Source organism: Phoenix dactylifera, chromosome 1, assembly GCF_009389715.1.
Source record: "Phoenix dactylifera cultivar Barhee BC4 chromosome 1, palm_55x_up_171113_PBpolish2nd_filt_p, whole genome shotgun sequence".
Lineage (NCBI taxonomy): Eukaryota > Viridiplantae > Streptophyta > Magnoliopsida > Arecales > Arecaceae > Phoenix > Phoenix dactylifera.
The window spans coordinates 28,275,546-28,328,802 of NC_052392.1; the positions used below are offsets into that span (position 1 = coordinate 28,275,546).

A 53,257-nucleotide genomic window follows, 5' to 3' on the forward strand; every position below is an offset into this window, starting at 1 on the left:
TAAAAATCAAACATCTTGAGAGATTTACTTCATGCCTCTTTTATTTTTTTTTCTCTAAAGAAACAAGGTTCAATCTCAAACCTCTAACTAGAAAAGAGCAAAAAAAAGAAAATTACTTTATTAACCATTTCCATCTTTTATCAACTCACAATATCTAAAATTTCAAAATCCTTCTATATGATATTTCCAATCCGGAGAGACTCGACAGGAAGTATACTGTACATTGAGGTACCCAAGTGATGCTATGGGCCAACTTGATTAAAGCTCCCAAATATTCTGGGATCCAACCACATGGGTAGGGCTGCCAATAGTGCAACTTAGATTGCAATGGTAGATCGAAACGCTGTTTGATAAGATGATTTTTAGGCTGATTGGGTGTGATCGGTGATTTATATGATGAAGAAATTGTTCATCGGATGCTATGTTTGGTGCACTAAAAAATTGAGGACTATGGAAATATAAGGATCCATGTGGACATGTATTTAATTTCACTGGGCAGATCTTGGGTACTTATATATGACCAAAAAATCTAAATAACATCTTTTGGTTAGTCCTCTTGAGTAAAGTCCTAAGTTGACCGAAATGGTATCAGAGTGAACCAGCTCATGGTCATGTGAATTAGAGACACTACAGCATGGATCCGTTTGGGTTGACATAGATTGATCATGACATTTGTGATTGGATTTGTGGCACTTGTGATTAGATTTAAATGAATTTGGATCCTTAGCCTCATGAGGATGATTGGACTTAAATAAGGAGGAGTATATACGGATCCATGCAAGTATATATTTAGTCTTATACTGGTCATCCTTTTACCTATTAAAGTGCAAAACCTTTTTGGGATTAGACAGCGGTTGTATCTTTCACACGAAAGAAGGATTCACCTTCCTTCGCATAAATCCACCAATAGATTTCGGATTGCTTTGAAATTTATCCAGAGCATGATCCACCGGTCGAAGTTGCCAAAAAAAAAAATTCAATCATTTTTTTCACGCGAAAGATACAAACATAACTCTTTGGATTGGCTCTCTATAATAAAATTCTAAAAAATTTCCTTAAAAAAAGGTAGTTGGTGATAACATTGTGCTTTATATGGGGTTCAGGTAATAGCGAACCATCTGCTTCCGATTGCAAGTTATCGACAATGGGTTGGTCTTTCTTCAAATATTATTTTTGGAGTTAAAGATAGAGCTGCCACCTTCAATTCCTTGCAGACCAAGCGAATGACAGAGGGTGATGGCGGGCTCACAAAAGGCTTCTTGTCTGGTGGCTATGGTTCTTTATTGGAATCTAATGGTTAGAAAGGAATAATAGAATTTTTTTGATAAGAAAGGTGGAAACTTCAGACAACTTTTGTAGGTTCTTATACTAGCATTTGTTGAAACTTCTTCTTGCTGTAGGGTTTCTTCTGAGCCAAACTTCCAGCTGGGACTGGTGAGAAATCTTTGGGTCTCCTTCTTTGTTAGGAGTGGTGACTGCTTAGTACATGCAGGGCATGTTTCTCATGGACTGGGCTGGTTAATGGTTCAGTTAATTTGCTTTGGAGCCTAATCCACCCATTCACAGATAGTTTGGTTATAAATCTAGCGAGAGCATTAGTTTTGTAAAGATTTTTATTTATTTATTTTTAGGAGATTATTCTGGTTATATTTTAATTTCATAAGGTGATATGCAATCAACTCATGTAAGTTCTATTAATTTTAAGAAATAAGTATAAATATTAAAAGTTAGTCATATATGTATATTTTTATCTTAATGGAGATGAATGTTGAGCCGAATATAAGTAAGCTTATGAACAACTCCTCTTTTTGGCATTTTTATATTTACATATTATAAATTCTTAAATTCTAAGCACTCCTCCATAATTTAAAATTACTGTTAATCATAATTTTATTTTAATACATTATGATTATATCATCCATAGATAGTATGCTCCAAACAATATCATCTTGAATATACCTCATATGGTCATCTATAACTAGAACAAAAAGTTATAGACTTAAAGTAGATTGTTGGTATAAACATACAGTAACTCTCCATTATACACCATTAACTGCTCCATTAGACATATGCTTAATTGCATCAATATATTTAATAGAAATGCCTTTCTTTTCTAACACCCCCATAAAACTTCTCTAGACATTCTATCGTATACATTTTCTAAATCAATAAAAAATATATAAAGATCTTGTTTCTTTTCTCTATACTTCTCCATTAACCTCCAAAAAAAAAAATGGCTTACATTGTTGACTTTCCCAACATAAAACCAAATTAGTTCTTTGATATTTTCTATCATATCTCAATATGTGCTCAATCACCCTCTATTAAAGTTTCATAGAGTTCCTCATGAGTTTGATACCATGCTAGTCAAAACAATTTAAATCGATATTTCAATGCTTTTTTACCATTCATTTAGCATCTTCTCAGTCTTTAAAATTGTATTAAATAAATTAGTCAATCCTGTTACTCTGACATCATCTGAATACTTTCAAATCTCAATAAAGGATCTATTAGATCTAATTACTTTTCCTATTTTCATTTTTTCATGGCCTCCTTTACCTTTGACGCTCTAATATGTGTGTATTCTTTTCCTCATATATTAAAAATTAAGGTAATCGTTACCATTTAACATTAAGAGGGTCGACATAGCCATTACCTAGATGGCAGAGACTAGTTTGCCTCATTCATCAAAAATAAGGTGCTAAATTTGCTTTTATAAAGAGATTAGTTCTTCAGGCTTCCAATTTTTCTTCAAAATATGAGAAATATATGTAACGCATTATCATAAACGAGATGAGGCAGAGGCTAGAGGAATTGATCAAAGATGGGAGGTCATCAAATTAGAATGTTCAGTCTACGGTTGAAGACAAGGGCTTTCAGATTCAAGGAAAAGGCTATACTTTTGTGTGGAAGAGGGGCTCTTGAAGTATGGTAGTCAAGGGCAATTCATGGGCGCAGATTGAGGTTTAGGCCTCCGCAGTCGAGTTTGGAATTTGCCAGGTTCTAAATGGAGATGGACCAATATCCTACAATAATGGGCCTGATGGGCCTTCTAGTTTGGCCTGTCAAGCTCAACAAGGTTGCCTTCAATGTCTAACAGAGCGATCCTCTTTCCCTCGTCCTATTTTTTTTTATTTTTTCTATTTAAACTTTTTTTTTCTTCCTCTCTTTTGTCTTGAGGGATTTTCCCTCCTCTATGTGATCATTTAATTTCTAGCAGAGTGTTCCTCTTTCCTTCTTCCCATTTTTTTAATATTTTTCTATTTTAACTTTTTTCTTCTTTTCTTCTCTCTTGTCTTGAGGGATTTTTCCCTCCTCTATGTGATCATTCAATTTCTAACAGAGTGATGGTGCCTCAGCATTTTCTTCTCTCTCACAAGGAAAAATCTTTCCTAAGAGAAGGAGAGTGTTAGAAATAGGCTGAAAAAATGTTCTAGTACATGTAAATAAAAGTCTTGCGTACCTCCTTTTGAATTGCCATCCTTTTCAAATTAGATGTAATATTATAGCTTTACATTTTTCTCTTTCAGATGTTCTTTAGACTATTGATTTCCACCTAAGTCTTTTACAGGGGAAAGAGAAAAAACTTTGATTTCGTCACCGCGCCCCACCAGCTCCCATCTAAAAAAAAAAAAAAAATCCCCTCCTACCCTCCTCCATATGAATCTCCATATGAAATTCAAGATCTACTACTTAAACTCTACCAATTACATCTGCCTTCTCTCCTTTAAGTTTTTCCCTTCCAACAAACATAATAACTTAATGTATCCGCAACTGAAGAAAACATCAGTAAAAAAAAGGAAATGATTGTCTGCATGAAACGAAATTGGAAATTATAGTAAAAATGTAATTATTATTTCAAATAGTTTTTGAACATTGAATGGTGATGTTAAAATGTACATGAATAAATGACCTACATTACGTATTGGCACTGTAACTCTCATTTCTATCATCTCTCCAGATTCTCTTCCAGTACAGACTGAATATTTTAGTATACAAATCCAACCTATTCTAAAACGCTGCTTGCTGCCTTGTAGCATCGTGCAGTGCTTCATTCTCTGATGAGGACTGCTGTCGACATTCGATAGCTACATTCCTCATGTCCTCAAGAATACTGGTCATCCACATATGACTCAATGTCAATGTTTTTTCAAGTCACCAAAATCTTTACAGTACCTATGCTGCACAGTATTACCATGTTAGTAGTACGTTGTTCTGAAAAGGATGTCTTGATACAATCCTGGATTGTGCTCTGCATGTCCACTTTTGTGTATTGCCGAACATGTCGATCTTAAATGCCTGATCTGTAATGCATGTTTCTCACGAAAAAAGATAAGGCATTATTGCATTCCAAAAGAAGCTTGGAGCAAGTGGATGCAGAACCTCACTTAGTTTCCAAATGATAAATCAGTTGAAGAAATAAGGAGACTCAAGAACTTTCTTTAGGTCAAAGTTGCCCCGATCTGGCAAAGGAGGAAAAGTTAATGTCGGGAAGGATGTCTGGAAGCCCTCAAGCAGCTGGATGGATGAAGAAGCAAAATTTCAGGGAAAAAAACGAATATCAGAAATAAAGCATTGTAACTGATCTAGAAAACAAAGGCACTCTCTCTCTCTCTCTCTCTCTCTCTAATATAGCATTATATTATTCTTATTTTTTTGATGCATGCATAAGATAGCAAGACAGACCAATAAATGAGAGAAAAGGAACAAGAACTTGTTTACAATGTGCTCACGTTCTCAAGAATTGGAATGTTGTAAAGCTCCACAAATTGTTCTCTTAGGATTTGATTCATCCTGTCTACATCACAAGCATGCGTCCAGAATGAGTCATGCACCCCTGCAGCCAGAGTCCACTGCAGATTAATATAAAAAGAAAAACTAATGGCATTTCAGAGTCTAAAGTCAAAACTTAGCCAGGACTTCAGAGTAAGTTGTACAGTTCTTTTTTATTTAAAACAATTAACCTAGACTTGGATCTCACAGTTTTTTAGCATTTCATTTAGAAGAAACAAGTCCATGGTCATGTTTGGTCAGGTCTGCTTTTTAACAAGTCATTTGAAAAAGTCGCACTCATTTAAATTTGTAAATAAACTGCGCTTTTCAGTATATTTGGTGTTTTTGGCAAATGCACACAAAGAACTACTATTTTGGATGGGCTTACCATTCTTGAAAGACAAGGAGCAATCTCACATGCTAAAACTTAGTTTTTATATGACTTCCAGATCATGGTGGGTCCACACCAAGGGTGGTCTTTAAGCTTGTATTCTTTAGTTAAATTCTATTCTAGCTATACCACATCAAGTTTACCCCAAAGTTATGCGGTATGACATGGATCTGCAAGGGAGAAAACTACTTATAACATTAGAAGGATCTAATACTTAGACATGTACTGCACCCAATAATTGTGCCCAAGTCCATGTAAAATAGGTTATGCTTGTGGAGAGTAAATTCGTTGACATTTCATAGGAGGTCACACAATGAATCCATGTTTTGTAAATGAGATAACAGTGGGTATATCATAAAACAAGAAAGAATTGAGTTACTAAATGTTATGACTTATGAGGGATAAAAATATCTTTTCTGGGAACCTATAAGTTTACCAAATAGGCCATGCCAATCAAGGATTACTGAACCGGGTTGTACCGCCCGGTTCGGGCCAAACCGAGCGAACCCGGTCTCTGATTAGGTCGGTTTGCTTATGAAAAACGGTTTCGGCCCCTACGGGGCCGGAACCACGGTAACACCGGCCGATACTAGACAGAACCGGACGGAACCAGATGGTTCCGTCCGGTTCGACTAGGACTCAGTTTCGCCCTGAGTCGGGGCTATTTTAGGCCTTTGGCCCAAAGCCACAGCGCGCAGCATCAGAAAACATCAAAAAAAATTAAGAAAATATAAAAAAAATCAAATTAGACTTAAATTCATAGAAAAAATTCGAAAAAAGAGAGAACTCTCACAAAAATAAAAATTAGGGCATGCGGATACATGAACCAAACCGGACCGGGCGCCGACCGATACGGCACCCGGTACCAGTTCGGCAATCCTTGATGCCAATAGATACTATTACATTCTGTTTATATCAAAGAATTCACCATGTGCAGAATGGTTCACTTTCTATCTAGCTGTTACGAAATCATCTTTTGTTTCACTTTCCAAAATCAGATCAGATTTGAGAGAGACTAACAAGATCTTTGTTTATTTTTGTTTCCTTTAACATAAGATTTCTTAGTTGGCCAGCCCCTTAAGAAGTAATAAAGAGTTCTGCTGGGGAGAGGGAAGCTTTGAATTTCTGATTGTGGAGAGAAAAAAGGGAGACAAAGATGAGTGCTACTCCCTCCTCACTTCTTCTATTTCTCCTTTTCTACTCCAGAAGCTCCGATGCAACAATTATGAAGTTTTAATAACATCTTGTTGCGTGCCCTTGATGTTAGCATCCTACAGATTGTCGTTTAAATGCTTTCTTTTCAGTTCACAACCTTCATCAGTCCTGTTCTCTGAGCCTTGAACAACCTTATTTTGTTGCATACCAACCATATTCTTTTTTTTTTTCCTGTTTCTGATAAAAGATCAGCAACATATCAATCCTCTACACCTTGATCACCCACAAGCCCTAGCCTTTTAACCTACTTCTAACTCTGGCTTCCAGGCGACGAAAGAATATATAGGAGTGACTGGGAGGATAAAGCCATGGAAAACTAACTAAAATGATACATGCAAAGCAAAGATTGAGGATGCCTCAACAAGGTAAAAGATGTGGATTGGTGTCACAAATGTAGGAAAGGGAGGTGAAAAAGGATTACGAAAAGCTAATGATGTTGGAAAATCTGGCCCTTAGCAGATAACCAAAAGATGGATCTATTGCTTTAACCCCAAATGGTTGGGTTAAGGCTTCTTGGTGATGGTTAAGGGTGTCAATATGATGCTTCTGTTTCAGTTTCCATAAAAATCCATTGTTTCACTTACATATCGAATTAAACCATTCAAACTGCAAACTTGCTTATATTGGAATCAAAATTAGACCTGCAAAGTGTAAACCAGCATTCTTGCAGGAAATGGCAGTCAACATCATATGTGAACCATCAAGAGAGTGTACAAAATTTGGAGGAAAAGCTGACTTCTGCCGCTTAACTGAAACCTGAAGCAACCATAGCATTGTTAAAAGAATCAAAGAAGAACAATAAATGGCCATAGAGAAAGAGTATTTGAAGCTTACTGAGTGACCCTCCCGTTGCAATGCCAAGACCTGAAGGGAAGTTCTTATCTGCAACCATGATTAAAAATGTGAGATAAAAATCTCAGCAAGATCACTTTCAGCAAAATATAAACTTCATCTTACCTTAGCTAAAACCATAATGCAATGAATATGGCATCATCTGAGGCTAGCTAATCAAAAAAACTCAAGAAACAACTCACGCCAAAAATCTTAAATTACTAATGCCTCTATGCTATTACAAAATTTAAATGGAGAAAAAACAATGAAAGCTTCAATTAGGTGACTTCATTTTATGATTATTTCCATAACAACCATGTTATGGTTGTTTAATTAAAAAAAGACTGTTAACAACTTAACATGAAAAAATAAAAAAAAATACAAGATCAGCTCATTTTTTTAATTTTGTTACATCCTCTTCTCTCCTTCCTCAGTGAACATATACCTTATTTGACCAACTAAAGAAGGCTCTACAGGGGTTATCACAGCTACTACTTGTTGCTAACTGCCAAACCATTGCAGCAACCTACTTTTATATGGAAGAAGGGTGAAAAATGATGAAAAAAGTTGATGAAATATGTCCAGCTGAAATTGAAAAAGGTCATCTCCTACATATACATAGCTACATAGAAGAGGGATGATTTTTTTTCAAGGACAAGGACTGGTGGAAGCCCAGGTCTCTTCTATCAACAAGAAAGACCTTACCAACTCGACCAGCTGGCACCCTCAATTGGAAGTTACATTAATGTGCCAGAAACCTTTTATTAGAATATGACATAATGGCAATGCAAACTTTTGACATTATAAAAGAACTATGACAATTTAGTAGTTCCGTATCAACAGCAGCAAATGTTTACATGAAATGGCTTGGAACTAATATAAACATAACACCATAAAGCATACATACAAAAAGATATGAGGAAAAAAAAGCTGCCTAATGTCATGATTCGTCGATTTTATCTAATTAACTGAGTTTTTTTAAAAAAAAATCCAACTAAAAATAAGCTGCTAAAAATAAACTTAAACGACTGAAAGAGTGAAAATATTTCCATTGATATTGGAAAATTGTTAAGTGAAGAAGTTCTAACTGACAATAGTAATAATATATTATAAAAGAATGCCTGGATTACTTTTATGTTCGTTAGGTTCTGAATATTCAATATAGTAGAGCTACAAAACTCACAAGATGCCTTTCACAATTTTTATAAGGCTGAACAACTGGGAGGCCAAGAGGAGTCGTCCATCTCACAGGCTGATTCTCTGAAGCAATCACCTGTTGTGAAAGGTGATACAAATGATTTCCATTTTAAAAAATTTAGAGTGGAAAGTAAATCTAAATAGGTTAAATAACAACGCACGATAGGTTTAAGTTAGAAAAATTTAAGCTCTAATACTGTGTTATGTGAAGCTAAGATTAACAGTCTGCTTTGGAAACTAAGGGGCAGCCATGTTATCCAACAACTAAAAAAAGAGAGAAGAAAACACACCTTTGCACAATCAGCAAGCCATTTCATAATACCGCGTGCAGCTTGGAACATCTCTCCCAAAGCATCTAATGTTACCTATGCCAAACGTCACTTGTCAAAAAGTGTTCTCAATTCTCTGATATAATTATTGGTCACAATACTTGTAAAGTATTTACTTTGAAACTATTAAATAACCATCTACCTTAGCAGCATAGCAAGATGCAGTAAACAGCAACCTGTCATCCGTAATTAGTCCCTTCTCTTCCAGTCTCCTTTTGATCTGTTCACGAGCACCAACATATGTAACACCATAGACTGATGTCATCACAGTCTGCTTTACTAGCTTCCTATCCACCTGAAAGCTACCAAGACCCGATAGTGTTCAATTGAATTTGATAGAAATGTTAATAATAAAACACATGCAAGGCTTTAGCTCAGGAGCAGGGTGTCATTAGATCATCATAAATTCTTAACAAAACTAACCTGATCAACTAAGGCCTTGGCCAACAATGCTCTTGGATCAGTAGTAGGATCTTTTGCAGAGTCCTTTCTCATAATATCCATAACCCTTCAGTTGGCACAACATTTCAGGATCATTGTATCTTCAGGGGAATGTAAATACTAAAGAAAAATGCATAGATTATAACAGATAATCCACTAAAATAGATAATGCAATCACAAATTTTATCAGAACTATCTCAAAACGTGGGTTAAGAACAACAGATCCGATAATTACAGGTATGGTTTTATTTAGATATAGTTTTACAATTCTTGGACCCAGCTGAGAATAGGCACCAAAAGTTATGTAGTAACATCCAATTGAGTATGTATGTAGCATAGCAAGATAAAAAATATTACAACACATCCAGGGGACATGAAATGAATGTGAAACCCAAATGAAGAAAAAACATCAAAAAGAAAAAAGGAAAAAATAATTCCCATAATTATTATGCTTTTGAATTGCTAGCTTTTAGGACCGATATAGATGACAACACTGAGTGGAGCAGATTTTCAGAAAAATATGTGAGAGGTAAACTCTTTTGCTCACAGGTCACATCACTTCAACAGAATATTTGTCACCTTAGAGGAGATTTTTTGTGCAGTGAAGCATGTCAGTGCAAGTTCTACCTTAAGACCCTCAAAGTTGAACATGTTGCAGTTTTGGACCTCTCAGTCAGAGCCACTGGCAATGACAGTATTCCACAAACAGCCTCTCGAATTGAATGGTCGTCGATAATTTGAATAACATAAATAGATTGTTATGCATTTTTTTTGGTGTTGGTTTGTGAGGGTTGGGGGTATGAGGAAAGGAGACAAATTACAACACTATAAAGTCATATATGTGCAAGAGACACTACTATTTTATATTAATATCTATTCCAACTTTATAAAGTCTTGCACATTAAGAGAATATGAAGAATGAAATACAGGATCTTAATTGTGACACTAAGATTCCTTCAATACATGGAAACACTTCATTTCTCTAGAAACCTCTCAAAGCAGAGAATCACATACTAGAGTTTGTTATAGGGATGTCTCATTCAAATGGTTTTTCAGAGGACTACATCTTTTTTGGCTGTTAAAAATTGCAAAGTCATCTTTCATAGCATTCAAACAACTATAATCCCTCAATGTAAGAAATGAGTATAAATATTCTTCTACCTAGTAACTGTCCTGATAAATGTTGCAGCAAAATCACACTATGCAGTCCAGCAATTACCTCTTATTCCTGCTAGAACACATGAAAAACTATCATAGGCAATCTTGTAGATATGGGATGCACAGTGATGTTGAAAGGATTTTGACGCAATCGGGGATGCGTGCTGCTGGATTTTTGGTGGATGATGGCTGAAATTGGTTGGACCTAAAGCTAATTTGGGCTACATGTATCCCATAAAGATGTCCACCTTGAACTGTTTGTGAACATTGTATGCAAGAGGACATGATATAATCGTGGTATAGTTTTGACTCTCATCTGAAACAGCATTTATCATATGAAAGAAAAATGAAAAACATGGTACATTGTCATAAATCAACACACATTAGGCCATTGAACTAGGTTGAATACGAAGATTCTGCAATAAATACCCACAAAAATGAAAACAATGAAATAAACATAAAGAGAAAGAAGACATAAGAGAACTGCTTGATGGCTCTATCGCATCGTAATCAGACAATGATCAAAGTCTACTAGAAAGGACTTATAGCAAAATATCTCACCACCCATGCCAGCATTAATGCTATATTGGGCATAACAGCATTCATGACTACCCATAGGGCTAACTTTCCATGCAACATGATTATCCCGAATAGATATGCATTTTAATGACTGGGCATCTTCACAATTGTGTATGCAATGGTGCTAAGCATGGCCACATCAACATGCATTGTTACCTCCATTTAATCCTAAGCCTATGCATCAAGGTCACCTCTTGATTGTATAAACAATACACGATTGAGTGCCTTCACAAGAAGTAGAAAAACAAGTACACCTGTCTATTACAACCCATCCAGCTGATATAAACACTCTTCAGAAATACTTAAGCCTCATTGATGTCCTATTTCAATGATGTTCACTGCAAAATGCTAAACTTGTAGAAAATCTTTACCTTTTCTTCCAAGTTCCAATTGAAACTATTATTCAAACAGACATCCCTTTTTATATAAAAACTAGATGGAGATTCATGCTGTTAAAATGGTAGAACATATTTAGAAAATAAAAATTTAATATGGATTACTAAGAAAATAACAAGATCTGCACAGAGAGAGAAAAAGTGTTTTGTAGGAGTGGATGAATCTTCATTTCAGTATGTCTCTTGCAAATCAAATATAGTGTTTCTAGTACTTAAAACATAAACATTAATTTCCTGCTTTAGGTTTTCGACAACTGAAAGCATATTATACCTAGCAGCTATTCCTGAATAGACATCTGCAGGTTTCTCTCCAGCAACTAAGTTGACAGCAGCTGCCTCCAGCTGAAACATTTAACATCCACAAATAGGTTAAGTGCAGAATGATATGTAATATACAACGAAATTCTTAATAAATCCATTCTTGCATGGGTTACATGAAATCTGGAGCTTATTCAATTACAACATTAACCAACTATCGATGATGAGAGATTAAAGACTATTGCACCAACCAATCATGCAGTGGCAGAGTCAAGGAGCAGGATGTCTAAGGTACATATTCAAACTAATAGACTAATTTTATACTCATAACAAAAATGAAGTCTTAGGCCAACTCTTTGTCTTCATGTCTCATGCAATTGGTCCAAGTCAAGGTTTTATTCTGTTCAAGTGTGATTTCAGCTTGAGGGGCTTCTGATTTCCAGGGTTCCAGGGTTTAGGTTAAATCTGAAGGTGTTCAGACACAATTGTAACCAAAGGAAAGCGCTGCCAACCATCTGATCCATCTGGCCAGTAATAGCATTTCATCTGATGTCTCCAAGGTTCTCTTCAATTTAAAGGGTGGCTATCCAAAAGGAAAAGGGGGAAGGGGCTGTGTAAGGAGTTAGGTAAAAGTATAAAACAAAAAGGTGATTGCTCACATGGAAGAGTTATTTTCATAGTATAACTCACTCACTTAAAGCTAAAGAACATGAACCAACATAACCATCACCATCAAACCTTGTCCTAATTTGGGCTCAGCCTCATGAATTCTCATTCACCAATAATTCATATCAAGGCCCTCATCTAATGTTACTCCAGATCTCTTTGAGTCCTTCCTCATGAACTCCCTCCAATGCACTTGAGTCTCGTCTTCCTAAATCAATCGGCATAAATTACAATATCCCTTCCTACCAAAGCCTTCTCATGATTTCATTGTACAGGACCATACCATCTTTAATAGTTCCCCATTTTGTCCTCAATTAATGTAATCTCTACAGCTGCCTTGATATATTTATTAATTCAGACAATCTTTCATAGTTTAATTACACATACATCTCAAAATTAATTTCTGTTACATTCGCCTATTTTCTTACCACTACTATTCAGAATGCTGAACCATACAACATTCCAGATCTTGTTATTGTTCTATAGAACTCTTCCTAAACTTGCCAAGTTATGCATGTCACATAAACCCCCTGAAGCACCTCTCCACTTCATCCACTATCTAGTTTATGTTGATCTATCAACTCCTTTTCCCCTTCTATTTCCTTTTTTCGTTTTTTAGTGCTTTGGTGGTGTGCTTCTATTTTATTCTTTGCATCTTTTGTTTAAATTAAAGAGAACAGTCCTCCAAGAGTTCTTTCTGTAGTGGAATTATTCTTGCCTGTAGGTTGATCCTTGGTAATGTTCGCTTTTAAAAGAGCACTTGTAGCACCAATTTTATAAGAAAATCCATGGGACTCTTTAGTAACAGTATAATATAGTGGTCTCAAGATGACTTACAACCCTTTAGGTATATGATTCTCAGGGTACATATTTTGTACGACATTTTATCTTGCAGAAACCTAATATATTCTTAAGCTTCCCCTCCATTCAGTAAGTATGCAGTTATGCTTTGGCTGGCTAGTATAAACTACAAAGTCAAAATTGCTGATCACGTTGATTGTGGTTAGCTTGTTCATACATTTCCTTTTTCCAGGCTATAATACAATTCATATTGTGCAAGAATTTAAATAGTATGCTACTACTTTGTCTGGCATGTTACTTATAGTCCCAATCCTTCACACTTTCGTTCCACCAACATTCATGTACCTCTTAAGTAACTATTTCATATTATTATACTATATTTTAGAGATATGATCATCACATTCATGGAAAAAAACTTGAAGATTTACTGTCAGCTAAACAACACATATTTTGCTGTAGAAGCCATGCTTACGTAGCTTGAAATTACTTTTCAGGTCCACATATCTTAAATACCACAGCATGACAACAATCATATCATATTAGATTACATGGATACTAAAGCAATAGCATCTTGATACTTGGCATAACAATCAAGTGTCCAACAGAGTGCTAGACACATTCCAAATTTCCTAACATATGCATATTTTTTACAATCCAAATGGATATATTTGGCCCAAGACCCATATTTCATATTCTGAACCCACCCTAGCACCAAAGAAAGAAAGGAGGTAAGGGATCAGAGGTGATGGATAAGCTTCCTGATAGATAGGAATGTTGCTCAGATGTTAGATTTGGAAACGTAGATGCCTGTGTGATGATTCTTTGTTGACCACCGCCCCTTCTGATGTTGAGGTTGCACCTTTTATGTAGAACTATATTTAAAAAAGAAAACAAAAGCAGGTACTCTTTTGGAAGTATCACAGACACTTTTTCATCAATAATGTTTTCCACTTGGCATGGTTGATGAGTTATCATTGCTTGCTCTTAAAGGCATTTTTAGATAGGAAAGATCCAAAAGCTTGGTTTAACTATTTCAACAGAAGCAAACAAAAGCATGACTCTCCAATTTTAGAATGTCAAAGTGAATTATGCAGTGTCGTGACTAAGAATCTAAAAGTGAAGATACTCTAAAAATGAGAGAGAAAAAAAATATATGGTTAACATTAACTTGAAGTTCCCTGTAACCATCAACAATTTCAATAACAATTAACAAATGATGCCAGTGATGATTACAAACAAGGATTGGTTGAGAAGAAGAACAATAAGCTTACACTATCTCTTCCTAAAGCTGAGTAATGCTGCAAACCATTGCACGAACCGTCCTGAAAAAGTAAAAGGACAGATTAGAGAAAATTCATGTCAAGAAAAATATACACAAAGCAAGTAATAGCACAATAACACAAGGAGTTAGAACATTTGATGGATAGTAGCACATCCAGTAAGTCTAACAAAGATAGATGGACGGTTTGCACAACATACAAAAATTGCACCAACTTGCACGAGCTAGTAAATACATTGCCAATAGAATGAGACATCACAAAATGAAGACATCAGAAAAATCTTTGGAAATGTAAAAGGCTTGTCAACATATAAAATAAAGAGCTTAACGCGACTACTATTATATTGCTACAATACATCAATAACATCCAGCCAACACCGCAGGTTTATAACATGTTTATTCATCAATATATGGCAATCCAGAATAATGTAGAACTGTGGATTTTAAAAGATAGAAGTTCATTGATTTATGTTCACATCTTTATTGAATGTTGTATAATTGGTCCAATCCTCAAGGACAGGCCAACTCGCCCCCAAAAAAAAGCTAGTTTTGGTTAGGTCCTTAATAACCCAACAAAATTTGGGTCAAGTTAAACATGTCCCAAACATATAATACATTGGGTTCAAGTTGGGAATCTAGTCCCAATCAGATCTCCATCATTGGAAAAGGAGACTGAGAGAGAAAAACTGGAAAGATGATACCTCCATCCTCCCCCGTCCTTGACTTCGCATCACTGCCCCATCCAACCCCGTCAATGACAAATCCATCACTCTCTATTAAAAGCTAAAGCCAAATCCTAAATCAAATAAGATAAGAAAGCTAAAGCTAAATCCTAAAGCAAATAAGATAAGAGAGAGAAACCAGGCCATGATTTGGGGATTAGGGCGAGGAGAGGCTGGGTCATGGGTTGGGGCATAGGTGACAGAGAGAGAAGGAGACGGCTGTGGGTTAGGTTGTAGGGAGAGAATGTTAGATACATGAGGAGTCTGGAGTTCCAGAAAAAGAATTTTAATTATTTATATTTTTATTTTATACTCAAACTTTCTTTCATTTCTGTAATCTAGCCAGTTTGACCTAGACCTGCATTTCATTGACCAGGTTCATTGGAGCAATATCTGTCATCAGCCAAAAATTGAGTCAACTTGGCCCACACATTGCCAGACTAATCAATAGGGGAGGACAGACAATGCATAAACATTGGGTACATTTGCATCTAGCTTTATCCATTTCTCTCCTTCCAACCCTATCATGTACCAAATCCTATATCAATGCAAGGAATAGTGAGAAAACTCCTAATAAATTTTCTTATAACTTCCCCTCAAAAAAAGAAGTAAAATCCAAATCCATTTGACCCTTCTGCAAGAATGCAAGCACACTTCTCACTAGGGCTACCTTTAGCCACAAACCACATGTTAGATTGCATCAAAATTTTCCAGTCCAAATCCTCAATTAGTATTGCTTTGATATTCCTTCAATAAACTGCGCTATGATATAAATTGTAGTTGGCCACACATCAAACCAATACTAGGACAACCTTACATGTCTTTGTCCAATTTCCTTAACATGGAATATTGCCATGAGATAACGACTAACAATATGAAAAAATTGCAGATCTACTTATGGATAGATTATTTCCTATTCAACTTCCTGTCGCTTATGGATGTCATCACATGACTCATGTCGCCCAAATATCTGATTCAAGAACCACCCAAACAAATGACATCACAAACACTATTCATGGTGCAAAAAATACCTGAAAACATGGTACAAAGCATCCAATGTTTCTTAAATTTCAGCTACATGAGGGCAACTATAAATTCCACTAATTTGCCTAATGAAGCCAGTTTCTCACTCTAAGTAGTTGTTTAGCAGGAATCCTATATGTAACAATAACCTATAGATATGCATCTTTTAATGAATAATTTCTCTCCAGGCTAACCAAGCAATACAAATCAGCAAGTTGTTATTCCATTCAAAAGTACTGACGCAATCCCTTTATATATAATCGGATGCAATGGTCACCTGATGAATGGGTAGGTGGGAGATGGCCTCTGTTGGTGATGAGCTTTTTAAGGCATCAGATAGATTAATACATGCAGCTAAGCACTGGAAAGGATCTTCAGCATTCAACCACCAGCGGTTCCCATCAATGGGATTCACAGCTGAATCAAATATATCAGGTAAATTATTCTCCACAAATGCCAACCTCCCATCATACGAAAGCTTTCCAACACCTCCACCATATAAGTTTGCCAAATGTATTTTCAGCCACTGCAAGCCAGACTTCCCCAGTGGCCTTCCTTCAGCAAACTCCAGAATTCCTCGACATAGATCTGAATTTAAATGATTTAAGTGTGAATGCACAGGGTAGGCCCGGCCACGGAAATCTAGATTATGAGGATAATAAAATCCTTCCTCATCCCTCATTTTATGGGCTACCTGTTCCAAAAGAGTGATACAGATAAACCCAAAAACTGAAAAACAAGAGAGTAGATTTATGAGAAATCAAAATGGCAACCTACAAAACAAGAGATAGGGGAAAAAATCTTACTGAAAGTTTAAGTTCTGTATCACATCGCTGAGCATGCATCTCATTGTTAGCCTTTTTCGCTTTTCTTACACTCCACCTCCATTTTTTTATCTCAACAGAATCCTCTGAATCAGGTCTTCCTGGCACAAAAATCTATGACCCAAGCAAAAAAAAAAAGAATATATAACACCCAAGAAGAAACAAGTAACTCATGCATGAACCAGCATTTGAGGGGCGAAAAATCAAAACATTCAATTACAAATAAAATAAATCCATTCCTACTTACATCTTCACGGTCAACCAGACCTGCAATACCTCCCCCTCTACTCCAGATACTCTCTATGACATCAAGTACTGGTCTATTTACTCTCCACTTGGTGCTTCCAAGGATATCCAGTGCCTGTACAAAATGACACCATACCATAACTCCACGGTAACTACAAATTCCAAGAGAAAGTTAACAAAATCCTGGTAGTAGAAACTGGGTCTTTTTTCCTTTTTTCCACTCCAAAAGAGAAATTCCCCCAATTTCAATTCACAGGGGAACATTCAAGAAGAAAATGATGAAACATACAAGTCGAAGCCTATAAACATAGAGAATATAACAAAGAAATATTGCAGTCACACCTAACAATGACCAACATAAGAAAGAAGAGCTCAGCATCAATCATACAAACATAGAACAAATCTCTGCACATACTCAAAAGCATAATAAATTACAAGCTTCACATTGAAATTCAGATAGTAGCTCTATCCAGAATCTGCAATAGACAAGCAAAAAAACAGCATCATCATCAGAAAAATCCAACTGCAAGAGTTAAAACTCTTAATGTATTTCCTCACTTTAAATTACAAACATAAGGCAAAACAAACATAGGCACCATAAATATGGCACAAAGGTTTGCCGCAGAAACTTTTATTATTACTTTCAAAAGGTTGCAGCCAGGAACCCTATTCTTCATTTGTATCCCCTTTCACATTCTGCTTGCAACCACTTACTGGAAAATATATAAGAAGATATAAGAGTGTTGCATCAACCTCCCAGCTTCACAAGATTTAACCAGTTCTTTAACAAGTGATCTTGTGGAATTTTCTCTTCAGATATGCCAATATCATATAAACATGGTGGTGGAGGTCTACAAATCTGAAAAGAAGGATGAAAGGCAATTCGGGCATTATCTGCCATGCAGAAATTATTGTAGATTTAATCTATCCATTTTGCAGCTCTAATTTGCAGTTAGTATGAGGTGTCTCTATGTTAGACAGTTGATATTATGCTATGGCACATCTCACATGAGAACTTATATGTTTATACAGCAACCATTGGCAAAACAGCTTAGAGATTTGGACTGGGCAGGCACAGTTTGGACATCAAAAATGAAGAATGAAGTCAATTGTGCCTCAATCCACTTCAAGAAGAATTGCAAAAATTCAAAATCAGGGACAGAAAATGAGGATTGATAAGAAATAAAGTTGGGGCATCTATGCAGAATTTCAGCTAATTGGGCATAAAAGGCTGGGTTATCTAGCAACAATAAGACTCAGCATGAAGAAGAGGCCTAATGCCTAGCAATTAATAAAGGAGTGGCAATGTCTAAAGAGAGCTTTCGAAGATGTCCTTGCCTACATTAATGCCAAAAGGCATAAATGACTTGAAAACATGAGCAATTGCAATTATCAGTGATTTCAAAGAAACTGTGCAATTAGCTAGGAAAGTTCAAGCAATCTGATGTCAGACCAGATTGTCCTTGAAATGATGGATCAGACTAACAACAAGCTAAGATGTCTTGGCATCATTTTAATGGTTGGCTGGCATGGAACAGAAGGATTTTGGTGAGTCTCCACCAAACAGTGGAGAAGATATAATGTCATGAAGAACAATTTTTACAATCAATATCCGAAGGCAAAGATCGATAATTAAATGGTTCATGATACAAAAAAGGCTGCTAAAGCATTCAATATGACTCTGAAAGAACACCTGCCAGATATAATACCATGGTAACTTGAAGATCAAGTGTTGGATGGTCAGAAACATCCCATAGATTCCCCTAGAGTTGCTCAATAAACAGTAACAGCTGGTGAATATCCAGTCACATGCAGTACTCAATAATATAGGCATACCATAATGTGTAAGACGATGGATGATGAAGTGGCATTGTTAACATTACTAGATACAAATATAACATTTACAGCTTTTCTCATCTTCACATCTTTAGAGACTATAATTCATAATGAAAGTATTGGGCCAAATATGCATATATTTGTTTGGGCAAATATTTTGCACACTTATACATACAGTGAAGACTGAGTAACCATACTATATGTTCTTGATACATCATTGCCCAAATGCATTCCTCAAGTGCCAGATTCCTGAATTATTCAACATATACCTTAATAGATATTTTAAACAAGGGCAAGATCAAGCTAGTCGAAAAGCAAATGTTGAAAAAGACAACAGTGCGAAAATTCATGACAAAAAAGTAGCCATCAAACCGCTGAAAAATCAAAATATCTAGACCTTGAATACTTTCTGCAGCTGTTTTCTTGGAACACTTTTAATTGCATCCTGCTGCTCCTTTGATCCATGTGTGCGCATAACATAGGAGGGTAAGAACAAATGTCCACCATTGTCATACCTTAACAGGAAAAGAAGTTCTATAAATACAAACAACTAATTAGATTAAAGAAAAAAGTTTAGCCAAAATAGTATATCAAGCATATAAATCAAATAAAATGCTCCAACTAATAAAAGAAAATTGTAAGGCCATGATAATCTCTTGGATCCCATTGCCTCGTCAATTTTGCATTAGGAAAACAAGGAATACCGTGGTAGAGAACAGCATGTTGAGACTATTTAATAGAACAAGGGTAGAAAATAGCTATAAACGTTATAGCTTTATTTCACACAGTAGTGCTTGCATTTAACCGTACCCTTTCCAACTCTTTGGAGGTATCAACATTGGCAGGTAAGGGATCACCATGTGCCTAGCCTACAGAAACACAAAAGGGAAATGAAAATCAAAACTAGAAGGCAGAAATAAAAAGAAAAATTCTGCAACCAACCTACATGAAAAAGACAAGCATTGTGGATAACCAGAATCCTGGTGCATCTTCCAGAATAAAACATTATGTCTTGACAAACTTATTCTTCTTATAGAGCACAGTCAGGAAGAGTATGCATATATAATATAAAAATAGCAAATGGTAGAAATTCTGTGCTGATTCTAGTTAACTGACTCAGCACAGTTTGTTACTGAGACATCTGCAGAAATATTAATTACAATGAAGATTTTTGTAGTGCAGACTATAATACAAGACAACATTTAATACAATTCAATGTTAAACAAGGCAGCTAAAACAAACCTTTCAAGCAACCCCTAAGAAAATAACATAGATTAGAGAGAGAGAGGGAGAATAGTAGGGTGGGAAATGGGCCTGGTTCAATGTTCAACAAGGCAGCTAAACCATTCCTTTCAAGCTACCCCTAAGAAATCTAACATAGATCAGAGAGAGAGAGAGAGAGAGAGAGAGAGAGAGAGAAAGAAGAGTAGCATTGGAAATGGGCCCGGTTCAATGTTAAACAAGGCAGCTAAACCATACCTTTCAAGCTACTCCTAAGAAATTTAACATAGATCAGCCCAATTTTTTGGGCCCAACCTGAAAAAATTCAAGTCGGGCTTTGACTTGGAATCCAAGGCCCAACGAAACTTAGGCTAGGTTCAGGTCTAGTGTTATCCCAGCCTGAAATCCGAACTAACTCCAGGCTTGACTCCTAGTGTAGTCTCTCTTCACCCAAAAATATCTTCACATCCCCCCTCTTCAACCCATCCCATCACCTAGCTCTGCCCGCCCCTACCCCCCTACGGACAACCAAACCCCTCCCAGTCACTCTCTCTCCCACAATCTCTCTCTCCCCCCTTTCCCCAACCAAACCCCTCCCCCCATGATCTCCTCTCTCTCTCTCTCTCTCTCTCTCTCTCTCTCTCTCGCTCTCTCTGGCCACAATAGATCCCCTCCCCACTCTTTCCCACATTTTCTTCTCTCCCCGCCCCCACCCCCCCCCCACCCCCGATTCCCTTCCCCTCTCTCCCTACCCACCCCCATGATCTCCTCTCTCTTTCTCTCCTCCCACACTTGATCATTTCTCTCCCCCCTCCTTAACCTTAGGGGGAACAGGAGCTCATGGGTCATGCCAGAGCCCCACACCACACGAAATCCCTCTCCCCCTAACGAGCCTAAATCAGGTTGGACCCATTTGGGCATTGGGCCTAGCTCAGCTTCAAGCCCAGATCTGACCTTGAAAAAAAAAGAGCCTAGACTTGGTCTAAAGCCCAAAAATTTTTCAAGGCTAGGCCTGGGCACAAGCGGTAGGAAAAACCAATCTAGCCTAACCTAGTTCCAACCCTTTAGAAAAGAGAAATTAAAACTTACTGTGCTGTCGAGCCCCTTTTGGACTAGTGGATCACATTCTATCACTCCATATTTATTTCTCAATTTCCTGGTGGGACACATAAAAATTTAAAATTAGAGACCATCCAAATTATCAATTGATGATAGAAAAAAAACCATTTTCATACCCATCTTCCTTAGCAACAGCTTTCAAGGAGTGCCTAAAAGCAGGTCGAATATCGGGCAAACTATCTACTAACTGGTTAGGTGGTGATTGTACAAATGCTGATTCTATTAATAATTCTATCAAACGACTTCCCAACTGCAGAAATAGAAAGCAAACATCCATAAGAGAAACAAAAATATTTGTGAGATATATCAGCAGAAGAGAAGATAAAAGTTCATAAAACCTTAGCTTGGCCATCTCGACCCCAAGAATCCAGCTCAATCTCATTCTTCACTAGTTTCTGCACCTCAATCAGCTTCTTCATTTTAATTAATTTTGTCACTTTTTTCCGAAGATTTTCCTGCCCTTGATTTAAGATCACATCTTTTTCTTCCTGACTTTTTCTCCTTCCCGGTCTCTTAGTCTTCTCAAGATAAGTAAGGATTTTAAACTAGAATTTGAATGAAACAATCTTAGAACAACAATAAACTACAAAATTAAACATAAGGGCAAATAAGAGAATAAATAAATATTTGTAAATGAAAAAAAAGGTGAACTGTAAGTAAACTTTATCAAGATAAAGATGAACGCAAATATAGCATGAGAGCAAAGACAATAACAAGAAACTTGCACAGTTATCTTAACATGACATCCATATGCCATAATATACGATATTACAAAATATTTATTTCTCATTGATGAAGATCTATAATAATTTGAGCATGGAATCCTACATAACTCCTTTTCATCAAAGTTTTGGAGCATATTTATCCAATGACTTGCTAAGGAACATGTTATTTGCATGACCTTGAACTAGAAATAAGGCCTAGGGTGCAGATAGTCGATTCAAGGAGAGAGATGCCCCTACCAATTTGGACATTACAATTCAAGATTCACCTACCGGCACTAGGGATCGCACTAGGGAAAGTACTAGCCGGCTACTGGTTTAGTATAGTATCGATGTGTATCGTACCAACCAAAAATGTAGCAGAACCAGGACGAAGTGGGAGTGATAGGCAAGGAGAGGGATAGAGAGGCAGGGAGAGAGATAGAAAGAGGAAGAGACAGGGGGAGGGAGAAGAGAGAGGGGGAGAGAGGAGAGTGAGAGAGGGGGAGAGAGGAGAGAGGAGAGTGAGAGAGGGAGAGAGAGAGAGGTACCCATCAACAATGTCATTGACGATGGCGGCAAAAAGTGAAAACCCTGGAATCAAGGGTCTTGACCAAGTGAAGGAACATGTGTGAGAGGCTCACACAAGGTGGGTGTGGTCAAGTGAGAACCAAGTTAGAGTTTTTTCGAAGATAATTGGGCCGGTATGGCCCTTGAACACCAAGTCAAACAACTTCTAGTTCCACTTGATTTAGAGTGGTTCAAGCCAATTTGTACCAATTCCCAGACCGAATTGCCAAACCTCTGATTCCATATCAGTTCCGGGCTGTTCAGGTCAGTTTGGCAGGCATTGTTGCAATCAAATTGCATAATAGACCAACAAAAGTGCACGCTTAAATTTAAAAAGAAAATATCGAAGTTTTCTTCTATCCATCTTTCACTACCTAGCATACTAGGTTTGTCCCCTCAACTTCTTCCATAAAAAGTTTGTTAATTTAACACTAGATACACTTCATATTACACTACTACCATTGTTGTTGAAATGAGACTGCTAGCCCTATCAGCAAAAGCTTCTAAAAGCCACTCCTCTAAACTACCAGTAGTTTCTTATGCAGCATAAAATTTCCTTGCATGAGTTTTTATCAGAGTTCTGAACCTAAAGAAATGAGTTCTCACATTGTAAAAATATTTTGGGTTTTTCCCCCCATTAGATTAGAAATTATAATTTAATGTTTCTGTGGGCATCAAGGTTTGGAATGTAAGACTATGCATTCATAGCATATTTGCATTAGGTATATAACCCATAGTTTAATAGATAAGATCACAACAAAATGTTGGGCAAGGATTGCATTATACTTGCATAGTGGAAATTTTGATTCATTCATAAGCCTAACACGTTATTAAGTTATGAGTTTAATACATGCAAGATGGATAACCTAAAGTTCGATAACTAATCCATAATCAAAGCATAGGTAGGGGTTGTGTGCATCACTAGATAACCTGATATAATAAAAAACGCCTACAGACAATATTTTTAAATGTTTTGAGCATGCACTTACGTAGGTTGGACTAGAGTCTCCCTAAGTATGCAAATGGATTTCCAACCACCCTTCCACTGTAGCCTAACCTCTATCCTCAGCTACTTCGGGAGCTTATTGCAAATCGAGCATGTCAGCTAGTACTAAAACTAGGTTGTGAAATCTTTCATAATTGAAATTTCAGACTACTTGAGCTTACAGTAATTTGAAATTCCTTTATGTCAACATCTAAATAATGACGGGCAGTAAATTGTCATCCAAGATATATGAAAGAAAGGAAGCAAAAAGGAAAAAAGAAGAACAACTAAGCATTTGAAGAACACGCAAAGACTGCGCTCGCTAATTACAAATAAATTGTTCAAACCAACACCAGCACAATCTTTCTACAAAATTTCTCCTGTCAGGACAAGGCAGGCCTTCATATGAAATGTTTTGATTTTTTTCTTTTTAAGGAATTATTTGACCTAAACTCAACTTGTAGGTAGCGTAGATAGCAACCAATGGATCTGCAGGTACGATTGGAACTTTACATACATCAAATCCACCAGAACTACAAAATATGCTACTGCAAAAGAAAAGGGTCAATTATTAAATTAGCTGAAAACCTTGTTAAGCAAATCACCTTCACTCACCTCTTGTTCTATAGCCTCCCCAATATGAATTGCAGCTTGGACAACCCGAACACACCCCTCCACTTGGCCCGTCATCAGCAGCCCCATCATCTTATGCATCACGATGACCGCCATCTTATCAGCTGACAAAAGCCCAAGATGCGAAGCATATGCCGCCTTCTGCCTCTTTGTCTTCTGTAGCCTTTGCTCCTTCTCAATGGCATCTCTCAGCGGCTCGAACCAGCCCAAAAAGAGTGACTTCACATACGGCAAGCTCGGGGCCAGCTTCTTCTCAAGCATCACCCTCTCCAATTCTTTGTACTCCGCCGCCGCCCTCTCCCACGCCTCCGTCTCCGCCTTAATCTGCCTTCTCCTTAAAGCATTATACTTCTTTTTTTCTTCTCGACGAGAATCCGATGTCGCGATCTTCGCCGGAGCATCGAACTCAGTGGACAAATTGGGTGAAATCCAGTCCGGATCTTCGCAAAAATCCATCTTTAAGCTTTTCCTGGGGAAATCAGGAGAGAACCCATACCCCAGCCACGGAAACTTCATCGCCTCATCGACGCACTCCACAATATCGTCATCGATGGCAGGTTCTAGCAAAACGGAGGATTGGAGGGGTCCCAATTGAGAGAAAGCCACCGGAAACGAGTCCTCCGACTCCGGCGGCTCCGAGCCAAGAGGGAAGGAGGAAGAACGGAGCGAGCTGAAGGACTCCCATCCGGAAATTGGGCGAGAAGAGGGCGAATGGAAGGGAAGAGGGGGATTAGCCAGGGGATTCTTGGATGTTTTCTCTCGTCCTCCTCTCCAGAGCTCGTGGGTTCGCCATAAGGGGGTTGGGAGAGAGGAAGCGGAGAAAGCCAGAGTTTCGGATTGAACGAGAGAGCTGGCTTTGGATTGGAGGAGCGGAGAAGCGAATGAATAGAGTGATAAAACCACCGATAAACCCCTAATCGGCGGCTGCTTCGGAGCTTTTATATTGCTGTCTACAACCGACGTCTTTTTGCGGCTGCAACTCGTGGACGATGGTGGTAAGGCCCGAGGTGATGGGATATTTTTGATACCCTCCAGGGTCTAGAGGTTTGCGACATCCTCTCGTTATTTTTCATTTTTCATGCATAAAGATTTTCATGTTTAAAACCTTCGGAGGGGAATGTGTAAAAACTCCTTTACTTGATTTTTATATATTTAAAAAATTTTAAATTAATTTGAAAGAGAGAGATTGTTTTGGATTCAAAGAATCATTATCTCACTTGATATTTATATTTTTATAATTTTTAAATTAAATTTAAAAAAAGGACATTGTTTAAAATTCAATAAACCATTATGTTCCTGCCGTCAAACAGGGCAAGATTAAAAATTTTCGCTAATCTTTTTGGTAAAATAATGGATCACCACAAATGATATCAAAGCAAATCCAACTTAAAGCCCATGATAGACATGAATTGATAATAAGCCAGTATTTATGATTAGAGTTGATTAGATTTGAATTTTTAGCCTAGTAATGATTGCTTGAATGGAATAGTATGTGAGAATCTATACGAACATATGTTTAGTCTTACATTAGTTATACTGGAGATTTTGTGTACTTATAGAGTGCCAAGAAATCTAAATAATACCTTCTGACTATTCTTTTTAGGTAAAGTTCTGTATCATTACAAATAATATCGAAAAAAAATCTAAACCATCTTTTTTAAGTGAGGTTCTGAGTTGTTATAAATGATCTAAGAGAGGATCTAGTCTATACCCCATATGCTCTAAATCGTTACAAATGATATCAAATAGTCTTTTTTGGGTTGCACATGAGCCAATATGGTGTGTATAATTGAATTTCATTAGATTTTGATTTTTAGTTTGATAAAGATGCTAAAATTTAAATGAAAAAAGTATGTAAGGACTCGTTTGAGGGTGCGTTTAATCCCACATTGACTATACACATTAGTGATTTTGGATACTTATGCTAGGCTAAAAAATCTAAATAACACATTCTAGCTAGCCTTTTGGATAAGGTCACGGATTGTTGCCAAAATATTTTATTATAAATAGACAAATATATAATATTATAAAATTCTTAAATATTTTGTGGTAAATAAATAAAGCATATAACTCAACTCAACTTAACACAACTAAACGTTAATCGTAAACTAGTTGTGGTTGCTTACATGAATCCTTTTTCTCCTATTTTGGTCTATTTTGGCCTACACTTTTTGAAAGATTTAACAATATCAATTTCTTCCTATTGACTTATTCCCATGTGATTTTTGGTCCTTTCCTTGTACAAGTATAACATCACTCCTTATACCTGTACCTCCCCTCAAACCTATGTTGCACATATACAAACTATTTAAGTCGACCTTCTCTCAATTTATCCTCAATTGGTGTTATCTCTATCTTTTTTATAAATAAACTTATTTCTTATTATATCTTTTACTAAATATCTATCTCAATATTCTCATTTCGAATCACACACATCTTATGCACATATCATCTTCTAACTACCCAATATTCCGGACTATAAAACATCATTGACCATATGACTATCATATTAAATATTTCTTCAACTTGGCTTGTATCCTATAATCACATAGTATCCTAGTTGTACTTCTCCATTTTATTTACATTGCTTTAATCTTATAGATAGCATCCTCTTCAATCTGCTCTTCTTTATGAATGATCAATTCTAAGTACCAAAAATGATTACTCATAGAAAATTCATGATCCTCAATTTTCACTCTACCTTCATCTCTATTTCTAATTTTACTAAAACTATATTTCATGTATTTAGTCTTGGTGTTACTTAAACTGAAAACTAAGATTCTAATGCACTCCTCCACAATTCCAACTTACAATTAACTCCAACCTTAGTTTCATCTACTAAGACTCTATCATTCATAAATAACATGCCCCAAAGAATATCGTCTTAGATATTCCTAGTAAAACCATCCATAACTAGCACGAAAAAAATAAATACTAAGAACAAATATTTAGTGTAAATCTATTATAAATTAAAACTCGCTGGGATTACCCTCAGCAGTTCTTACACTAGTAACTACTTCATTGTACACATCTTTAATCATATTAATAGAATTAACAAAGATTTCTTCTTTTATAACACCCAGTATAAGACTTCTCTAGGGACTATATCACATGCTTTCTTTTAATTAATAAAAACTATAGAAAGATCTTGTCTCTTTTCTCCATATTTCTCCATTAACCTTTGAAAGAAAAAAATAACTTTTATAGTTGACCTTATTGGTGTCAAAGCCAAATTGGTTCTATAATATTTTTGTGTCATGTCTCAACCTATGCTCAATGACTCCCTTCCAAAATTTCGTAGTAGAACTCATGAGTTTAATATCACAATAGTTAGAACAATTGAATATTACCTTTAGGTTTATGAATCATGCTATAGTGCTTTTCCTCCATTCATCAAGCATCTATTTGCTCTTTATATAAACAAATTAGTCTACTAAGTTACTTTTTCATGTTAGCTAAATACTTCAAGCCTCAATAAGAATTCTATGAGGTCCAATCATTTTTTCTATTATCATTTTTTTCATAGCCCCTTTATTACAAATTCTCTAATTCTAAGTATATATGATAGAACTAGTGAAGCATCCTAAATTATTTATATGACTCCTTTATTTTAGATTCTTTAATTCTACATGTATACTAATCATTTCTATTCTTAATCAAAATTTTAATTTTTCTATTTCCTAGTCTTGCAATCTTATAGATATCTTTTTCTCCATCTATAGTTTCTAACTTGTGATATAACTATTTATATGCTTTGAAGCCAGTCTATCATACTACCTTTTCAAGCTTCTTCTTGGTCACCTTATAACTTTCATGCACTTCTCTATTCCTATATTTAGGTAGTCTTCCATAACACTCTATTTTAGCCATAATTGTTATTCTCATCTTCTTCTTCTTCTTTTTGCTGAAAACGGATGCTTTATACAGTGCGTGTACGAATACACCCAATAAGATCAAAATACAACAACTCGTGGAGTGCCAATGGCAGCTCCCCCTCCCCCGACTAAAGGGCATTACCCCGAGTGGTGGGCCGCGTCGGTAGCCACCCAATCGGCTGCCCCATTGGCCTCCCTAAATACATGCTTGGCCTAGATGGCCCCCCAATCTCTTATCATCATCACTATGTCGTGGATCAAGGGGTGGTCTGTGCTCTCACCCCTCGATCCCCTCTGAATCCACCCAATGACAGTGGCCGAGTCGCCCTCCAGAATAATCGAGCTGGCCCGCAGCACCACCCGCGCATATCGAAGACCCGCCCAGGCTACACGCAGCTCTGCTCTCGAAATCGATGTATCAAACAACTGGCAGCCATCTACGGCCACTGCCCTGGAGTGCGGGCCCCGTATGACAAAGCCTGCACCGCCCCGCGTACCGTCATTCAGAACTGACCCATCGAAATTGACCTTGAGGAAGCTCGGAGGTGGGGGCTCCCAGGTGAAAAACACCATCTAGTTTTTTTACTAGATAGCTCTTTTTTCTTAATTCTCCTAATATCTCCATAATTATGTTTTTTTAATACTGCTAGTCATATCTACCCACATGGTATTAATTGTTCTATCTAGATCTCATTTTTTTCTTCAATATTCTATCCTTAAAAGCTATTTATTTTTTCCCTGCAAATTCCACCATCTAGTTCTTGGGTTTTTAATTTATTTAGTCTTTTTCTTGTATTTTATAATACATGCATTCAAAACTACCAATCTATGTTGAGTGTTAAACTCTCACTTGTTAAACTTTACAATCTCTACATAAAACTCGATCAATTTCTCTAGTGATAAAAAAAGAACTATTTGATTAGTATTATGCCCACTTTTAAAAGTGACCAAGCGAGAGTCCTTTTTAAAGTAAGTATTAGCAAATACAAAGATATATGCAACATCCTGATGCGCGAGAATCACCAAACCTTTCTTTATCAATATTTTTTTTTTTGCTACAACGGATGACTCATACACTTTTAGTATGAATACATCCAAAATAGTCATAAAATAACAAGTCTCAGAGTGCCCTAGGCAGCTCCATCTTTCCAACCTAGAGAGCTTCCCAGAGTGGTCGGCCACATACGAGGCCACCTAGTACGCAGCTCCATTGGCCTCTCTGTTGACATGTTTGGTCTAGAAGGCAATGTCTCTACCCACCATAGTCCGAATATTCCGAAGCAATGGGTTGTAGCCACCTATACTATCAGTGCCCCCGAGCTCCAGTCGATTATCATAGCTGAGTCACCCTTGAGCAGGACTACGCTGGCCCGCAGAATACGCCAAGCTTGACACAAACCAACCCAAGCTGCCCTCAGGTCCGCCTCAGAAACAAAAATGTCAAAGATCTGGGACCCACTAGCAACAGCCACCCTAGAATCCGGGCCTCTAATCACAAAGCCCGCACCACCCTTTCTGCCACCATCCAATACACATCCGTCGAAGTTGACCTTAAGAAAACTCAGAGGTAGCAGCTTCTAGGTGATAAACACCATCTGTGACGCTACAAGAATAGATGTAGAGCCCCATATGCCCTGAGCTGTCAAAGGTCTGTCCGATAGACCTGCATGGGTGATATTTGATGCCTGCACACGGGCTTGCTCCACAACGAATCTAGGTGTAGGGCTGGTCTCTCCAAAGAATTAGGCATTTCTGGCCAGTTAAATATAATAAGCAATATAAGTCGCCCCAATAGGCACATACCAGGTTTGAAGAGCGGCAGCCCACAATCTAAGCGCCTGGGTGAAGGGGCCCGACTAGCATTGAGCATCCGACGAGCTATCAACGAGCCTTCAAATTTTCCTAGCTCGATCACACTGAAACAGAATGTAGTCTACGATCTCCTCCACCTAGCACCCAAGGCACTGCGGTGAATGCTTAGACCCCTCTCGCTCAGCACAAATCTCATTAATAGCCGACATCAAACTACCTTCCAGAGGAACAGAGCAACCCTCGGATGAAGAGGCGCAATCCTGCCTCGAGTGCTGCTCACACAGAAGAAGGCTATAGATGTCTCTCACTCTGACCCTAGGACTGCAGGATGTACACTAAAACCCCACATCCGAACCAGCACTCTCCAAAACTGCCAGCAGCTGAACTCTCTCCATGAGGTATCCACCAAACAAATGATTGATTCGGCTGGTATCCTACCCTATCTCGTCAGGGCAGAGAAGATCACAAACCTGTAAACTATCCACGACCTCAATATTGACTATGGTTGGCTAGAGACTCACCAAGAGAATATCCACCCAAGAGTCCTCCACAACATCCATATTGTATCCATCACCAATCAGCCACTTGGTGTTAGCCAAAATAGTGGGCATGTACCTATAGATCTTCTGCCAGAGGAAGGAGCGCCTCCAACCACTTTGAGCTACCCCGCCTGCCGTAACTAATCCATATCGGGCAGTCATCACCTGATTCTAAAAGCATTGTGGCTCAAGTACCAGTCTCGCCACATGCCGAGCAATTAACGCCTCTCTCCTCATGAGAAGAGACTGGACACCCAGCCGCCTTTGCAGTCGGCTGGCAGACCATCTTCCACGTCAACAGGTGCACCCCGTGTCCTCCGCTATATGAGCCCCACAGGAAGCAACTACCAATATTTAATGAATATCTTTTGATTATTATTCTTTAAAAATATTTTACTGACTCGGGAGTCTTATTTACACATCTTAACATCCGGGATCATTGTAGATGTGGTAGCCCTAAAGTAGGGACTCCAAGCCTTCATCCAAGATCTAAAGCTAGTTTGGTTGCCTAAATGGTTGGCAAAAAGAATGTTTGATGGACCGAAGTGAACAAGTACTGCATAAGGAGAGCTAGCCAAATTTGTTCAGAGACAATTCAAGTTACAAAAGACCATGCTATAGGCTGATTAGAAAAAGGTGGCGAAAGCAAACTATCACGAGACAAGCAAAATAGAGGTTAATAACAAGTCAAGGCCGATAGTGTATGATCATCGATCTAACAGGTGGTGTAAGATTCAACTATTTTGATAAATGTGAGTAGTGGAAGGACAACTAGCTCAATTACCAGAATCACCAAAAGTAAGAGCAAGACATAGTGTTGCCCAAGGTGACAAGCCAAGAGGGGGGGTGAATTGGTTTCTTTTAATTTTAACTATCTTACTTGTGTTAAATGATGAGTTAGTGAACTTAAACAAATCACAATACAAACAACAAGAAGTATAGTGGTTCGGTGCTCTCCTTAGCACCTACGTCCACTTCCCAAGCGACCCCTTGGGAATTCACTATAATCCCGCGGATTACAGTTGGATTGTTTTCCGGGCTCACAATCCAAAAACCTTTACACTTTGGTTTTTCGGGTTCACCAAAAACCTATGTTGGTTTTACGGGCTCACCAACGAACCTATACAATTGGTTTTACGGGTTCACCAACAACCTACGTTGGTTTTACGGGCTTACCAACAACCTATGTTGGTTTTACGGGCTCACCAACGAACCTTTACAATTAGTTTTCCGGGTTCACCAATCAACCTATTCCGTTGGTTTTGCGGGCTAACCAACCAACCTTTACAAGTAGTCTAATAAACAAAAGAAGAAGATTTAAACTCCTAGATGAGCAAATATAACAATATAATCTACAAAGAAGAGTTTAGAGAATATTTATCGCTTGATGTGACTTCTCTCTTCTTTGTCAAGGATGTTTCACTCTTCAAGGGTGGATGGAGCTCTTGATGACTCTTTGAATCTGCTCAACCACTTTCTTTTGATTCTTGAATGAAGCACTTGGATGAAGCTTGCCTTGCTAGGGTTCTCTCTTGAATGCACTTGATGTATTTTTCCAAGCTTACTTCCTCTGATGAATACTCCCTCTTAAATACTTCTCCAACCTCCAAATAGTCCTTCCTGACCGTTGGATTGAAGAAACTAGCCGTTTATAGCCGTTGGGAGTCCAAAAAGCACTTCTGCACAACTAGCCGTTATGCTTCTGCCCGTGCTTGGGTCGGCTCAACCTGTCCTTGGGTCGACCCAACTTTCACTTGGGTCGACTCAAACATTCCTTGGGTCGACTCTCTCAGAAAACACAGAAACTTGAAATTCAGCCTTCCTTCCCTTGGGTCGACCCAACCATTCTTTGGGTCGACTCAAAGTTCACTTGGGTCGACTCAACTTCTTCTTGGGTCGACCCTCTCAGTAATTCCAGAGAACCATTTTCTGTCTTCTTTTCTGTCTTGCCTTTGGGTCGACCCTCTCAAGGTTTGGGTCGACTCAAGCTTGGGTCGACTCAACTACTTCTTGGGTCGACCCTCTCAGTGAATCCAGAGAACCATTGTTCTGTCTTGTTTTGAGGATCTTGATGTTTGGGTCGACTCATGCTTTCCTTGGGTCGACCCAACTCACTGTTCATCTGTGCCATTTTTGCAGAAGTGTGCCAAATGATTTCTTGATGTGCCGGGGTCGACCCAATCATCCTTTAGGTCGACTCAATCCACACTTTGCTGCATCTCAAGGTTAGATTCATTCAAATAAACAATGAAATGTATCTCTATCAATTTATACAAATATCCTGAGAGTAATAGTCTTATAAATGAAGTATCAATTTAACTTATAACATACTCTAGATAATTGCTTGTTAATCATCAAAATAACACTATCATCCTCACATAGACTGCTACTAAAAGCTAATAGTTGCATGTGGATTATCTTCTAATATAAATAAGTGAATCTCTAGAAAAAATCCTTTGATATCAATATATCTAGTTTATCTTTAATTATCTTTGCTTTGCCTTTCCTTTACCTTGCTTTTAAATTACCAGTAGGACTCTAACTTAGGAGTAGCACTAACAGTGGATTTCTTCAGTCATAGTTTTGGTTACACCCTATCCAAGTTTATCCATCTTCTTTCGAACGAGCGGTATGATGGTAGCAAAAGTTCTTAAAGGTTAAGATACTAGGGCCCATGCTATTCTAATCATCTTCCTTTGGTCATTCGCTTTTTAGCTAATCCAATACCAATGGCATGCCTGTGCATCTTTAACGTAGCCACTAAGCTTGTTTTTCCTTTGACCGCCTATGAGCTTTACTAGTATGCCCATCTCCTTACAGGCGGTCAAAGTGAGAGCAAAAGGGGAAACAAATCTATACAACTACAACCACGTATGATCCATATGACAGGCCCAAAGTATCGCACTTAACCTATGTGGAGTATGTAGGTCCAAAGTATCGCACTTAACTTTTGTGGAGTAGGTGCAAAATATCACACTTAACCCCTGTAGAAACAAATTAATTAAGTTCCGAAATGATCAAATGCCAAATACCGATGTATAACTTTCATTGGCAGGGTCCAAAATGTGGTTAGACAGAGTTCAATCAATATACACAAAATCCAATAATTTAATCAAAACTATTATATTTATTTTTTAATATACAAATATGGTTTAGCATTTACAAACCATAGTTATATATAAATATTAAAATTTCAATAATTAAAATGCAAGCATGATTTTTTAAATCAATATAATTAAATATACCAAAATACAAAGTCTAGAGGTTCATGTAGAAGTTTCAAAAATTTAATTAATTAGAATAATTATAACAATAACTCATGATTATGAAAAACGAATGGATGCCATGTATATTCAAAAGCTCGATAATATAATAGGTTCATGCTTGATCTAATTTAAAAATATACAAAACAAATAGTGCAATTTTCAAAATATTCAACAATAGTTAATACAAAATGTATTTTCAACAATATATACCATTTAAAATTACCCTGATTAGGTTGAGGTTGCTTATCTAGCAAGTGCAAACTACAATCAAATCTGAATATTCCAAAATAATCTCTCTAAGTCCTAATAACTGATAAATAAATTAGTAAATAATATTAATTAAGAATAATTTTCAAAACCATCCAAATTTCAATTGACTTCCTTGATTCATTTCCCAAAAGCATAGTGGTATCCACAAAAATCATTTTTAGCCTCAAGATAAAAATAAATAACTATTTAGTGCTAAAAACCCCATAGACTAAATCCCCAAAATTGTCTAAATTAATCTAAATCCTTAACCATAACTCCTCTATGTATTCCTAACAATACTATTTAATTACAAATAAAGGGGATAAAGTGATCTTGCCTCTATAACTTGGCAAGAGGAGCTGGCTACCGATTACTGGGTTCCACTGCAAACATATTAAAAATGAGAAGTTTATGGGATCAGAAATTAAAATTAACTTAGAAAACAGGAAATAGATAGAAAGGAGGGAAGAGTTAGTGGGTTGACCACTGGTTGGGGTCCTTGGATGCCACTTGTGGCACAACCACTGGCCATAAGAGAAAAGGAATACAAGACAAGCAGGGATGTGCTGGGAGATGATGCAGAGCAGCAAGTGAACGAGAGATAAAAAGATGGAAGGGAAGAAGAACGATAGGAAGAGAAAGCGACTAACCATAAGGGACCTCTAAAGTGGAATAAGGGAGAGGAGTAGTATGCTTTGAAGTCGACGGAGCAACGATCTCAGTCACGAGGTGAGAAAAAGGGACCTCTAAAGTGGAATAAGGGAGAGGAGAAGGAAAATAAATGTCGTGTCTTTGATAGGTGCCGCCTCCAATCAATGGTAAGGCAGTTCCCTGTGGCCTGAAACATGGATGCCCTGTTTTGAAATGGAACAGAGAACGCCATAATGTTTTTATAAATTTTGAATTGAAGTCAGCAAATCATCTATCGACTTACTTCTCGATGATGTCGGCAAGTATCTATCGACTTCCTCCTAACTGAGGTCGGCAAGTCATCTATCAACTTTCTTTGATAAGTTGGCAAATCATTTATCCACTTCAATTCAAGACCCGGTTCTTACAAGTAGTGTGTTAGGAAATAGTTATAACATGTGTTTAGCTATAAAGGAGAGCTGGTGAGAGAAGGGAAAAAGAAGAGAAGTAAAGAGAGAGGAAAAAATGAGAACGAGATTTGAGAGTGCTCGTATTTGCTCGTGTCAATCTCAAAATTATCATGATTCAATTACTTATGCGTTTTTAAAGTAACTTCCTTTTATATCCGCCTCCTTTTTTTGAATTATCCTTGGCAGTAATCTCTCTTTTGTAATTCTTATGCTAAAACCTAGTTTTAGAGGTGCAATTCTTGCAACTTATTTATTATTATATATTATTATGTAATGGATTTCTTACTTCCAAGTGGATGTTGGCTTTTTGGGTGAATCATCTAAAATTTTAGTGTTATGTGTTTGTTTGAACTCCAAATACTATTTTTTTATTATTATATCTAGCTGTTCTTGTTGGAAAAATTAAATACATGCGCGGCCGAAAAAACGTCCCCAAATTGCCGGGAGACCCGTATGGGCAGTGTCTACGCGCTTCGACCTGCCTTCATTCAGGCTATTTCCTCTTATCTTTATTTCAAACTAAATATTAGTAGATCTATTGCATTTACGAGTTATAATTTAAATTTATTACATGTTTTATAGAATAGATTTCTTTTGTGCTAAAATAGAAATCTTTTGATTTCGAATAATATATATATATTATTCCTTTTAAGATTATTCTATTAATTGTAATTATAGTTTTATTTGCTTATTTGGTGATATATTGCTAACAATCTAAAGAAGTATTTGTTTTTGTTAGTAATATATAATTCATTAATTCTCTATTACAATTTGTGACATAGTAGATCTTAATTACAATAATTGTTTTGCTAACACAAAATTAGTAATCAATTATTCTAATAAAGCAATAAATTATTCTAATACATAATTCATTGAATTGACATATTAGATCTCAATTACAATAATTATTTTGCTAGCACAAAATTAGTAATTAATTATTCTAATAAGGTAATAAAATATTCTAATATATAATTCATTGAATTGACATATTAGATTTTAATTACAATAATTGTTTTGCTAGCACAAAATTAGTAATCAATTATTCTAATAACGTAATAAATTATTCTAATATATAATTTATTGAATGACATATTAGATCTCAATTACAATAATTATTTTGCTAGCACAAAATTAGTAATCAATTATTTTAATAAGATAATCAATTATTCTCAAAAGGTAATAATTTGTTTAACCTCCAAGAGATTTATCATACCTCCATTTAGACTCCTCCAGGAGTAATTTCTAGATCCCATTCAAACGAAAATTCGAAAATTGGTTCATCCATAATAACTAATTTAAGTTGCACTTAGGTTTTTCTAAAAGTTGATTTGTATGATATCTAATGATTATATTCACTAACTAATAGTGTCCAAGAAAAGCTTGTCAAAAAGGTATATGTGCCTAAGAGGCTAGTACTCAAGTGAGCCTAGTGCTCCACCACCGATTTGAAGCATGATCCGGCTATTATTTTTTTGGATATATTAACTAGACATCCAAAATTCAATATAAATTTTAGTGCAATCTTTTGACATAAACTTTTTGCCTTCATTCAGGTTTCTGTCTCTTTTCTATATTCTATAACTTTGAACCTATGGCCTCTAACACTAGTGAGCACCTTAGTGCCAAATCTGAAAAATTTGATGGTCATAACTTTAGAAGGTGGTAGAACCAAATGCGGTTCTGGCTCACCACATTAGGCTTGATCTCAGCCATAGGTGAGAGCACTACTGAAGTTGATAACAGGTCTAACCTAACTGCTTCACGACTTGCTACTCGCCACAACCCAAATCGGAGTTCACCCTTCTTCCACAGTGAACCTTCTGCCTCTGCCAGCACACTCTCTAGGACAACTGATGAGATTGACTATCACTGCATCCATAGAATCTTAAGTGCCCTTTCAGAGAGGTTGTATAATATTTATTACACAGCCAAGAGTACCAAATAACTCTGTGACACCCTAGAAAGCAAATATGGTCTTGATGATGCTAGGGTAAAGAAGTTCAAGGCCTCCGATTTCAATAACTGTAGGATGGTGAATTCAAAGTCTATGAATGACTAAATCCATGATTTTGAAATCCTGATCCACCAGCTTAGGGCTAATGAAACTGATTTAGATGAATCATTCTAAGTAGCCTGTCTGATAGATAAACTATCCAATTTTTGGTCTGATTTAGCTAAGACTCTAAGCCATACCCAAGGAGATCTCATCTTAACCCAAGTTTTGAACTCCATTAGAATTGAAGAGCAGCATACGCTCAAGAGTAAGACCTCTACTAGATACAAAAATAATGCTTATAATGTAGAGGCCCCACATAAGAAAAATCAGAACCGACTCTTCCATCATAACCACAATAAGCATTTCAAAAAGAAACCCTACAACCCTAGAAGCCCTAACCACCACTTCAATAGGAAACCTATCCAATCCCAAGAGCAGAAAAAGAAGAAAGAGAAAGATGGTGTTCGTTTCTGTTTTGTGTCTGGTCGGACTAACCATTTGTCTCCCCAATGCTTTTATAAGAAGATTGCACCTCTTCAATCCAAGAACAAAGGTCCACACACAACCAGTGCTCAAGTCAACATGGTGACTTCTGGTGCTGGCTCCTCTGAGACTGCTTTCAAGTCTATTTTTTTTACTCCCGAAGTTAACATGACTTTACAAGTACTTGATTGGTGGATTGATACCAGAGCTGGTATTCATATTTGTTCGGATCGCTTCTGATTTTCTTCTTACAAGGTCTCAAGTAGAGGAGCTTTGATCATGGCAAACAGCTCAGAGGTGCGTGTGCTAGGAGCGGGACATGTGGACTTAAAGCTCACTTTTGGAAAAGTCCTATCCCTGCACGGTGTCCAATATATTTTGGTTGTTAGGAGAAACCTTATTAGTGGTTCCTTGCTTGTCTAGCAAGACTTTCGTCTTATTTTTGAGTCCACTAAAATTATAATTTCTCATGGTGTAATGTTTATTGGAAAAGAATTCCTTAGTGAAGGATTGTTTAAGTTGAATATAATAGTTCCTTCAATGAATGAAAATCCTTTAATTATGAATTTAGAACCTCCTTCTATTTGGCATGGTAGATTAGGTCATGTAAATTATAAATCAATTAAGCAATTTATGAACCTAAATTTAATACCAAAAAGTGATCTTAAGAACCACGAGAAATGTGAAATTTGTATAGAAGTCAAACTCCCTAGGAAGCCTTTTAAATCTATTAATAAGGATTCAGATCTATTAGAGTTGATCTATAGTGATGTTTGTGACTCTGGTAAAACTTTTAGATGAGGTAACAGATACTTTGTGACCTCCATAGATGATTTATCCAAGTTCTGTTATATCTACCTAATTAAAACCAAGGATGAGGTGCTCCGCTAATTTAAGATTTTTAAGATCGAAGATGAGAACAAACAAAAAAAAGAAAATTAAAATTCTTAGATCAGATCATGGAGGTGAATATACATATAATGATATAACTCAATTTTGTGAAGATAATGGAATCATTCATAAAGTTACTGTTCCCTATTCTCCCCAATTAAATGGAGTAGCAGAAAAGAAGAATAGAACTTTAATGGATATAGTTAACTCCATGCTTATAAGCTCAGGACTACCAGAGAATTTATTGGGGGAAGCTCTAGTTTCAGCCTGTTATATCCTCAATAGAATTTTCTCTAAAAATAATGATCTTACCCCATATGAGGTTTGGAAACATAAAAAACCAAATTTTAGCTATTTGAAAGTGTGGGGGTACTTGGCAAAAGTAAAAATACCTAATTTTAAAAGAAAAGAAATATGACCTAAAACAGTGGATGCCATATTCATAGGATATGCAGCCAATAGATTTCTGATGATTAATTCAGAAGAAAATGATATTAGTAACTGTTGCCCAGATAGACAACCCAAGAGGGGGGGTGAATTGGGTTTTAAAATAATTTAGCTATTTAAAACGTTGTGAAGGACTAATTAAAACTATTGCAAGTTGTTTAATTAAATGCTATGTGCTGTGAGTGATATGAGAGGAAGAAGAAGAGAGACAATCAATCACAAACACCAAGTTTTATAGTGGTTCGGAGCTAACCCTTGCTCCTACGTCCACTCCCCAAGTCTCACTTGGGAATTCACTATAACCCCCTTGGATTACAGCCGGTTGTTTTCCAAGCTCAAAACCAAACTTGTTGTATTACGAGCTCACAACGAACTCGGTCGGTTTTTCCAGGCTCACCGACTAGAACCACCCCGATTGTTTTTCCGGGATCACAATCGAACCCTTACACACGTTGGTTTTACACTCGGCTCACCAACTAACCTCAATACCCTTGATTCAATCCCCCGATTGAACCAAGCAGATACAAGTTGTAAATAAAATAGACAAACAGAAAACTAAGCTTCTCAAAAGCAGATGGAAAACAATATAATCTGAAAAGAGTTTAGACGCCCTCAAACGCTTTTAAGTTGGAGAAGAGGAATGGCTTCTTAAACTTCGGGTCTCCTCTTGAATGTGTAGTCGACTTGAATGCAGGAGGAGGATTCTTTAATTGCTGGAAAGATGTAGGTGGATGCAGTTAATGCAGCTCTTCCCACTTGTTTCGTTGAAGAACAGGTTGCAGAGATTGAATGCTTGAATACTTGGAGTGGAATGGTTGTTCTCTACTTTGCTACAGTCTTCTGTGGCTATTTAAACCAACCCCCACGGAAACTAGCCGTTAGACACCTTTTTCTGCCCGTTCTGCACACTCTGCACAGCCTGACAATGTGTCCGTTGGTGGGTTGGAGTCGACTCGCGCGATCAGGAGTCGACTCGTCTGTAGCGGGAGTCGACTCATACTTTTCCGGAGTCGACTCGGCAACTGTTCCAGATTTGAATTAAAGTTGCCTTCGTGACTGGGAGTCGACTCGTCTTGACCAGAGTCGACTCGCCAACTTCTGGAGCTGACTTGGCTTTCTCGGAGTCGGCTCATCCCATGGAGTCCGTGGATTTATTTTTGAATTTGGTCCACTCGAGTCGACTCGTCAATCCTGGGAGTCGACTCGGCGCTCAGAGCCCGAACTCCCTATCTTCTGTCTTTTTGGCTCGTCCAGTCTTGGAGTCGACTCGAACTTCCTCGGAGTCGACTCGGCTCTCAGTTTCCGAAACTTGGTCTTCTGCCTTTTTGATGTGAAGCTGCCTTGGAGTCGACTCTAGCTGTCTGGGAGTCGACTCGAATCTCAGAGGCAGTAACTTGGTCTTCTGTCTTCTTTGTGGTCGCGGAGTCTCGGAGTCGACTCGCGATTGCGGGAGTCGACTCGAATCTCAGAGTCCGAAAAATGCTTTCTGTCTTTTTCCTTGTGTTCCTCTGAGAGTCGACTCTCACTTTCTGTGGAGTCGACTTGCCAACCATCGGAGTCGACTCGCGTTCCACTGGAGTCGACTCGAATCTCAGACCCAAAAACTGCTCTCTGACTTTTCTGCCTGTGGCTCCTTGGAGTCGACTCATACTTCTCCGGAGTCGACTCGGTAAACATTGGAGTCGACTCGCGCACTTCGGGAGTCGACTCGCTGACAGGTTTTGAATTGAAGCTTTCTGTTCGTCTGTCTGTTCTCAGTCGGAGTCGACTCGTACCGATCCGGAGTCGACTCGAGCCCGTGCCAGTGAACTTGATACGCTTGGAGTCGACTCGTGATACTCTGGAGTCGACTCGAGTCTCAGACTTTGGTTCAAGCTGACTTCTTAACTTATCCAAAATACTATGAACCAAGTCTAGAGACACTTAGAGAAGATTTTCACTGAAAACACTTAATTAAATTCATTAGTAAACAAGAAATATACTCAAATGCTTTGAGCTCATCAAAATCAAATAGGGTTTTAATCAATCACTCCACAATCTCCCCCTTTTTGATGATGACAAAACATTGAGTATATGTAAAGTAAATTGCACCATAAACAATGAAATAAAATCCATAAATGAATTCAAATGTCTGGTAATTCAATTTATCCAAGCTTGAAAGGAGTGAAACAGTAAATTTCGGAGTTAAAGCTCCCCCTTTCATTTGGAATTATATAAGCCTTCATATTATGCAATCAATTGTTTGGCTTATATATCTTTAATGATTTAGCTTGGTTAAAATTTCAGATTCTCCCCCTCAACATATGCATTCTACTTTGTTTTGATTCTTTGAATTTCCTTTTAATGCTTTGAAGTTTTTGAACTGAAATTTTGGTTTTTAGAGGAAAAATCTGTCAATTTGTTCTTGAGTAGGATTCAGCTAATCTCCGAATATCCCTTGAATAGATTCTGGAGATTACTCCATTAGGAGCCCCAAAAGAGAGATAATGAGCCTCGAGGTACCGAATCCACTTAGAACAAATTTGTGTGTTTTAAGAGTTTATCTTTTTATTGATTTTCATTGATTCCTTTTACATATTTTATGCATATTTCTCCCCCTTTTACATATTTTATACATATTTCTCCCCCTTTTTGTCATCATATCAAAAAGGAGGTAATCAGAACACACAATTAAACATAGATCAAAAGGCACAGTATTGAAGAAAAATGCGGCTACTCATTGTATTAATTTGTATGTAAGTACATTTCAGAATACAATAAGTAAAGCAAAACAATACATGTCAAGACAAAACACAAAAAGTAGCTATGGTCTCCTCGAGGATGTAGCTCCTCCTCTCGAGGATGTGGCTCCTCCTCTCGAGGATGTGTCTCCTCGAGGCATGCGCTCCACGAGTGATTGGACCGCATTGGTGACGTTCTCGAGCTGGCGAATGATGGCCTGGATGGCCCTGCTCTGTGTCGTATCCAGCTCGAGCACCGATTTCTGCAGTCCGTCCAGCTTGTCGATGAGCACATTCGACAAGCGCTCGGCCCCCGCGGTAGTGGTGGACATGTCACGGCCGATGTCATCCCGCATCTGTCGAGTGGTGCTCGTGACCTCACCCATGCTATGGAACTGGGCCTGCATCAAGGTCCTCATGTTGTATATCTCTTGCCGCACCTCAGCCGTCATGTCAGTCACGGCTGTCAGGGAAGGAACCAACGCGGAAGATGTGGGCGCAGGAGAGGGAGTAGGCATCGAACCTCGGAGCTCCCGAAGCAACTCATCCCTCAGATCTCGGACTATCTCCTGCCGCAGCTCCCGGAGCTGCTCAGGATCAATGCGGACCTCCATGGGTGGTGGAGCCGAGGAGGAGGGTCCGGCGGAAGTGGGAGGAGCAGAAGTGGGTGGAAAGTCTGGTACGTCAGGAAAGTCAAAATCGGGCTCAGAACTGGGGGAAGGTCTGGTGGTCTGTGTGGTGATGGATGACTTCCTAACCCAAATCCCCTCTCTCTTCCGAAACCCCATCCTGTGTAGGGTCCCTGCACGCATGCGATCAGTCCATCGCAATGCGCGAAAGGGTTCCCCCTCAGGGATAGGAATCTCGTACTCCCTAAATAATAATGTGAAGACCATGCCGTAGGGTAGGGTGAGCCTAGGTCTGTCTAGTGGCTCACACATGTATCGATATATGAGTTTGGGGAAGTTGATTGGGGTGTCATGAAGCATATAGAACATGAGAGCTAGGTCTCTCTCAGATACAAAGTCAAATCTCCCGGTCTTAGGGAAGATGGACCTAGACAATATACTCAAGAGGATCCGCATCTCAATCGGTAGTGAGCTAGCGGATACCTCGTCTATGGGTGACTGGGGTGGATGCCCTAGAACGGCCGTAAGGGCCTCAACCCTGTCCTCAGGGTGTGTGGGAGCCACCCCTACTAGTGGAAGGTGGAGGATGTGGGCAATAAGATCCTCCGTAACGAACAGAGGGACACCGGCTACTGTGCCCTCGATACCCCCATCTCCCCGATGGACGGTACCGTAGAACTCTCTAATGAGCCCTGGATATGTGGGGAGATCTAAGGTGAGGAAGTACTCTAATCCCTGGGCCCTGAGTCTATCACCTATAGTGAACCCTTCCCGGGAGAGATAGTCGAAGTCGACATATCTCCCGGTGGTGACGGCCTTCCCGGCTAATGGCCTCGCGGGAACCGCCCTAGGCGGGGAACGAGCCGGAGGTTGTGGCCTCGCGGGATCGTGCCGAGCCTTGGAGCGCCGCTCGGGACCGGCCTCGGGTCGGGACCTCTTCCGGACTACGGTCTTATGCGGCATAATGACCTAAAATGGGAGGAAAACCTAATGAACGGTGAAGAACCGACGGGAAAGGCTTGGGGACGACCGGGGACGACCTAGAAAGGGAGGAAAACCCTAGGGGACGGTGAAGGGTCGACGAAAAAAGCCTTGTGGACGACCTAGGAGTCGGCTCTAGGGCTTGTGAACAGTGGCGGCTTGAGAAAGAAGTGTTTTCGAAACGACAAAGTTAGGGTTAAAAAGTCGGATCCCGACTGCGAGTCGACTCCACTGAGTCGCGAGTCGACTCGACCTCGAGTCGACTCGACCTCGAGTCGACTCCAGAATATGCGCGAGTCGACTCTCCTTATGCGCCTGTAGACCTCGAGTCGACTCCCGACTATATGTGAGTCGACTCCCCCTCAGCTGCCATCTCTGCGAGTCGACTCCCGCAAATGCGCAAGTCGACTCTCCCTCAGGAGCCGACTCTGAAACTTACTCGAGTCATCTCTAACTTTGGCACGCACCTAAAAATCATGCTACATTCGTGCCAAATGAGGGAAAAACACTAAAGTATGATCTGATTTGATGATCAGTGAAAAGAAACTCTATTTTAACCACAATCTAATCATCAAAATCAATGAATCTAGTGGAAACTACCACTAGGATGGATCAATCACTCCTAATCCCCTCCTAAGCACACTAAACCTCTCTTCACTTAGGGGTTTTGTAAAAATATCTGCTAATTGATCATCAGTACAAACAAATTGGAGTGTCACATCACCATTCAATACATGATCTCTTATGAAGTGATGTCTTATCTCAATGTGTTTAGTTCTTGAATGCTGAATTGGATTTTTAGTTAGATTAATGGCACTTGTATTATCACAATTAATGGAAATTTTATCTTGTTTAATGCCATAATCTTCTAGTTGTTGTTTAATCCACAAGATTTAAGCACAACAACTCCCGGCTGCTACATATTCAGCTTCAGCAGTAGACAATGCAACCGAGTTTTGTTTCTTGCTAAACCATGAGATAAGGTTTTCTCCTAGAAATTGACAAGACCCGCTGGTACTTTTTCTATCAAGCTTACATCCAGCGAAGTCTGAATCTGTGTATCCTATTAAGTTTAGGCTAGATTCTTTAGAGTACCATAATCCTATATTCTTAGTTCCTATTAAGTATTTAAAAATTCTCTTAACTGCAACTAGATGTGATTCTTTAGGATTAGCCTGATATCTAGCACACATGCAAACGCTAAACATAATATCAGGTCTACTTGCAGTAAGATACAATAAGGATCCTATCATACCTCTATACAGTTTCTGATCTACAGATTTACCTGATTCATCTTGGTCTAATTTGCATGATGAGCTCATGGGGGTGCTGATTGACTTGTTTCCCTCCATATCAAACTTCTTGAGCATCTCCTTGATATATTTGGCTTGATTGATGAAGATGCCTTCTTCAGACTGTTTGATTTGAAGCCCGAGGAAGTAGTTCAGCTCTCCCATCATGCTCATCTCAAATTCACTCTGCATTAAATCAGCAAATTCTTCGCAGAGGCGATTGTTAGTAGCACCGAAAATGATATCATCAACATAAATCTGTACTAATAACATATCTTTGTTTTGCTTTTTCAGAAACAGTGTTGTATCTACATTTTTCCTAGAGAATTTATGTTCTAATAGGAATTTGCTAAGCCTCTCATACCATGCTCTAGGTGCTTGTTTTAAACCATAAAGTGCTTTGTTCAGTTTATATACATGATTAGGGTATTGATGATTTTCAAAACCAGGAGGTTGTTCTACATATACCTCCTCATTAATATACCCATTTAAAAATGCACTTTTTACATCCATTTGAAATAGTTTGAAGTCCTTAGAGCATGCATACGCTAATAATAATCTAATGGCCTCAAGTCTAGCTACTGGAGCAAAGGTTTCATCAAAATCTATACCTTCTTCTTGATTATAACCCTTTGCTACTAGTCTAGCCTTATTCCTTATAACAATTCCATTTTCATCAAGTTTATTTTTATAAATCCATTTAGTACCTATAATTGGATATTCAGAAGGTCTCTCTACTAGATTCCATACCTTATTTCTAGTAAATTGGTTTAATTCTTCTTGCATTGCATTTATCCAATTTACATCATTTTCGGCTTCTTCTCTATGTTTGGGCTCAAAGTGTGAGACAAAAGCTAGATAGTTATTTAAATTTCTAAGGGATGCTCTAGTCCTAACCAGTTGAGATGGATCATCTAGAATTAGTTCCTTAGGATGCCCGTGAGCATACCTCCAAGCTTTAGTTAGCCCATGATCCACAATAGCCTCTTGGCTTGATGATGCTCCTTCACTCAACTTTTGACTATCATCTTGTAATGCCATTTCATCTATCTTTTCTTCAAGAATTTCAACATCATCATCAAAATTAACTTTCTTACTAGAGGAAAAATCACTAGAGTCATCAAATACAACATGTATAGATTCTTCTATAACTAACGTTCTTTTATTAAAGACTCTATAGGCTTTACTAGTTGTAGAGTAACCTAAGAATATTCCCTCATCAGATTTAGAGTCAAATTTACCTAGATTATCTTTCCCATTATTATGAACAAAACACCTACATCCAAAAACATGAAGGTAATTGACTTTTGGTTTTCTGTTTTTTCCAAAGTTCATAAGGTGTTTTCTTTATGATGGGTCTCAATAGAACTCTATTTAATATATGACAAGAGGTATTAATGGCTTCTCCCCAAAAGTACTTAGGGAGGTTACTTTCACATAACATAGTTCTAGCCATTTCCTCTAGAGTTCTATTTTTCCTCTCCACAACTCCATTTTGTTGTGGTGTCCTAGGTGCAGAAAAATTATGGGTTATCCCCTTTTTACTACAAAACTCATCAAATGACAGATTTTCGAATTCGGTACCATGGTCACTTCTAATAGCTATTACAGAGGTATCTCTAGCATTGGTTACTTCTTTATGGAATTTCTTAAAAACAGAAAATGCTTGATCCTTATGTGCTAGGAACATGACCCATGTGTACCTAAAATAATCATCTACAATAACTAGACCATATTTATTTCCACCTAGGCTTGTTGTTCTAGTTGGTCCGAATAGGTCCATGTGTAATAATTCTAGAGGCCTAGAGGTAGAGACACATTTTATGGATTTAAATGAGTTCCTAGATTGTTTGCCAAATTGACATGCTTCACATATTTTGTTCTTTTCAAATTTTAATTTTGGCAAACCTATCACGGAATCTCTTTTAACTAGTTTAGTTATTGTGTCCATGCTTGCATGACCTAACTTGCGGTGCCATAACCAACTAGCATCATTATCTTTAGTTTCATTAACAACTAAACATTGGTTATGTTTTGCAAGATCTTCAAGGTCTACAACATATACATTTCCACGTCTAATTCCTTTAAAAACTAAACTATTGTCATTAGGGTTTGTTATAATGCATAGTGATGGTTTAAACATAACATCATACCCTTTATCACATAGTTGACTAATGCTTAATAAGTTATGCTTTAGACCATCAACATATCTAACATTATCAATAAAAGTAGAAGGGGTGATTTGAACTTTACCAATACCAATGATGTGACCTTGGTTGTTGTCTCCAAAAGTCACAGCACCTCCCTTCTTAGCTTCAAGGGTGAAAAATTGATCCTTGTCATCCGTCATGTGCCTTGAGCAGCCACTATCCAAATACCAGCAGTTTTTGTTGACCTTGGCTGCAAGACACTCTTACACAAGTAGATTATATAATTTTAGGTACCCAAGTTTTCTTGGGTCCTTCATGGTTAGTCATGTTGGTTCCTTTTGGAACCCATATCCTTTTAATTTTCCTTTTTGTTTTACCTTTCCTAAAATTACACACATTTGCTTTATGACCTATAGTTCCACAACAAAAGCAGGTTATTTTCTTAGTTTTACTTTTCCCAGCTTTAACAAAGAAGTTACTAAGAAGTTTTTGTTTATTTCTTGGTTTATACCCTAAACCCGCTTTATTAAATACTGCTCGTTGACTATTGAGTATCATATTTAACTTTTCAGAACTACATGTAAATTTTTCAACCAAAGGTTTGTATTTGTTAAGTTCTTTGGTTAGTGTTTGATTTTCTGCCTTTAGATCATTTAGTTCTTTTGTGAGATCTTTGTTTAAGATTTGTTTATGGTTTTTAAGTTCTGAAAGTTCCTTAGTTAGTTTTTCATTATCCTTAGTTAAGGTATTAGTCTTTTGAGTTAAAAGTTGGTTGCTTGTCTTAAGGTCTATATTTTCTTTGGTGATTAAATCCTTATCCTTAACTAATGAATCATACTTACGGATATAAGTTTGGTTAGTTACTTTTAATTCTCTGTTTTTAACATTTATAGCCTTATATTCAATCATTAGTTCATTAAAAGCATCGTAAAGCTCATCAAAAGTAAAATCTAAAGACGATTCGAGCGTTACCTCATTTCCATTGGCCATGAAGCAGAAATTGGCCTTTTCCTCTTGTTCCTCATCCGATGAAGAGGATGATGAGTCCGAGTCGGATAGTGTCGTGACAAGAGCCTTCTTCTTCTTGTACTTGCTCCTCTTCTTCAGTAAAGGGCACTCAGCTCTTATGTGACCCGACTTCTTGCATTCGTAACACCCAATCCCCTCATTTTCCCTTTCCTTACCTTTGTCCTTGCGGTAGGAATTTGAGGGGCCTCTCTTTTGATGATAGGACTTCTTGTGGTTGATGAATTTTCTGAATTTGCGCACAAGAAGTGCCTCACCATCATCTTCCTCATGTTCTTCTTCTTCACTGCTGCTACTGCAAGATAAGTCCTTGTTAGATGAAGTAGATTTTAGAGCTATTACCTTTTTCTTATGGAAGGACTCTTCCTCGTTGTGTTGTTTCATGGTTAGCTCGTGCGTCATTAGGGATCCAAGAAGCTCCTCAAGTGGTAACTTGTTCAAGTCCTTGGCTTCTTGGATTGCCGTCACTTTAGCTTCCCATGACCTTGGTAGACACCGAAGGATTTTCCTGACAAGCTCACTGTTAGTATAGTTCTTGCCAAGGCTTTTTAGGCCATTGACAATATCAGTAAACCTAGTGAACATGCATGTGATTGTTTCATTAGAATCCATTTTAAATAGTTCATATTTATGAACCAAAATATTTATTTTGGATTTTTTGACTTGATTCGTGCCCTCATGGGTCACTTCAAGTCTGTCCCAAATCTCTTTTGCAGAATTGCAAGTTGAGACCCTATTGAATTCATTTCTATCTAAGGCACAATAAAGCATATTCATAGCTTTAGAATTTAGTTGTGCCTTTCTCATGTCATGTTCATCCCAATCCTTTTCTAGTTTGGGTACCGTGACACCTTCTACATATATGGATGGGATGTATGGGCCATTTACTATAATGGTCCACATCTCATAGTCTTGGGCTTGGATGAATATTCTCATCCTAGCCTTCCAATATGAGTAGTCGGATCCATTAAAGAATGGGGGTCTTTGGGTGGACTGACCCTCAATGTGAGAAGATCCAAATGAAATTGTCATTTCGATCTTTTACTCTTGGGGTGGAAGAGTTTAGGCTCTGATACCACTTGTTGTCCAGATAGACAACCCAAGAGGGGGGGTGAATTGGGTTTTAAAATAATTTAGCTATTTAAAACGTTGTGAAGGACTAATTAAAACTATTGCAAGTTGTTTAATTAAATGCTATGTGCTGTGAGTGATATGAGAGGAAGAAGAAGAGAGACAATCAATCACAAACACCAAGTTTTATAGTGGTTCGGAGCTAACCCTTGCTCCTACGTCCACTCCCCAAGTCTCACTTGGGAATTCACTATAACCCCCTTGGATTACAGCCGGTTGTTTTCCAAGCTCACAACCAAACTTGTTGTTTTACGAGCTCACAACGAACTCGGTCGATTTTCCCAGGCTCACCGACTAGAACCACCCCGATTGTTTTCCCGGGATCACAATCGAACCCTTACACACGTTGGTTTTACACTCGGCTCACCAACCAACCTCAATACCCTTGATTCAATCCTCCGATTGAACCAAGCAGATACAAGTTGTAAATAAAATAGACAAACAGAAAACTAAGCTTCTCAAAAGCAGATGGAAAACAATATAATCTGAAAAGAGTTTAGACGCCCTCAAACGCTTTTAAGTTGGAGAAGAGGAATGGCTTCTTAAACTTCGGGTCTCCTCTTGAATGTGTAGTCGACTTGAATGCAGGAGGAGGATTCTTTAATTGCTGGGAAGATGTAGGTGGATGCAGTTAATGCAGCTCTTCCCACTTGTTTCATTGAAGAACAGGTTGCAGAGATTGAATGCTTGAATACTTGGAGTGGAATGGTTGTTCTCTACTTTGCTACAGTCTTCTGTGGCTATTTAAACCAACCCCCACGGAAACTAGCCGTTAGACACCTTTTTCTGCCCGTTCTGCACACTCTGCACAGCCTGACAATGTGTCCGTTGGTGGGTTGGAGTCGACTCGCGCGATCAGGAGTCGACTCGTCTGTAGCGGGAGTCGACTCATACTTTTCCGGAGTCGACTCGGCAACTGTTCCAGATTTGAATTAAAGTTGCCTTCGTGACTGGGAGTCGACTCGTCTTGACCCAGAGTCGACTCGCCAACTTCTGGAGCTGACTTGGCTTTCTCGGAGTCGGCTCATCCCATGGAGTCCGTGGATTTATTTTTGAATTTGGTCCACTCGAGTCGACTCGTCAATCCTGGGAGTCGACTCGGCGCTCAGAGCCCGAACTCCCTATCTTCTGTCTTTTTGGCTCGTCCAGTCTTGGAGTCGACTCGAACTTCCTCGGAGTCGACTCGGCTCTCAGTTTCCGAAACTTGGTCTTCTGCCTTTTTGATGTGAAGCTGCCTTGGAGTCGACTCTAGCTGTCTGGGAGTCGACTCGAATCTCAGAGGCAGTAACTTGGTCTTCTGTCTTCTTTGTGGTCGCGGAGTCTCGGAGTCGACTCGCGTATTGCGGGAGTCGACTCGAATCTCAGAGTCCGAAAAATGCTTTCTGTCTTTTTCCTTGTGTTCCTCTGAGAGTCGACTCTCACTTTCTGTGGAGTCGACTTGCCAACCATCGGAGTCGACTCGCGTTCCACTGGAGTCGACTCGAATCTCAGACCCGAAAACTGCTCTCTGACTTTTCTGCCTGTGGCTCCTTGGAGTCGACTCATACTTCTCCGGAGTCGACTCGGTAAACATTGGAGTCGACTCGCGCACTTCGGGAGTCGACTCGCTGACAGGTTTTGAATTGAAGCTTTCTGTTCGTCTGTCTGTTCTCAGTCGGAGTCGACTTGTACCGATCCGGAGTCGACTCGAGCCCGTGCCAGTGAACTTGATACGCTTGGAGTCGACTCGTGATACTCTGGAGTCGACTCGAGTCTCAGACTTTGGTTCAAGCTGACTTCTTAACTTATCCAAAATACTATGAACCAAGTCTAGAGACACTTAGAGAAGATTTTCACTGAAAACACTTAATTGAATTCATTAGTAAACAAGAAATATACTCAAATGCTTTGAGCTCATCAAAATCAAATAGGGTTTTAATCAATCACTCCACACTAACAACACTATCATAGAAGCCAGAGATGCAACATATTTTGAAGACATCTTTCTACTTAGGACTAGAGTAAATAATGGTATAGCTAACAGCTCTAGTAGAATAAGGACAAGAGAAACAGAAGTAGAAGCAGAACCTAGGAGGAGTAAGAGATCCATGGTAGAGAAAACTTTTGGAGATGACCTTTATACCTTTCTTATAAAGGACTCTCCAACTACTTTTGAGGATGCAAAGAAATTCTTGGATTCACCTTTTTGAAAAAAAACCTGTGGACAATGAGATACAGTCAATTATCCAAAATAATATTTGGGAATTGACTGATCTTCCTTCTGGCTGTAAAACTATAGGGTGCAAATGGATCTTTAAGAAGAAACTTAGGACTGATGGCTCTATAGATAAATTTAAGGGTAGATTAGTTGCCAAGAATTTTACTCGGAGACCTGAGGTAGATTTCTTTGATGTCTATGGACCTGTAGCTAGGATTACTACTATTAGGGTCTTTATAGCATTAGCATCCATCCATAGATTAGTGATTCATCAGATGGATGTGAAAACAACTTTTCTAAATGGAGACTTAAATGAATAAATTTATATGGAACAGCCAGAGGAATTTATAATCCGAGGCCAAGAAAAGAAAATTTGCATATTAGTCAGATTTCTCTATAGTCTTAAACAAGCACCCAAACAATGGTAATTGAAATTTGATGAAATTATACTGACATTTGGATTTAAAATCAATAGTACATACGAATATGTATACCATAAGAGAGTTGGAAATAAATTTGTGATCTTGTGCCTCTATATAGATGATATACTGATCTTTCGGACAGATCTTTAGATAGTTGATGAAGTAAAGCAATTTTTATATCATAAGTTTGATATGAAAGACTTGAGACAAGCTGACTTAATTTTAAATGCTAAAATAATTAAAAATGCAAATAGAATTGAGTTATCCCAAAGTCATTATGTTGACAAGATTCTCAATAAATTTAATTATACCCATTGTCAGCCTGTCTTTACTCCCTTTGATCCCTCTACACACCTTAAGAAGAACTTAGGAATTTCTATCCTTCAAAGTCTATATGCTCAAATTATAGGCTCACTAGAATTTCTTTCAAACTACACCAAGCCAGATATAGCATATGCTGTAAATAGACTTAGTAGATATACTATTAATCCAAATAGAGATTACTGGACAACATTAGAGAGGATTCTTAGATATCTTAAGGGTACCAAGTCCTATAGTTTGCACTTTAGTGGGTTTCCTGTTGTTCTAAAAGGCTATAATGATGCCAACTAGATCAACGATACCTTAAATGTTAAATCTACTACAGGATATATCTTTTTTCTAAGAGGTGCTGCTGTATCTTGAAAATCCACCAAACAAACCTTGATATTTTGGAGTACCATGGAGTCTGAGCTAATTGCTTTAGACACTACTAGCACTGAGGTTGAGTTGTTCAGAGATCTAATTATAGACTTTTCTGTAAATGAGTCATCTTTACCACCTGTCCCTTTACATTGTGACTATAAATCTGCAATAAATAAGTGCTACCAAGAAAATGCCAATATAAAAATGAACAGGTACTTAAAAGTGCGTCATAAATCATTAAGATATAAATTAAAAAATAACATTATAACTTTGAATTTTGTAAAATCTGAAAATAATTTGGTTGATCAGCTTACAAAAGTTTTGTTTAGAACAGTAGTTGTAGAGTCGTCGAGAGGGATGGGGCTTGCCCATAAAGACATATCACTACGGTAGAATCCGACCTTAAAAGGTTCAATAGGTAGAAACAAACCGGAGTGTGACTAAGAAGAGCACTATTTTATATTTTCCTAATCCCTATGGCACTAGTACTCATAAAAGCAAGCGGTAGGATGAGTTTGCTTGTATAACTCTTAATGAGTCCGGGATCCAAGAGGCATGAGCTTTCTTGCTAGCTTACTTATTACGACTCATCTATATGCATAGTCGTGAGGTCGCGATTATGAAAAATGGGCGACTCCCTAAAAAGTGCATGAAAAATACCTATGCATGGCCATATTAGCGCAACCCGCTTAAACCCGGATCGGGCTATATTATGCGTGCTGTTGATTTAATTTGAGTCATGAACTGAAGTTCATGGTTAAGACCACCTTAACTCCACAAATGTAATCAATTATCATTAAGTGAATGTTCAAATCGAAAGATACCTATACTTATTACATAATATAAGATATCCAGCAATTTTTTTTATTTTAAAATTATTTAAAAATTAATTTTTGTGGCAGATTGTTGGAAAAATTAAATGCGCGCGCGAGTGCGCGCGCGCTCGCACCCTCCGCGGGATGACCACGGGCGCGTCCGTGCCTTGCGCAAACGCGTCTGCAAAAATGTCCCTAAAATGCCTCTGCTTTCTTTTTTGGGCCAACGAGACGTTGGCCCAAGAACTCTATAAATACTCCTCTTTTTTCTCCTATTCGGACATGAAAAAATTAGGAGAAAAATTTTAAAAAATTTCTGAGAAAAAGTTCTTCCTCCTTTTAGCCACTTTCTGATTTTT

At 38.0% G+C, this 53,257-nt stretch overlaps 1 protein-coding gene across 6 annotated transcripts; it reads right to left on the reverse strand.

The window, feature by feature from the left end:
* Positions 1-3,818: 3,818 nt before the first annotated feature.
* On the reverse strand, positions 3,819-25,197 carry LOC103722037 (DNA-directed RNA polymerase 3, chloroplastic). Of its 6 annotated transcripts, XR_005513735.1 has the most exons (21): positions 24,176-25,196; positions 21,643-21,849; positions 21,421-21,554; positions 21,275-21,341; positions 19,775-19,833; positions 19,362-19,479; positions 17,130-17,243; positions 16,865-16,996; positions 16,336-16,752; positions 14,306-14,356; positions 11,581-11,651; positions 9,160-9,244; positions 8,879-9,031; positions 8,698-8,772; positions 8,394-8,483; positions 7,214-7,261; positions 7,021-7,135; positions 4,734-4,837; positions 4,389-4,518; positions 4,196-4,304; positions 3,819-4,114 (listed from the first exon to the last, which is right to left on the reverse strand). XR_005513735.1 is itself a non-coding variant. In XM_039131109.1 (20 exons), the coding sequence occupies exons 1-19, from the start codon at positions 24,707-24,709 to the stop codon at positions 4,408-4,410; spliced, it is 2,685 nt and encodes an 894-aa protein (XP_038987037.1). In that variant the 5' UTR covers positions 24,710-25,196; the 3' UTR covers positions 3,829-4,304; positions 4,389-4,407. The 6 variants fall into 6 exon arrangements, 4 of the variants coding, with proteins under 4 accessions (XP_038987037.1, XP_038987045.1, XP_038987041.1 ...); XR_005513734.1 differs by having other exon boundaries at positions 4,196-4,518; XM_039131109.1 differs by having other exon boundaries at positions 3,829-4,304.
* Positions 25,198-53,257: the final 28,060 nt, after the last annotated feature.

Coding starts and splice junctions, on each gene's coding strand:
- LOC103722037 (XM_039131109.1), bottom strand. CDS start 24,709: ATGAAGTTTCCGTGGCTGGGGTATGGGTTCTCTCCTGATTTCCCCAGG. Junction 16,753..16,864: donor ATACAGAACTTAAACTTTCA/GTAAGATTTTTT, acceptor CTTTTGGAACAG/GTAGCCCATAAAATGAGGGA. Junction 11,652..14,305: donor CAGCTTTAGGAAGAGATAGT/GTAAGCTTATTG, acceptor TAAATGTTTCAG/CTGGAGGCAGCTGCTGTCAA.